We start from the raw sequence: 72,089 nt of genomic DNA, 5'->3' as shown, positions 1-72,089 counted from the left end.
GTCAACACAAACTAACAAAAGAGTTTAATGAAAACTTACAATAATTACATAGTGAACATTAGAATTATTTTCACCACTAGAAGTCAACACAAACTAACAAAAGAGTTTAATGAAAACTTACAATAATTACAGACAAAAAATTCTCTTTTTAGATGAAAAACCTATATTATATATAATTGAGCATAAATTAAAATTTTCAAGGAAGGAGAGGACATCCATGTGTCACTCTCTCCTTCATTTCAAGGACATTAAGAAACATTTGGTTTGAAATGTAAAAGTGAAGGATAGGTTTGAACTGTAAAAGTGAAGGGTAAGTATCAAAAAATGAAAACCAAAAGACTTAGTTTTGACTTCTTTGTTCTGGTAAAAAGTCATAAGACTTACTATTATATATATATTTATATTATGCAAACTTTTTAGCAAGCCACCCTTCAATTTTGAAGGGTGATTACTTTTGTTTTTGTAAAGGGTGACTCTACTTTTCAGCTTGAAAAAATAACGAGCAACGAACTATGTCACGTGTCGATAAGTTGGTCCATCTCAAACATGTGTGTGTGTGTGTGTGTGTGTGTGTGTGTGTGTGTGTGTGTGTGTGTGAGAGAGAGAGAGAGAGAGAGAGAGAGAGAGATTTATTTTCTACGGCATTGTCGTGTGGGTCGTAGGTCTTAGAGAGAGAGAGAGAGAGAGAGAGAGAGAGAGAGAGAGAGAGGGCCAATCCCATTTAGTCATGTTGAGGAGTGTGTGTCTATTTTAGTTTGAAAGAGAGAGAGGGTGCCATTGATTGGCCTTGGCGCTTGACAGAGAATGCCCTTGTCATAATAATCAATATCTAATTCTTCTAAATGATTTTCTCATATTAAACTGATCATTTAATGTGGGGAAGTGCCAAGGGAGAAAAAGCTAGAATATTGGTTAAGCTAGTAGACCGGCCACAGTAGGGATCCAAAGGGGGGGCCATCTGCAAAAGAGCCATGTGCAACAATGGGCTAAAAATACCCTAAGGTTTCAGTCCATTAAGACTTCCAAAATGTTAAGGTTCCAAAATTCAAAGGTTCTGTCCAAAGGGTTAAAGCTTAGGGGGAATTGCATGCTTTGTGTGCTCTCCAAAGTCAACACACATCCCTACACATGAGGGGGCGAGCCCTAAAGGTAGGAGATGAGAGAGAAAGCCACACACACACACACACACAGGCTCCCTTTACACAAAGGGAATGAGGGACACATGTCAGCTCCCTAGGCCAGATGCCCACAAGGTGTGCCCAGTTTCTATTGGATGACCCTTGAAGTGGACCAATGAGAATTAAGCTAGAGTAAATCTAGTTTAATTAATTTAGAAACATTTAATAAAAGAAACCAATGAGAATAAGTCTCCTAGAAGACTATTGGGCAGTCTCCTAAGGGGTCCAATGAGCATTCAGGAGCCCAATGGCTTGCTTGATTCCTATTGGCCAGGAGGCAAAGGGGTCCAATGAGAGTTTAGTTTAATTATTTAAATACGTAAAGCTCTCACAAAAGGGGAAAGGGGGACACATGTCAGAAGGCTATCACTTATGCTGCTTAATTGTCATTGGCTTGACTTGGGGAGAGCCAATGAGGACTCAGCAAGAGCAAATAGCAAGAGGGCTCGCCCAAGAGAGAGAGGGGGCTGATTTTTGCAAGGCATTATCTCACACACACACTCACACACAGTCTATGTGTGAAGCAAAGAAGACTATCTCTTCCCAAGCTTTAATGGAGAGCTCATCACCTACTCCAAGCTTGTGAGATAGAAGCCTACATCAGCACTCTCTTGGCATGTGGATGCAAATCCAACCAAGAGCCAACTCTACTCTCATACCCTGCTAGCTCTCACCATCTTCGAAGGTGTGTGAGGTCTTGGGTCTGAGAACGGGGATAATTCAAGTTGTGTTTGCTAAGTGTTTTGCTTAGTGCATGAAGCTTTCATCTTCATTGCACTAGCTAGTCTTGAAGGAACACAAAGAATTGTATTGTACAATGTCTCTCTTGATGGGAGAAACCATAATACAAAGCCTTTTGGAGGGGGGACCGGCTCCATGCAAATCCGGTCCTCAACTGTTGTCATTAGCTTAATTTCTCTCTCTTTCGAAAGTATTGTCGATGCTGTCTAACTAGGTGTTATGCTTTTTGTTGCTCTCTCCACCCAAGCACTCTTGTAATTCTCATTAGGAATCTATTATAATGAAATTCCCACTATGTTCATGCTAATTTCCGCTACACATAAGTTATTAGGCCATTAAATGTTACATTGGTATCAGAGCTCAAGGTTTCTCTTTTCTTGCTCAAGAAGGGAGGTCCTCAAGCTAGCTACAAATGGTTGGTATTATTAATTGCCTGTGAGTAAGTAGAATAGGGATTTTTCAGCCTTGCAGTGCGCCTGCCTTCGTGCAGTTAACGGGGCATCACCGTCGAGAGCTATGGACTTAATAGTGGAGTCCTACGGGGCTTGCCTATGGCTTAACCACTATTGAGCTATTAGAAGCTTGACAGGAGCCGGTGCTGTTTTGGTGTCTAAAGACCCTCTTTTCTATTCCTTACAATTAATGGTATTCGAGCCGCGGGTACAGTAGCTTGAGTGCTTTTTCTAAAGGGGTAAAGAGGAGTAGCAACTAGGGCTTGAAGTGCCAAAGTACATCTAAAAAGTTTACACCTAAAGGTTGTTAGAATGGCTGACAATAGTAAAGAGAGTGAAATTAATGTTGATAGCTTTGATCTTGCTCATGAGCAAGCTACTAATGATGCTTCAATGCTTGTTAACTATCTTGTTACTAGACTTCAACAAGCCATGGGCAATCCGTCTCTCCAAAGTGAAGTGCAATGGCAGCTCCGTGCTCACGGGATTCTACAAGCTCATCACCATGACGAGAGAACACCTAGGAAGCCTCCTTGTGAGACTACCAAAAGAGGTCTCTCTCCGATTCGGGAAGAAGAAGAGAATCCATACGAAGGGCTCAAGAATTTACTTCTTGATGATGCATCTCCTTCCCAAAGGAGAACTCAAGAGCCTCCACCAAAGGAACGAGAAAGAAGCGAGTCTCCCGCCACCTCGGCGGAGATGGCTCCACGAAGACGGCGGGCTAAATGCTCTCCATCACCACCAAAGCGGAGAAGACCATCACACTCTTCTCCACGCCATAATTCAAAGAGGGATGATAAAAAGCAAGAGAAGAAAAAGGCGAGAAAGAGGACACCCTCTTCTCCATCTTCTTCATCCTCTTCCTCTTATGAAAGCTATGGTGAAGACGACAAAGATCAAGACAAGAAAAAGGCGAGAAAGAGGTCACCCTCTTCTCCACCTTCTTCAAATTCTTCACCTTCTGAAGAAAGTGATGGTGCAACCTTTGAACCATCAAAAAGAAGAGGCCATAAAAAATCCTATGCCGCATGGAAGAGGTCATCCAAGCTGAAGAAATTCAAAGAGGGAGGGAAGAGCATATCTTTCCTTACCTATGATGGTACCTTTGGTGCTACGGACAAAGTCTTGGCCTTTATCCAAAAATTCGATGCGGCGTTTGGAGATGAGGGCTTCACGGAGTCCTCTAAGCTACGCCATGTAGCTATGCACTTTCAAAAGTCCGCCAGACAATGGTGGTCTAGCCTACGAGCCAACGGTGAAGCTCCACGAACATGGAAAACTTTAAGAGCTTCCATTATGAAGCAGTTTTTGGCCACCGATGCCAAAGACAAAGTACTCACCGAATGGCGAAGCTTTAAGCTCTCTCCCAATGAATCCATCCACAAATATGTAGACAAGTTTTGGAACCTACAACTCAAAGCCACTGTCTTCAAAAAGTTGGATTTTGGAGAGCAAAAGAAACAATTTTGTGCGGGCTTAACCGAAGAAATGGCGGAGTATGTCAACTCCCAAAGGCCACGTACCATATCGGCGGTAATACACCACACTATGGTGGCCTCTCGAATCAATTTCCAAACGGGGGCTAAAAGAAATAATAAGTCCCCGGAAAACAATGGTTCCAATGAGCCTAAGGGGAAGGAAAATGTCCAAAAGTCTCCTAAGGGCAACTCCAACAAAGCTAAAGAGAAGGGAGTTTACAAAGGTAAGAATAAACTCTCTTCTAAAAAGCTTGAGCGTTATCATAAGGATAACCGGTGTTTCAAGTGCGGCAAACAAGGGCATGCTCACCGCGCTTGTCCCCAAAAGAACAACCGCCAAGATCGTCCTAGAGCTTCCTTGGTTGAAATCCAAGAGGAGGAGACTCACCAAACTCACCACAAAGGATCTCCTCTATGCCATGCTTGGGGAACGGTAAGAGAACATGAGGCTTTTATTCTCTTTGACCCTGGTTCTACTCACAATTTTATATCTATAGAGTTGGCCACCAAGCTAGGCATACAATCCTACGAGATGGGAGATGTCCTACCCGCAGACAGTGCCTTCAAGGGGCAAGAAGCTTCAGTCCCTCCCTTAATCGGGAAATTGAGGATTCATGTCCAAGGCTATGTGGACAAAGAGGACTTCTTTATCTCTCCTCTCAAGCATGAGGATGTAATCCTAGGGGCACCATGGTTTGACCGCCTGGCTGCCGATGTTAAATTTTCTGAAAGGAGAATCTCCTTTAAGTTCAGGGAAAAAGACATGTATATAGATGCTAAGGAAATGGGAAACACTATCCCCATTGCACATACACCAGCTTTCAACAAGTCAATAAAGAGCTCTATTTCCGTGTACATGATTTTTGTTAAAGATTCTCAAAATGAACCTAATGCTTTAGCAAAAGAAAATAAAAGCAACCAAAAGGAATTAGAGTTATCCAATTTTCTCAAGGGGTTTCAAGATGTTGTTATTGACGACATCCCTTGTGAGCTACCTCCTAAACGAGGTAATGATGACCATGCAATTGAACTTCTTCCAGGAAGTTCACCGCCTAACAAACCTCCTTATAGAGTTTCTCAAGCTCAACAAGAGGAGATTATGCAGCAAGTGCATGAGTTAGTTGAGATGGGTATGGTTAGGCCAAGCTCATCTCCATTTTGCTCACCTGTGCTATTAGTGCAGAAGAAAGACGGCACATATCGTATGTGTGTCGACTATAGAGCACTAAATAGGATCACTATCAAAAATAGGTTTCCCTTTCCACGGGTAGAAGACCTATTTGATAAGCTACAAGGATCGACCTACTTCAGTAGGATGGACCTAAAAAGTGGCTATCATCAAATAAGGATAGTTGATCAAGATATTGTAAAGACCGCATTTCGCACCACATTTGGTCTTTACGAATACATTGTCATGCCTTTTGGCTTGACCAATGCACCAGCCACATTCAACCGCTTGATGTAGAAGTTGTTCAGGCCTCATCAAACCTTCACTGGAGTGTTCTTTGATGATATTATCATCTACTCTATTTCATTGGAGGAACACAAGCAACACCTCCAGGTAATATTTCAAGTTTTGAGAGAGAATAAACTTTATGTTAATCGAAAGAAAAGTGAATTTTTCTTGCAAGAGATTCAATATTTAGGTCATATTATCTCTCAAGATGGCATCCAAATGGATCCATCAAAGTTAGAGGTAATAAAAGGATAGCCTAAACCAAGGAATCTTCATGAACTAACAAGCTTTATAGGTATGTGTGCATACTATAGACGCTTCATAGAAAAGTTCTCACAAATTGCGGGACCATTACATGACCTAACAAAGAAAAGCGTTAGGTATAAATGGTCTGCTAAGGAGAACAATGCTTTCGAAAAGCTTAAAGAAAAGCTTATCTCTCAACCTGTGCTTACACTACCGGATCTCTCAAAACCATTTGAGGTCCAATGTGATGCTTGTGGTGATTGCCTTGGAGCTGTTTTGCTCCAAGAAGGGCACGCCATAGGCTATGAGAGTCGAAGGCTCGACCCTGTTGAGAAAGCTCTAGGCATATACGAAAAGGAACTCCTTGCAGTTCTACATGCCTTAGACTCATGGAAGCACTATTTATTGGGGACTCCTTTCATTCTGCGAACGGATCACCAAAGTCTTAAGTACTTCATGACGCAGACCAAGCTCTCTGACAAACAAATGAGGTGGGCAAATTTCCTTTCGCAATTTCATTTTCATATTGCTCACATTGCTGGCAAGCATAATCAAGTAGCTGATGCACTCTCAAGACGGCCGAGAGTGAATGCGGTTTCCATAGCAACTCACAATGATCTATCTTCAATGATAGATGAGTATGCTATTGATCCCGATTTTAAAGATGTGATTCAGCCCTTGCATTAGGGAAGAAAGAAGAACCATTTACTTTACAAGATGGTTATCTTCTCTATGGCAATAGACTATGCGTTACTAACTCACTACGTGAGAAAGTAATGTATGAATCTCATGCTCCACCTTATGCGGGGCATAGAGGGATTCAGTCTACCTTAAAGGGAATTGAAACATATTTCTATTGGCCTACCATGAAAGTGAATATACAAGAGTATGTTTCTAAATGTGTGGTATGCCAAAAGACAAAATTTGATAGAGGGAAGCAACTTGGATTGCTTCAACCCTTGCCAATCCCTAATTCACCATGGGGAGCATATCCATGGAATTTATCTTTGGATTGCCTAAGTCTATCCATGGGAATACGGGAATATGGACGATAGTAGACAGGTTCAGTAAACAAGCTCATTTTATACCTATCAAAAAGACTATCAAAGCCCATCATATGGCAACCCTCTTCATTTCACAAATCTTCAAGTACCATGGCTTGCCAATGTCCATAGTGTCGGATAAAGATCCTAGAATGACCAGTAATTTCTGGAAGGGTCTCTTTGAGAATTTAGGGACAAGGCTAAACTTCTCTTCGGCCTATCATCCACAAACGGATGGCCAAAGTGAAATAGCTAACCTAACCATTCTCGATCTACTAAAAGCCTACGTAACGGAAGTAGATCAAAGATCCCAATGGGAGAAGTACTTACCCTTAGTGGGAAGTACATGGGAAGATCTTCACTGCAGATGAGTATAGCCGAGATGTACAGGAATCTTTTCAAAAGATTAAGGATGCTATCTCTATCTCACAGCAAAGGCAAAAGGCTGCTGCTGACAAGCACAGAAGAGCCCAAGCCTTTAAAGAAAACGATTGGGTCTTGTTAAAGTTTCCCAAGGCTCGATTAAGGCACACGACGGACAAGAATCCTACGGGCCACCAAAAGTACTATGCTAAACTAGCAAAAAGGTACTATGGTCCCTTCCAGATTCTTAGGCCAATCAACGAGATGGCCTATCAACTCAAGTTGCCCAATCATTGGCTCATACACAATGCTTTCCATGTGAGCCTATTAAAGCCTTACAAAAGAGAGCCACCTCAAGAACCAACTATTGAAGACCCACCGGAGATCGAGGACCAAGAGGAGGTGCTGCAGCCCGAGTCCATTCTCCGACATGAAGACAAGGTATTAAGAAGCGGTAAGACTATCCGACGATATCTTATTAAGTTTAATAATTATCCTTTTGAAGATGCTAGATGGATGCAAGGCATACAATTAAAGGATAACCTAAACCTTGTCAATGCTTACAATGCTTCCCAAGAGTAAGAAAATGTACAAAATGTTAAAAATGAACAAAGTTTTTGTCTTATAAGACTCTCTTTTTCTTTATTGTGCACAAAAATGAAGTAGTATGCATGCTTAGATCAAGTTTGCGGAGACGACGTCTCCCAAACGCCAAGTAGAGCTTGTCACTCTATTATGGAAGACTGATAGGACTAATGTGCAGACATGCTTGCGGCAGCCTAAGGCTCTCAAGCGCCAAATGGACTAGTCATCCATTGTGGAATGATGTCGTAGGGTAACATAGGGATCCTCTACCCGCTAAGAAAAGGACTCATGAATATGCTTTATCTTCTCTACACCATAGTCGAGGACGACTATGATTTCAAGAGAGAGGTAATGTCATAATAATCAATATCTAATTCTCCTAAATGATTTTCTCATATTAAACTGATCATTTAATGTGGGGAAGTGTCAGGGGAGAAAAAGCTAGAATATTGGTTAAGCTAGCAGACCGGCCACAGTAGCGATCCAAAGGAGGGAAAATAGGGATCCAAAGGGGGGGCCATCTGCAAAAGAGCCATGTGCAACAATGAGCTAAAAATACCCTAAGGTTTCAGCCCATTAAGACTTCCAAAATGCTAAGGTTCCAAAATTTAAAGGTTGTGTCCAAAGGGTTAAAGCTTAGGGGGAATTGGATGCTTTGTGTGCTCTCCAAAGTCAACACACATCCCTACACATGAGGGGGCGAGCCCTAAAGGTAGGGCATGAGAGAGAAAGCCACACACACACACACAGGCTCCCTTTACACAAAGGGAATGAGGGACACATGTCAGCTCCCTAGGCCAGATGCCCACAAGGTGTGCCCAGTTTCTATTGGATGACCCTTGAAGTGGACCAATGAGAATTAAGCTAGAGTAAATCTAGTTTAATTAATTTAGAAACATTTAATAAAAGAAACCAATGAGAATTAAGTCTCCTAGAAGACTATTGGGCAGTCTCCTAAGGGGTCCAATGAGCATTCAGGAGCCCAATGGCTTGCCTGATTCCTATTGGCCAGGAGGCAAAGGGGTCCAATGAGAGTTTAGTTTAATTATTTAATTACGTAAAGCTCTCACAAAAGGGGAAAGGGGGACACATGTCAGAAGGCTATCACTTATGCTGCTTAAGTGCCATTGGCTTGACTTGGGGAGAGCCAATGAGGGCTCAGCAAGAGCAAATAGCACGAGGGCTCGCCCAAGAGAGAGAGGGGGCTGATTTTTGCAAGGCATTATCTCACACACACACTCACACACAGTCTATGTGTGAAGCAAAGAAGACTATCTCTTCCCAAGCTTTAATGGAGAGCTCATCACCTACTCCAAGCTTGTGAGATAGAAGCCTACATCAGCACTCTCTTGGCATGTGGATGCAAATCCAACCAAGATCCAAGCTTCAATACATGCTCATCTCCTCTACCAATCTAATTACTAAGCTAAGCTATGCTAATATGAGTGATTATGTGAGGAGATGTACATCTTTCTCGTAAGATACTCCTTCTTCCTCTCAATCTACTCTCATACCCTGCTAGCTCTCACCATATTCGAAGGTGTGTGAGGTCTTGGGTTTGAGAACGGGGATAATTCAAGTTGTGTTTGCTAAGTGTTTTGCTTAGTGCATGAAGCTTTCATCTTCATTGCACTAGCTAGTCTTGAAGGAACACAAAGAATTGTATTGTACAATGTCTCTCTTGATGGGAGAAACCATAATACAAAGCCTTTTGGAGGGGGGACCGGCTCCATGCAAATCCGGTCCTCAACTGTTGTCATTAGCTTAATTTCTCTCTCTTTTGAAAGTATTGTCTATGCTATCTAACTAGGTGTTATGCTTTTTGTTGCTCTCTCCACCCAAGCACTCTTGTAATTCTCATTAGGAATCTATTCTAATGAAATGCCCACTATGTTCATGCTAATTTCCGCTACACATAAGTTATTAGGCCATTAAATGTTACAGCCCTCCCCCCCAACCCCCTTCCCCAAACTCGATCATGAACACAACCCACCACTAACTTTATGTACAACTTCTCAAATGTTGCTACAACAAGCCTCATGTAGTCTCCTTTATCAACACCCCTGGCTGCCAACAGTTGATCCGCCAGAAGCCCCACACCCTTATACAACCTCAATCCTCTGCTGGCGAAGATGCCAAGAGTTTGGATCCAATATGTGTCCCACTCGCCACAAGCACTTGCTAAGCCACCTACTCTTCTACCACTGCCTGTCTGCCACCCTTGATCCCAACGGACTCCATTTTTGCATAGTTGCGGCCCTCCACACCATGAGAGAGAGAGAGAGAGTCCCACATCCGTCTCAACACTTTCTTCGTCTTTTTTGGCGTGTCAGCGGGGATGCTACAATGTTGACAGCTCCAACGTGAACATCCAAGCTTTTTAGCTTTCCCAAGTTTTTACATCTCAAACTCCTGACATAGGCAAGAAAAAAGGAGTTCTACAAGGGGACATGTGGCATTGCCTGCTGCTACAGTGCTCACGGCAATGGTCGTGCAAGGCGGGTCTTCAATTCAATGTTTGGAAAAAATGTGTGTCAGCTTAATATCATGCCGTTTTTAATTTCAAAAATACCGGTTGAGGGCAAGGGGAAAAGGAGAAATTATGCCCCAAAATAGAGAAAAATAGTGTTAAAACCTGCAAAATAAACCTAATTTTCAAAATTTCCTCTTGGAAAATTAAAGGAAAGCAATTTTGTATGTTTGAAAATTTATTTTTCCAAAACACTGATGTGATTGCATTGGAGGATAATCATTGTCAATCGAGGGTATTGGCCTTGGTCTTGGAGTTAGAAATCCTTTACTCATTTGAATCCTCCTTGGTGTTGCATACCTAATGTGAGCGCTTTGCCTCCCCCTAGAAATGATGACTCCGGTGTCTTATTGTAGGGATGCCTCCATGCATGTGCCTCCATTGTAGGATTGTCTCCATGTCATTTTGCTTTCATTTAGAGCTTGGTCACTTTGGAATGGCTAAATAGCCTTCTAGCTTTGTTTGCAAGTCAAGAAAATCAGTGGCTTCAAAGATAAATGCTTGATTTGACTGAGTGATGAGATAGATCTTGAGTAGGTTCATGCTAGCCGAGAGGGCCTCAAAAGTCAACCATTTGAAAGGCTATGCCCCTTTCGAGGCTCTTAACTACCACAATTAGATAGGTAGAGAGAGAAGATTCGGGTCTTGCCCGGGCAGAAAGCAGGCTCGTTGGTACACGCGACCAGGCTCTTAGCCTCTCACATGCTTCATTTTAATACTACAAACTAGACATGCAGCCTGTGTGTGTGTGTGTGTGTGTGTGTGTGTGTGTGTGTGAGAGAGAGAGAGAGAGAGAGAGAGAGAAAGAGAGAGAGAGAGAGGGATTTTTCTTCATAGTGACGTGGTTTGAGACCCGTTAATCTTGAGACCGACTAATCTTGACTCTCAGCTATTAAGTTTAGGCAAACCTTATCCAATCCAAACATTGTTGGCAACAAGTCGTCATGTTGCATAGCAAGGTAGAAGAGAGAGAGAGAGAGAGAGAGAGAGAGAGAGAGAGAGAGAGAGGAGGAGGAGGAAGAAGAAGATCACAAGAGACCTAAAAATTTTAGCCGATGAACGTTGATTCTTGAACTCAAGGGATTGCATGCTCACATACTTATACAAGGAGAGGGGGACATAACTTTTAATATCATAGAAACAATCACAGTGACCTCAAAGGTTAACGGGGGAGGGGGAGAGAGAGAGAGAGAGAGAGAGAGAGAGAGAGAGAGAGATTATCCTCAAAGGTCAGATTTTACCTATGGGACCAAGTACAACATGTAAATTGCTTGAAGACTATGGATATAAGGGTGGCCACTAACAAGTTGAATCCATGAGGTGGCTAGGAGAGAAAGGTATGTAGGCCATGGTATGGGCTAAAATGTGGGTAAAGCAAGTTTGATGTGATCAAAAGCTGAGCACTCATGTAGGGTATGATGATCGCACTCTCAAATAGTTAAGGGATATAATTTGCGTACAAAAAGAGACTCTCTTCTCCATGTAGTGCCTCAATGCTCTGTCTCACATTTAAGGGAGTGGGAGCTAAGCCAATTGGCTGCTATGGTATAAAAGATGGGTAAGGGCAACCATGTGAATGGTTGAATACAGTCTTCTCTTTCAAAGAAGAACGTGCATGTGTGCTCCATGTGTGTGTGTGTGTGTGTGTGTGTGTGTGTGTGTGTGTGTGTGTGTGTGTTTTGTAGCATGCCCTTTCTTTTAGCATGATGCCCAAAACTCTTGCAAAGAGAAACGATTGAGTGAACTTTTTTTCTTTCATTGCCCTCACATTTTAAGGGGCCAATGGTGCCCAAATGTACACAAACAAAAAATATACACCTTACATGCTAGCTAGATTGAGTGCAATCCAACCTGTAAATTTTGAAATTTATCCACATATAGAGACAAATTTGCTATAGCCATGCAATCACCCCCAGGTTACACACCCATCATGAATATTTCCTTTGAGAAGCAAACGACACACTGCTCACCAAATCAGTTGTGCATACCAATGGCAAAGTTTATTCTACTACTATGTGGTGTAATGTTGGCATGTTGGTTCATGGATGGTACATGCATCCTAAGTGAGAACAAATAGCAATTGATGATTTAGTTGAATGTGATGCCCCAAATGCAAGACCAAAACTACACGAGAGAAGCATGGGAGAGTTGCTATTATGACTAATGCCTTGATTAGTAAGGATGGTGAGAGGGGATGCTAATGCATCTAAAGAATTTGTCGTTCAATGCAAACACTATAATCATAGAAGGATACCAGCTCTCTATTAGTCTATTTAGAGGTCCACTACCACTCAGCAGGGTCCCATATCAATTGTGTGAGGGGACGTCTCTAGCCTAATCGCAAATTTGTTGCCTCCTTAGAGAGAAACATAGGATGTTAAAACAAGACATCATGCGAAGGGAGCCCATTACTTAATTTATTCCCAAGAGACCTCAAATTGACTTGATGATTCTTGAACACACACACACACATAGATAGAGACAAAGAGGGTGGGGGGGAGGGGACAAACTCGCCATGACTAGGAGGAGAATGTTGGAGCTTGGCATGATCAACTAGAAGGATATTTTTCCTTGGTCATTCCACAAGAATGTGGAGAGTAACTGCACTTCACTAGTTGTTCGATCTTACACTCGAAAAGGTAGACATATTGTTGATCCAAAAGATAGATTTGTGCTTGGTCGATGTGAATGTGGAGGGCACTTAGACCTTGTGTGTTGTCATACATTGTCATCTAGAAAGTAGTTATAGTGGTGGTTGATGCACAAGTGTATTAAAGAGCTATAAAATCTCACATGAGAATCATAAGCATTTGCCCACATTTGCCCTTCCCATGAAGAGAAAGAGAACAATGGTTGTTTCAATTGACGCACATGTAGCCGCAACAACGCGCGGATCACATTCTAGTCTAACACAAGAGGGAAAAAAAAGTACAAATATGCCGGATGTTTTGAAGCTACCCTCAAAGGAGGCAAGTACTACCGATATACTCTAGTGGTGAAATTTGGTTCTATAACAACATAAGTCCTTATTGAAAGTATTAAAACCATAAAGTAGTGGCATGCTAATAGAACCGATGACATATTATGAGGTACTGAAGCTGCATACACGTAAAGATTGTGCTTCCATAGTTTGACGTTGACAATTCTCAATCCTTTAAAACTTGCCCACATAAATCTAAATTAGAAACTTAAATATCATGTTGTTATGGTTGATAGTTTTTCTTTCTTGTCATGTGTAATTTGACACATTCAAAAGAATACAATCTCACCTTGATTACCTTGATTTTAGTCCAACCAAAACACAATCTCCTTATATTATTATTGGTTATTGGATATTTGGTGCCATGAAAACCAAGAAAGAATGGTTTTTTGATATCAAATTCATGAGCACAAATAATGTGTATTGAGAATAGGTATAGCATATGTTCTCAATCTTTTTTGAGCTACTTCATTAAGGAGAATCTCGTGAGATCTTGTGATAGGTTTGCAGAGAAAAGAGGGAGAGGTGTCGCATGGAGGAGAGCCAGATGCCAGGCTCGTCACTATATGGCACGTCTCTAGGCTCAGAGGGGATCTAAGGTCCAAATTTGGGGGAGCGAGGCGGCTTTAATCTTAGCCGTCAGATTATGTAGTGAATTGGGGGTGAACTAGGGGTGGGTGAACTGGGAGTGAACTAAGGGTGAACTAGGGGCAAGTAAACTAGGATGTGATCATGTGTCATGCCAACACGGACAGTGACACACGTTAGCGTGGTTGTAGGGCATTCGTGTGACAATCGAGAGGTCCCGGATTCGACCCAAACCTCACGAGGCGAGTGAACTAGAGGTGAACTAGGCGTAAACTTGATGCGCCAATTTTGCCCCGAGTTCACCCCTAGTTCACAAAGTCGAAGGACGGACGACCGAGATTGCATTGCGATTCCCGATTCTCTTTCCCACCATAGATCCTCCCTGGCTGGAACCGTGCCATATAGTGACAAGGAGATGCCAGGGGTGGGTGAAGTCAAAGAGAGAGAGAGAGAGAGAGAGAGAGAGAGAGAGAGAGAGAGAGAGAGATGCCCTATCTCATGGCTAACTGTCTGTGCAGGGACGATGAACATGATGCATAGACGAACGATAGCATATGGGTGCTAGATAACAGTGATACTGGCATTGCGGGCGAGTCCATTGGTCTGGGATGGTCAGCGCAGAACAAATGTGGAGGAGGGGGAGAGAGAGAGAGAGAATTTGAGGATGCGCAGAATGTGTCTGTGTGTGGCTTTTACGAGAGCGGAGCGTGCTGGAGGTAGTCGTGGTAAGGAGATGATGGGGATAGTTGATGGAATTTGGCACAAATGATCTCATTAAAGGGGATCAAGGTGCGATGCCTTTGTGATGAAAAGGGAAGCAAAAAGACGCAAGAGCATGTGCTCGGAGCAAGAATTTTTTTGTTGGAACCAAGTTGGTGTAGAGAGTCACTACGTGTGCGGATTTGTGATACGGCATGGTGAGCAGGAAGCAAGGGTTGCCCGAGGTTCTCTCTCTCTCTCTCTCTCTCTCTCTCTCTCTCTCACACACACACACACACACACACACACAAGAGTGAAATGGTGGTTTGGTCTCACTCTAATGCTCTCTCCGGTTTGTTTCTCTCTTTGTGGAGCAAAAGAGGGGTACTCTGAATTGTGGTAAGGTCATAAGGCTGGGGATTGGGATGCGCAGCAGAAGGGGGTTGAGCTACCTACTCTCCATCTCCCTCCCTCCCTCTCTCTCTCTCTCTCTCTCTCTCTCTCTCTCTCTCTCTCTCTCTCTCTCTCTCTCTCTCTCTCTCTCATGCAGAAGATGAGGGGCCTGAATTGCATCTTTGTGTTGAGATGCAAGCAAGTAATAAAGAGGGTGTGCTGAGAATTGGAATGTGGAGTCATTGCGCACGCGCGTGTGTGTGTGTTGTGTGTGTGTGTGTGTGTGTGTGTGTGTGTGTGTGTGTGTGTGTGTGTGTGTGTGTGTGTGTGTGTGTGTGTGTGTGTGTGTGTGTGTGTGAAGGAGAGGGTGCATCTCAATGTTGCAGTAGCTATGGGCAAAAGCAGCAGAGCAGGTAGGGATCAAGGAAGGGAGGAAGGTGTGACAAAGAGTGCTCATTGACTAGCACCAGGGGAACTGTGCGCATGGAGATCCAAGGGAGGCAGACGAGGATAGTATTTGTGCGTGGCCACGACTCTCTCTATTGGCAGAGCACATGCAACCTTGGGGGTGTGCAAGGCAAGTAGGGTAGTGCATGAATACAAGCAGGGTATTGACCACAGCTGGAAGGGGGTGATCTTAGGAGATTTTCATTGATAATAAAAATACAAAAATAGACCTAGGTCTACCCAATCTTGAAAAAATAAAAATTCTTTGGAAACATCTTACGTGAGTAAGTGAAGGTGAGTTTATGAAATGAAAAGACACATGAAAGTGGAAAGTAAAAAGATCTTTTGTGTCCATATAACTAGATGGTCTACTTCCCCATTGGTCCACTTGTGTTTCTCTTCTCCTTCATTTTTTCTTTAGAGTTTTATTCTCTGTAAAGTGTCCTCTCTCTCTCTCTCTCTCTCTCTCTCTCTCTCTCTCTCTCTCTCTCTCTCTCAATGTTGTATCCATCCTTCTCATGTTCAATCGATATTGTTGTAAATCTATGAGCTTCGTCAGTGTGCCCGTTATGGCATGCTATAGATTAGTGCAATGTTTTTGTTGTTGTTGAGGGAATCTTTGAATTAAGAATACCTTTTAATTTTTTTGAAGCCATTAAGAATACCTTTTAATTTTTGTAAGCAGTATTAGCATGCCTTTTTCATGTCTTCTTACATAGTTTTGGTTGAGCATCCTGTAAAGCATATAGTTTAAAGTGAAGCTCAAGCCAAAAAAGTCTTACAAGTTGGTTATCTGATCACCAACCTAGTGAAATTGGGCAAGGATGAACCCTCGAAAACAGTTTTTTGTCATTTCGTTATAAAAGTTAATGTGTACTTCTTTAGGGAATTGAATTTGTTTGGCATTTGTGTAAGCTCTCTTATAAATCCAGAATTGCACTCAACATGACATCACATTTTTTCATTTCTTTATTCCCTTGATTAATTAGGAAATGGAAAATTAAAGGTCTCAAGAAGACTCCAAAGGATATTTAATGTGCATCTACTTTTAGGTGACAAAGTATGTTTTCCTGGATTTTGCCCTAGACTTTATCAAACTAGCTTTGTGTGGTCTCCAAGTGTTTTTATCATATTTTTAGGCTCCCAAAATTCATTGTTTGTACTACTTTAGATTTATGGAATTTGTGATCACGTTGTCAAAAAGTTGGCGGTCTTGCTAGGAAGGCACCGGGCCTCTTGTTGTGAGATTTTGTGAGGAAGCTCAAGGGTTATGAGAAGGAGCTAAGATGTAGATGACATAGCTTTTAGAGCTAAAGAAGAAATTTAGCCAAAGAAGCCGCTCACTTTCCCTTATAAACACACACATGATGGAGAGAACTCATGAAAGATAGTCAGAACAAAACAAAAATAAAAACATCGAGATTACGATCATATCGTATCATGGGTAGGATAAAAGGGTTAATGGATGAGTTAATGATATTTAATCTTTGTTGTCCAAATAAGCTACGGATTGCTTACTGTAATGTATATGTTTTGTCTAGCGATTGGGATTAGTTGTGAGTACAAATCCTCTTGATTCATAATAAAATAACCACATTCACATCAAAAGAGAAGTCATAGTCAATAATAGGTAGTATGATGGGATCTAGTGAGTGTGCGCTCCTTGCCGCACTGTCGAAGCAAGGGACTTGCCAATACACCATGTGCGAGCCACAAATGGCTCCAAGCACACAACAAGACTAATCTAGCAAGCTCAAGAGAGCAAAGGGTGTGTCACTCACCGCTCTATGCTCGCCTTCGTGGTGGATTCCTCGCCACGATGAAGAAGAAACTGCAGTCGTGCCGCGCTCAATCGCTTCGCCGCTGTCATGCCTTCGTAATGCTCGATCGCACACACACTCTCCCTCTCTCTCTCTCTCACACATACACACACACGAGGAGGTGAAGAAGAAGAAGATGGAGATGGAGATGGACAAGAGCACTCTTCTATTGCACAAATGAGAGAATGAGTGAATTTTAGGTTTAGTTGGCTTTTATATGAGCTCACCCCATTCACACTTGGGCGCCCATGCTTAGCCATCTAATCCCTTGAATGTCCCGGTTAGAGTACGCCTCTCATCGGCGATCACTCTTACCCTTTTCCTATTGGTCCGACAAGCCCGGTACCTGACTCTACCAAATACATAATACACATCCGTCGTAGGTGATGGGGTGTCCGTGAGCCTTGAGGGTTAACAGTGAGAGAAGTACTTCATTGAGCCTTTCAGGACCAAATAGAAACACTATGCGTTGCTGAAAGTGAATCTTCCGGCTAATCCAAATGTTGACCCTAATAGATTGCACTGAATGGAATTGAAAGAAATTACCTCTATTTGGATTATGGTTATTCATCAATGATATACTTAGTATGTTCAAAGATAAAGGTGTGAAAGAAGTGAAAGGAGAAGAAGAAGAGAGTTTCTCTACCAAGCCCTATTGTTGCCCTTAGGCAATAAGGATACTGCGGGGAGAGAAGTACCTGTAGCAAGGATATTCTAGAGTTTGTGGAAGAGAATGAAAACCTTAAGAGAGAGAGATGCTTGTGGAAGATGAAGATATGGTTACTAACCTTGTGCACATAATTGTTTCCCGCAAGAAGGTTGTACCCATTACATTGACAAGGTTGCTGCTTGAATACCTTCCAATGAAACAATTAGGACACAACAAGAGAGATCAAAGGAGTAGTAAAGATAGAATTAGGGATAGATCTATGTGTGGTGGTGGTATTAAAGATAGATAATGAGGGATAGAGATAGAGTTAGAGACAAGTATTGGACTAGATATGCAAATGAAAGGAAAACTAGCAACATATATCTTACATGAGAGCAATCGCCACCACCTTAATGGAGAGAGAAGATGAGGCAAGACTTCAGCCTTTCTTCAAGAGAAAGTGTGGCACTAAGATGAGTGTGTCACAATGGAATTGAGCTATTCTCACTCACTCATAACTTGCCTCAATGAAGAGAAGGTTGCCCTTTTTATAGGTAAGGGAGCCATGTTTTACATAATCACTTGATTAGGCTAAAGAGTTAGCCCAAATCAAATGTTCTTTGGATATTTCTTATAATGGACAATATTAGGACTCAAAATATCATGAAATTCAGCATTTTTGGTCATTGAGGCTCCATGCGGGTGCATGATGTATGTGGGCCCCACCTAGGCATCTTCTGTGTGGCTCCAACAGGGAGTCCCAACTTGTGTGTCTTGTCCTTCAAGGCATCTTTGAGGTGTCACATTCACATGCTTATGTCTTTTACCCTCCAAATATCTTATTTTATGGAAAAATACCAAGATTACCTCTTTTCACTTGATTCACCTATTTACCATCTCTTCTTGCAGTGTAGTTGTGAGAGGATTTTTCACTCTTTTCCCTGTAACTCGGATTGACATGCTTCAAAAGGCAAAATTGGCCTACTAAAAGAGCTTGACTTGGTTTTGGCCTTTTCTCCACGCCATTAGGTCGGGATTTTCAAATTGGGATGGTCCAAGAAGCTTTGGATCTTCCTTTTCATAAAGTCTTCTAGTAGGCCCTTCCCTCTTGTATGTATCCAAGAAGGTATGCATTATTGAAGGGTTATATTATTAAATAAATGTGAAAAGAAGAAAATAATTTATATATGGTAGGGTATAGCTGAGATATTAGAAGAAATATACAAATGCTTTTCCCCAGACAAAAAGAGGCACAATCATTGATACTTCTCTTGCAGTACTTTCTAATAGTAATGTACATTTATATTACTTCAAAGGTAATACTAAGGTATGGTAGAAATATTTTATTTATGCATATGAGTTATTATATGAAGTATACTTATGCGTCAAAAGTCACAAGATAAATCGTTTAATGCCTGTCCCACTATATACGTGCCACAACATGACAACGTTATGGTTATGTAAAGTTTTGAATGCCACTTGAAGCTGGCAAGTGATGATTTTTGCCTGCTTGCCATACTCCTAATATTGCAAAAGTAAAAGAACTAGGAAAGAATAAATTCTAGAAAAAAACTTGACTGCATTAGGAAGAGAATGGGGTCCAGGAGGGCCTCTTTATTTGGCAATTTAAGGGAGTCAAACCTCTAGTATTAAGAAAGAAATCAACAAACAGCTCAGTTTAAACATGCAAAACGGCTAGTTTATTTGAATTCAAATTTTTTTCCAAATGAAATTTAAAATCTAACATGCAAAACCATATCATGTAGCATATCTATGAAAAGAGTTCGGCATGTGAATTACATATCTATAATCTTCGTTCAAATCAAAGATCATATGTAGGAGTTATGAAAGGCCAAAATCATAAAGTTGTTCATTACCTTTTTTGGGGGGAAAGTGCATCCTTTAACCACTCTTACACACCCACCATTTTTTCATAGATTGCATGCATCTATTCGTCAAAATTTTAATCACCTCCATAATCTCATAGCACGTAAAGAGGACCTCTTAAAACCCATCCTCTTCCTAACGGAATGTAATATTATTATAAAAATTCAAAATCACGTGAATGACAGTTCAATGAACATGGATTTATCAACCCAGAACATGGATTTATCAACCCAAAACCACTAAGAAATCCTCAAAAAACTTCCAAATGAGAGAACCAATGTGAACCCTTTCTCTAAGATAAGAATAGGTCGCTCTACCAACTTAGATTAACTCCTCAAAAATGATGCCAATGTTAGCACGTCACCACGATGGACGAAGCAACATAGTTTCCTAGGAACTAACACATGAATTTTAATGCACAAGGAGGTAACTAGATTGGTGAACGGAGATTACATTGGTGCATCAAGCACGACAAAATGGCCTATATACACAATTTATCAATCCAGCGAACACAAACACAAATCAAGACCAACAAGCAGTAATCCATCCATGTAGCCCACCAACTACATCTGGCATTTCAATGAGAGAAAGAGTTTGGAATGCAACAAAAAAAATGGGGAAGGTTAAACTATGCTTAGACCACCTATTGGACCTTTAAAAAATGTCAATTTGAGTACGCATAAAACTGTGACCCTTAGTTTTCATGGTCCTCAAAATTAGCATGAAAGGCTTCTAATAGCTTAGCATTACCTTTTAACCCTTCTCCAATCAAAGTTAGTGGAAAATACTTCAACTTAATCACTACAACGGCATATTTAGACTGTGAAAAGCTAGTCGAAAACTAACACAAATGACACAACGTAACCAGAGTAACCATTTCCTCAAATCACACACCACGGGCATATAATCCCACACCACGGGCATATGCATCGCTCTTATGCACAAGGCGGATTGGTTTTTGCCCCTCAACAAACATTGGGGTAAGCAATGGTTGAAGGCTTGGTGGTTGGCGACTACAAAGAACATTTGGAACCCACAGCTACCCTTGTCTATAAATATTTTTCTATGGAAGGTGTTATGGGGGTGCTACCAATAGGTGACAAGATCCTAGCTCATGGTATCAAATCAGATAGATGCTCGGGCTGCAAAACGGATAGTGAGGACTTACCCAACCTTTTCAAGGAGTTCTCAGTGATTAGGGGCCTGACAGGTAAGATATGTAGATGGATCCAAAGGACTTGGAAGATAGGGTTTTCCAAGAATGAATTATTCCTAGGAGTAAAAGGGGTGAAAATCCAAGCACTTCTCACATTTGCTCAAGCTGTTAGATTCTTCGCCACATGAACTACTGAGTGTTTAAGAAGGATCTCTTGGTAGCCAACTTCTTAGAGATTATTCAAGAAAGCAGGGAAACTATTGTTGGCATTGGAAAAAACAAGAATTGAGACAAGTGGATTAGGGTAGCTCTCAACATCAAGACTGAGATGATATGATGTATGCAAGGTTGGGGCTCCTTGTGGATCTTGTTCAATGGTCTCCTATGGAAATTTTTTGTCCATGGCTTGATTTGAGCATTGTGCTGATGTAATGGCTTGTTCTTACTAATATAACCTCTCACATGATGTGAGATTTGAAAAAAATAAAAGCTCATCGTTATAGCATGTTGCTTAACTTAGTTCGTCCCAGCTTCTTGGTTTTGCGAGGTGTAACTTGCTTGGTACTGGCTAACTTCTCTGTCTTTACTTGGTGGAGCCAAATGTCGTTTTTTGAATCTTTGAGCCCACAAGTGGCCACTTGGCATGATCGAAGCCCATAACTCTAATCGCGTGGCTAGGAGCCTCACAAGAAAGTGCTGTTTTTTATTATTATTACTTGTGCTTGCATCGTTTTCAAGGTCTACATACCTCTACCCATATGTGTCGAGAACTTTGCAAGCATGGCAATAGTTATGTCTCATTGGTGCCCTCAAGCTTGGGCTTCAATTTAGCTTTGCAAAAATTTTGGAAGCTGCAAACAATTTTGATGAAGCTCAGGTGCTTGGAGTCGGAGGGTTTGGCAATGTTTGCAAAGGCATGATGGATGAGGGAACTAAAGTTGTAGTAAAGAGGGGGAATTGAAGATCATAGTAAGGGATAACTAAATTTTAAACAAAAATCGACATGTTGTTGAAGCTCCACCATAGGCATCTTGTCTCCTGATGCAATGACCTACATGTGCAGCTTGAAGGCATCTGGCATCATGCAAGATGGTATGGGCAAAAGATTTCACAATCATATTTTCAGTTAGGGGTTGTTGACAAAAAACGTCGCTCAGCAGATGCGAAGATAGGGCCTCAAGCACCCAATGCAATGACTTATACGTGTATCTTGAAGGCGTCTAGTACCATGCAAGATGTTGGTATGGGCAAAAGAGTTCACGTGATATTATTAGTCATGGGATGTTGATAAAAAAACATCTTACTTGTGGCTATTTGGTTGACATTTATGCCAAATGTGGTGTACTTCATAAAGCACAAAAAGTGATGGATGAGCTTCCATGTCATCTCTTGGAATGCTATGATCATGGGATATGCCCAACAATGGCAGGGCCAAGACACTCTGGGCTATTTTCAGCAGATGCAAAGAGAGGGAAACTCTCCAAATGCAATCACCTACGCTCATATCTTGAAGGCATGTGGCATTGAGCCCCGATATAATGACCTATACGTACAACTTGAAGGCATCTAGCATCATGCAAGATGTTGGTATGGGCAAAAGAGTTCACGGTGATATTGTCAGTCAGGGGCTGTCGATAAAAAACGTCGTTCTTGGCACTCCCTTGGTTGACATGTATGCCAAATGTGGTGTATTTCATGAAGCACAAAAATTGGTTGACAAGCTTCCATGTTGTCTCTTGGAATACTCTCTGATCACGAGCTATGCCCAACATGGGCAGGGCCAAGAAGCTCTAGGCTGTTTTCAGCAGATGCAAGGAGAGGGCAGCTCTCCAAATGCAATCACCTATGCTTGTATCTTGAAGGCATGTTGTATTATACAAGATGTTGATATGGGCAAAAGAATTCACGGTAATATTGTTAGTGAGGGACCATTGGAAAAAGACTCACGTACTTGGCACTGCCTTGGCATGTACACCAAATGTGGTGCACTTGAGAAAGCACAAAAAGTGCTTGAGGGGCTTATTGTTCTGAGCAGTGTCTCTTGGAATGCATTGATTACAAGATACACACAACAAGAGAATGCACAACAGGAGTGGGGCTAGAAATCTCTAGGATGTGAATCACCTATGCAAGCATCTTGAAGGCATGTGGCTCTACCCAAGATACTAATACGGGCATTGCCTTGGTTGACATGTATGCCAAATGTGGTGTACTTCATTAAGCACTTCAAGTACGTACATGCTACAAACATAACCTAATCTAAATCCATAGTTTTATGCATGCATTAAAGCATATAGATATCTACTTGGAGAGAGTGACAAGATTGCCCATATAACATTTAATGGTCTAGTAACTTGTGTGTAGCGAAAATTAGCATGAACATAGTGAGCCTTTCATAAGAATAGATTCCTAATGAGAATCACAAGAGTTCTTGGGTGGAGAGAGCAACAAAAAGTATAACACCTAGTTAGATAGCATGAGCAATACTTCAAAAGAGAGAGAAATTAAGCAATTGACAACAGTTGAGGACCGGATTTGCATGGAGCCAGTCCCCCCTCCAAAAGGCTCTGTATTATGGTTTCTCCCATCAAGAGAGACATTTTACAATACAATTCGTTGTGTTCCTTCAATACTAGCTAGTGCAATGGAGATGGAAACTTCAACCACTAAGCAAAACACTTATCAAACACAACATCAATTCCCTCACGGTCTCAGACCCAAGACCTCACACACCTTCGAAGATGGTGAGAGCTAGCGGGGTATGAGAGTACATTGAGAGGAAGAAGGAGTAGTCTTACGAGAAAGATGTACATCTCCTTACATAATCACTCATATTAGCATAGCTTAGCTTAGTAATTAGCATGGTAGAGGAGATGAGCATGCTTTGAAGCTTGGCTCTTGGTTGGATTTGCATCACAAAGCCAAGAGTTGTTGGTTTAGGCCTCCCTTCTCACAAGCTTGGAGTAGGTGATAAGCTTTCCATTATTTAGCTTGAGAAGGAGAGAGAGAGAGAGAGAGAGAGAGAGAGAGAGAGAGAGAGAGTATTCTTGATTCACATATGAGTTTGTGTGAGTGTGTGTGGATAATTCCTTAAGAAAATCAGCCCCCTCTCTCTCTTGGTCGACCCCCATCTCTATTTGCTCATGCTGCAACCTTATTGGCCCTTTCCAGGCTTAGCCAATGAGTATTAAGAAGCATAAGTGATAGCCTTCTGACATGTGTCCCCCTTTCCCTTTTGTGAGAGCTTTAGGTAATTAATAAATGCAACTAAACTCTCACTGGACCCCTTTTCCTCCTGGCCAATAGGAATCAGGCAAGCCATTGGGTTGTTGAATGCTCATTGGACCCCTTGGGATACTATTCAATAGTCTTCTAGAGAGCTTAATTGTTATTGGTTCTTTTATTAAGTGTTTTTTAAATTAATTAAACTAGATTTACTCTAGCCTAATTTCATTGGTCCACCTCCATGGCCATCCAATAGGATATGAGTACACCTTGTGGGCATCTGGGCTAGGGAGCTAACATGTGTCCCTCATTCCCTTTGTGTAAAGGGAGCTTGTGTGCTTGTGTGTGTGTGTGTGTGTGTGTGTGTGTGTGTGTGTGTGTGTGTGTGTGTGTGTGTGTGTGTGTGTGTGTGTGTGTGTGTGTGTGTCATCCCCTACTTGCAAGGCTCTCCCCATCCTATGTAGGGATTATAAAGACTTTTTGGGACACACACAATGTATCCAATTTTCCTAGTGTTTGGCCTTTGGACACAACCTTCGAATTTTTGAAGCTTAGCATTTTGGAAGTCTTAATGGGCTGAACCTTAGGGTCTTTTTAGCCCATTGTTGCACCTTGCTCTTTTGTAGATGGCCCCCCCTTTGGATCCCTATTTGCCCTCCTTTGGATCCCTACTGTGGCCGGTTTGCCAGCTTAACCAATGTTCTAGCCTTTTCTCCCCTAGCACTTCCCCATATTAAATGATCAGTTCAACATGAGAAAATCATTTAGGAGAATTAGATATTAATTATTATGACATTAATTACCTCTCTCTTGAAATCATAGTCGTCCTCGACCATGGGGTAGAGAATATAAAGCATATTCATTAGTCCTTTTCCTAGCGGGTAGAGGATCCCTATGTTACCCAACAACATCGTTCTAGAATGGATGACTTGTCCATTTGGCGCTTGAGAGCCTAAACTACCGCAAGCTGTCTGCACATTAGTCCTGTCAATCTTCCATAGTAGAGTGACAAGCTCTACTTGGTGTTCGGGAGATGTCGTCTCCGCAAACTTGATCTAAGCATGCATACTACTTCATTTTTGTGCACAATAAAGAAAAAGAGAGTCTTACAAGACAAAAACGTGTTCATGTTTAACATTTATACATTTGCTTACTCTAGGGAAGCATTGTAAGCATTGACAAGGTTTAGGTTATCCTTTAATTGTATGCCTTGCATTCATCTAGCATCTTCAAAAGGATAATTCTTAAACTTAATAAGATATCGTCGGATAGTCTTACCGCCTCTTAGTACCTTGCCTCCATGTTGGAGAATGGACTCGGGCTGCAGCACCTCTTCTTGGTCCTCAATCTCCGGTGGGTCTTGAATAGTCGGTTCTTGAGGTGGCTCTCCTTTGTAAGGCTTTAATAGGCTTACACGAAAAGCATTGTGTATGAGCCAATGGCTGGGCAACTTGAGTTGATAGGCCATCTCATTGATTGGCCTAAGAATCTGGAAGGGACCATAGTACCTTTTTGCTAACTTAGCATAGTACTTTTGGTGTCCCGTAGGATTCTTGCCTGTCGTGTACCGTAATCGAGCCTTGGGAAATTTGAGTAAGACCCAATCATTTTCTTTTTTGTCTTGGGCTCTTCTGTGCTTGTCAGCAAACAGCCTTTTGCCTTTGTTGTGAGATAGAGATAACATCCTTAATCTTTTGGAAAGATTTTTGTAGGTCTTGGCTATACTCATCTGCAACAAAGATCTTCCCCGTGTACCTTAAGTAGCAGGGGACTTTTTTATCTTCCCTCAATTACCTCAAAAGGTGCTTTTCCCGTGGAAGTATGTACAGTGTTATTGTAGGCATACTCCACTAAGGGTAAGTACTTCTCCCATTGGGATCTTTTATCTACTTCCGTTACATAGGATTTTAGTGGATCGAGAATTGTTAGGTTAGCTATTTCACTTTGGCCATCCATTTGTGGGTGATAGACCGAAGAGAAGTTTAGCCTTGTTCCTAAATTCTCAAAGAGACCCTTCCAGAAATTACTGGTCATTCTAGGATCTCTATTTGACACTATGGACATTGGCAAGCCATGGTACTTGAAGATTTGTGAAATGAAGAGGGTTGCCATTTGATGGACTTTGATAGTCTTTTTGACAGGTATTAAATGAGCTTGTTTACTGAACCTGTCTACTATCGTCCATATTTTTGTATTCCCATAGATAGACTTAGGCAATCCAAAGACAAAATCCATGGATATGCTCTCCCATGGTGAATTAGGGATTGGCAAAGGTTGAAGCAATCCAGGTTGCTTCCCTCTATCAAACTTCGTCTTTTGGCATACCACTCATTTAGAAATATACTCTTGTATGTTTGCTTTCATGATAGGCCAATAGAAATATGTTTCAATCCCCTTTAGGGTAGACTGAATCCCTCTACGCCCCGCATAAGGAGGAGCATGAGATTCATACATTACTTTCTCACATAATGAGTTAGTAACGCATAATATATTGCCATAGAGAAGATAACCATCTTGTAAAGTAAATGGTTCATCTTTCTTCCCTAGTGCAAGGCCTGAAATCACATCTCTAAAATTGGGATCAATAGCATACTCATCTATCATAGAAGATAGATCATTGTGAGTTGCTATGGAAACCGCTTTCACTCTCGGCCATCTTGAGAGTGCATCAGCTACTTGATTATGCTTGCCAGCAATGTGAGAAATATGAAAATGAATTTGCGAAAGGAAATTTAACCATCTCATTTGTTTGTTGGAAAGCTTGGTATGCGTCGACATGAAGTAAATACTTTGGTGATCCGTTCGCAGAATGAAAGGAGTCCCCAATAAATAGTGTTTCCATGAGTCTAAGGAATGTAAAACTGCGAGGAGTTCCTTTTCATGTATGCCTAGAGCTTGCTCAACAGGGTCGAGCCTTCGACTTTCATAAGCTATGGTGTGCCCTTCTTGGAGCAAAACAGCTCCAAGGCAATCACCACAAGCATCACATTGGACCTCAAATGGCTTTGAGAGGTCGGGTAGTGTAAGCACAGGTTGAGAGATAAGCTTTTGTTTAAGCTTTTCGAAAGCATTGTTTTCCTTGGCACACCATGTGTACCTGGCGTTTTTCTTTGTTAGGTCACGTAATGGTCCTGCTATTAGTGAGAACTTTTCTATGAAGCGTCTATAGTATGCACACATATGTATAAAGTTTCTTAGTTCATGAAGATTCCTTGGGTTAGGCCATCCTTTTATTACCTCTAATTTTGATGGATCCATTTGGATGCCATCTTGAGAGATAATGTGACCTAAATACTGAATCTATTGTAAGAAAAATTCAATTTTCTTTCGATTAACATAAAGTTTATTCTCTCTTAGAACTTGAAATATTATCGGGAGGTGTTGCTTGTGTTCATCTAATGAATCAGAGTAGATGATGATATCATCAAAGAACACTCTAAAGGTTCGGTGAGACCTAAATAGCTTCTCCATCAAGTGGTTGAATGTGGCTGGTGCATTGGTCAAGCCAAAAGGCATGACAATATATTCGTAAAGACCAAACGTATTGCGAAATGCGGTCTTTACAATGTCTTAATCACCTATCCTTATTTGATGATAGCCACTTTTTAGGTCAATCCTACTGAAATAGGTGGACCCTTGTAGCTTATCAATAGGTCTTCTACCCGTGGAACGGGAAACCTATTCTTGATAGTGATCCTATTTAGTGCTCTATAGTCGACACAGATACGATATGTGCCGCCTTTCTTTTGCACTAATAGCACTGGAGAACAAAATAGAGATGAGATAGGCCTAACCATGCCCTTCTCAACTAACTCATGCACTTGCCACATAATCTCCTCTTGTTGAGCGTGAGAAACTCTATAAGGAGGTTTATTAGGCGGTGAACTTCCTAGAAGAAGTTCAATTGCATGGTCATCATTGCCTCATTTAGGAGGTAGCTCACAAGGGATATCGTCAATAAAGACATCTTGAAACCCCTTGAGAAAATTGGATAACTCTAATTCCTTGTGAGTGTGTTTATTTTCTTTTGTTAAAACATTAGGTTCATTTTGAGAATCTTTAACAAAAACCATGTACACGGAAATAGAGCTCTTTATTGACTTATTGAAAGCTTGCATATGTACAATGGGTATGGTGTTACCCATTTGTTTGGGATCTATGTACATATCTTTTTCCTTGAACCTAAAGATTCTTCTTTCATAGAATTTAACTTTGGCAGCAATGCGATCAAACCATGGTGCCCCTAGGATTACATTCTCATGCTTGAGAGGAGAGATAAAGAAGTCCTCTTCGTCCACATAGCTTTGGACATGGAGCCTCAATTTCCCGATTAAGGGAGTGACTGAAGCTTCTTGCCCCTTGAAAGCACCATTTGCTGTAGGACATCTCCCATCTTGTAAGCTTGTATGCATAGCTTGGTGGCCAACTCTATGGATATTAAATTGTGAGTAGAACCAGGGTTAAAGATAATAAAAGCATCATGTTCTCTTACCTTTCCCCAAGCATGGCATAGAGGAGATCCTTTGTGGTGAGTTTCCTCCTCTTGAATTTCGACCAAGGTAGCTCTGGGAGGTTCATGGCGGGTGTTCTTTTGGGGACAAGCGCGGTACGCATGCCCTTGCTCGCCGCACTTGAAACAGTGGTTATCCTTGCGATAACACTCAAGCTCTTCAGGAGAGAGTTTGTTTTTGCCTTTGTAAACTCCCTTCTCCTTAGCTTTGTTGGAATTTCCCTTAGGAGACTTTTGGACATTGTCCTTCCCCTTAGGCTCATTGGAACCCTTGCTTTCCATGGGTTTAGAATTTCTTTTAGCCCCTGTTTGAAAATTGATTCGAGAAGCCACCATAGTATGGTGTATAACCGCCGATATGGTGCGTGGCCTTTGGGAGTTGACAAACTCCGCCATTTCTTTAGTTAAGCCCGCACAAAATTGTTGCTTTTGTTCTCCAAAATCCAACTTTTTGAAGACAGTGGCTTTGAGTTGTAAGTCCCAAAACTTGTCTACATATTTGTGAATGGATTCGTAGGGAGAGAGCTTCAAGCTTCGCCATTCGGTGAGTACTTTGTCTTTCGCATCGGTGGCCAAAAACTGCTTCATAATGGAAGCTTTTAAAGATTTTTATGTTCGTGGAGCTTCACCGTTGGCCCGTAGGCTAGACCACCATTGTCTACGGACTTTTGAAAGTGCATAGCTACATGGCGTAGCTTAGAGGACTCCGTGAAGCCCTCATCTCCAAACGCCGCATCGAACTGTTTTGGATAAAGGCCAAGACTTTGTCAGTAGCACCAAAGGTGCCATCGTAGGTAAGGAAAGAGATGCTCTTACCTCCCTCTTTGAACTTCTTGAGCTTGGATGACGTCTTCCATGCGGCATAGGATTTCCTATGGTCTCTTCTTTTTTATGGTTCAAAAGTTGCACCATCACTTTCTTCAAGAGATGAAGAATCTGAGGAAGATGGAGAAGAGGGTGACCTCTTTCTCGTCTTTTTCTTGCCTTGGTCTTCTTTGTCTTCACCATCACTTTCATAAGAGGAAGAGGATGAAGAAGATGGAGAAGAGGGTGTCCTCTTTCTCTCTTTTTTCTTCTCTTGTTTTTTGTCATCCCTCTTTGAATTATGGTGTGGAGAAGCATGCGATGGTCTTCTCCGTTTTGGAGGTGATGGAGAGCGTTTAGCCCGCCGTCTTCGTGGAGCCATCTCCACCGAGGTGGAAGGAGACTCAATTCTTTCTCGTTCCTTCGGTGGAGGCTCCTGAATTCTCCTTTGGGAAGGAGATGCGTCATCAAGAAGCAAATTTTTGAGCCCTTCGTATGGATCCTCTTCTTCTTCCCTAATCAGAGAGAGGCCTCTTTTGGAAGTCTCACAAGGAGGCTTCCTAGGTAGTCTCTCGTCATGGTGGGGAGCTTGGAAAATCCCATGAGCACGAAGCTGCCGTTGCACTTTACTTTGGATGGATGGATTGCCCATGGCTTGTTGAAGCCTAGAAACAAGATAGTTAACAAGCATAGGGGCATCATTTGTAGCCTGCTCATTAGCAAAATCAAAGTTATCAACATTAAATTCACTCTCTTTACTATTGTCAGCCATTCTAACAATTTTTGGGTGTACTTTGGCACTTCAAGCCCTAGTTGCTACTCCTCTTTACCCCTTTAGAAAAAGAACTCAAGCTACTGTACCCGTGGCTCGAATGCCTTTAATTGCAAGGAATAGAAGAGAGGGCCGTTCAACACCAAAACAGCATCGGCTCCTGTCAAGCTTCTAATAGCTCAATAGTGGTTAAGCCGTAGGCAAGACCTGTAGGACTCCACTATTAAGACCTAGCTTTCGACGGTGATGCCCTGTTAATTGCACAAAGGCAGACGCACTGCAAGGCTGAAAAATCCCTATTCTACTTACCCACATGCAATTAATAATACCAACCATTTATAGCTAGATTGAGGACCTCCCTTCTTGAGCAAGAAAAGCGAAACCTTGTGCTCTGATACCAATGTAACATTTAATGGTCTAGTAACTTGTGTGTAGCGGAAATTAGCATGAACATAGTGAGCCTTTCATAAGAATAGATTCCTAATGAGAATAACAAGAGTGCTTGGGTGGAGAGAGCAACAAAAAGTATAACACCTAGTTAGATAGCATGAACAATACTTCAAAAGAGAGAGAAATTAAGCAATTGACAACAGTTGAGGACTGGATTTGCATGGAGCCGGTCCCCCCTCCAAAAGGCTCTGTATTATGGTTTCTCCCATCAAGAGAGACATTTTACAATACAATTCATTGCGTTCCTTCAATAGCTAGTGCAATGAAGATGGAAACTTCAACCACTAAGCAAAACACTTATCAAACACAACATCAATTCCCTCACGGTCTCAGACCCAAGACCTCACACACCTTCGAAGATGTTGAGAGCTAGCGGGGTATGAGAGTAGATTGAGAGGAAGAAGGAGTAGTCTTACGAGAAAGATGTACATCTCCTTACATAATCACTCATATTAGCATATCTTAGCTTAGTAATTAGTATGGTAGAGGAGATGAGCATGCTTTGAAGCTTGGCTCTTGGTTGGATTTGCATCACAAAGCCAAGAGTTGTTGGTGTAGGCCTCCCTTCTCACAAGCTTGGAGTAGGTGATAAGCTTTCCATTATTTACCTTGAGAAGGAGAGAGAGAGAGTATTCTTGATTCACATATGAGTTTGTGTGAGTGCGTGTGGATAATTCCTTAAGAAAATCAGCCCCCTCTCTCTCTTGGTCGACCCCCGTCGCTATTTGCTCATGCTGCAACCTTATTGGCCCTTTCCAGGCTTAGTCAATGAGTATTAAGAAGCATAAGTGATAGCCTTCTGACATGTGTCCCCCTTTCCCCTTTTGTGAGAGCTTTAGGTAATTAATAAATGCAAGTAAACTCTCATTGGACCCCTTTGCCTCCTAGCCAATAGGAATCAGGCAAGCCATTGGGCTGTTGAATGCTCATTGGACCCCTTGGGAGACTGTCCAATAGTCTTCTAGATAGCTTAATTCTTATTGATTCTTTTATTAAGTGTTTTTAAATTCATTAAACTAGATTTACTCTAGCCTAATTCTCATTGGTCCACCTCCATGGCCATCCAATAGGATTTGAGTACACCTTGTGGGCATCTGGGCTAGGGAGCTGACATGTGTCCCTCATTCCCTTCATGTAAAAGGAGCTTGTGTGTGTGTCTCTGTGTTCCTCTCTCATCCCCTACTTGCAAGGCTCGCCCCCTCCTATGTAGGGATAATGAAGACTTTTTGGGACACACACAAAGTATCCAATTTCCCTAGTGTTTGGCCTTTGGACACAACCTTTGAATTTTGGAACCTTAGCATTTTGAAAGTCTTAATGGGCTGAACCTTAGGGTCTTTTTAGCCCATTGTTGACCTTGCTCTTTTGTAGATGGCCCCCCCTTTGGATCCCTACTGTGGCCAGTCTGCCAACTTAACCAATATTCTAGCTTTTTCTCCCCTGGCACTTCCCCATATTAAATGATTATTTTAACACGAGAAAATCATTTAGGAGAATTAGATATTAGTTATTATGATAGCCCATGTAGACATTGAGCAATAGGGCTTTGGCAATGTACACTAAGGTTGCAACTTGACAATGTAATATTACTTTTATGCAATATTTACTAAATTTGTTTTGGACGAGTAGATTAAGAGGATGCCCATTTGCAAATATTCAATGCTAAATCATGAGCTAAATCATGAGTATCCTTATGGACGGCCATTTTTTAAACTTTGCCATTTGGTCGACATCCTTGGTGTTTTTGGATTTTTAAAAGAAGCCTTAGAGGAGAGTTGGGTTAGGCATACTTTCAATGTTTTTAGTGATGATTGAGACTTACCTTACATGTTACTTCAATTTAAAAGTAGTAAATGGATCTTTTTATTTCACCTTTCATTTCACATCCTGACATGTCTTGACTTTACTTGCATTCTTTTTTTGGCAAAACTCACAATTGTGAGTGATTGTATTATAAAGAGAACAAAAAATTACAGATCAATCTCAAACCCAGGCTGAGCCTTGAGAGGCGGATATTACATCAGACTTTACAACATAAAGGCTTTGATCGAATGGCTTGTGCTGCCCAAATCCAATCATTTGAGTCATGACTTTTACTTATTGTATATATCAATTCTTTGCTTTTTTGAATAATTACTAAGAAACTGGCCACAGAAACTTCATTATTGAAGACACACCAGTTCCTGACCTTCTAGATATTGTAGAAGAAGCAAAATCTAACAATTTGGGTACAAATAAGAAGGGCAAGACTTCGAAAGCGTTTTCCTCCAAGAGAAAGATCCTTCTTGAAGAAACCAAGCTTCCACGTTCTTTGAATCCATTTGCACACCTTCCTTGCCAAACCTCTTATGGTTGGACATTCCATAAAAAGGTGTGACAGGTCTTCACTAGCCCCCCGGCAGCCAGAGCATCTATCGGATCCTATACCTCGTGCCTGAATCTTGACACCCGTCGGGCAGGGCTCCCCAAAGCACCTTCCATAAAAACACCTTCATGAAGTGGGACCACTGTGGCTTCCAAATGTTTAAGGTGACCTCAGTCCACCGAGCTTCTGTCCACTCTATCTTCTAGTGTTTGTTTAAGGGGATAAACCAGTCATCCTTGTGCATGAGCTCTTGATATATGATCTTGGTTTGGGGTTTGAAAAAAGACCTATCTTTGGGCCATTTCTAGGCTTTCCACTCAAACGTAGAGTCTTGAATTGGCATTAGACCGTTGTTCAGGCCTTCAAGAACTCTACAGACAAGTATCTTCTCCATGCCATTTAGCTGAAGTTGATCGGCTAAATCTTCAGAAGGTTTCGAGTGCTTGTTGGTTTCATCCCAGAAGTGGATTGGTCATTGGAGGCCTTTATTGTTTAGCTCTCTTGCTATTTCCCTCCATTAAAGGTTTAGGTTAACAACTAAATCTTCAGAAGGTTTCCAGTGCTTGTTGGTTTCATCCCAGAAATGGATTGGTCATTGGAGGCCTTTATTGTTTAGCTCTCTTGCTATTTCCCTCCAGTAAAGGTTTAGGTTAACAACATTCGCGTTTGACAGCCAAATGGACCAGTGCATAGTGGAGTTCTGAAAGTACCTGGTTAGTTCCCCCCATTCCAAGACCCTAGTGGCACAGTTGCATTTTTGAACCAGCTCTCCCGTTAACCCCCCCAATTTCAAAGTAGCCCATCCAGGTGCTAAGAGTTTATCGTGCATCTTGATCTCTTTCCACTATCCTCCTTTAGAGACAAGCTTTGATTTGTCAATCATATCCTTGGTCATGATAGCCCACGCTTGATCTTGCTTTGCTAAAACAACCACATACTTGGCACAGAAGGCTTGGACATGCACGACCGGGTTGTGGATTCTGAGGCCGCCTTGGGAAGTCCAACGAGCAATGAATTCCCATTTTGCCCACTGCCATGGCGACGAGACTTTGGTGTTGTTCTTCCATAAGAATCTCTTAACAGGTTTCAAGAACTCCTTCCAGTTGCATCTTGCTATTTTGAGGAGAGGACTGGTGAAGGCAATGTAAGGGAGCATGAATGAGTTGATCACTTTTATTCGGCTTGGGAAGGGCAACAACACAAACTCCCACCTTTTCATTTTTTTAAAAACCTTCTCCAAGACCCACTGAAATCGTTGTTTGTGAGAAACATCTACTCCCAAAGGGGCACCCAAATGTCGAAACATCTTTCCTTTAGTGACGACCTCTCCTGACCATTCTGATGGGTCAAATGTGTCATCTTCCGTAAGAGGGATCAGTCTTGACTTCTCAATATTGCACTTCGAACCTGAAGCCACGGCAAAAGTGTGCACGATCTCTAATGCCTTCTTGAGAACCTGGGGGCAGGCTTTTAGGAAAAGGAGGGAGTCATCTGCAAACATTTTGGTTAGGAGTTGGTCATTGCCTGGAAAAACCAACCCTTGAATATCACCTTGTGCAGCTGCTGCTTCGAGCATTGTTAAGAGGGGGTGTGAGCCAACGGCAAAAAGGAGCGGGGCCAAGGGACAACCTTGTTTGATCAATATTTTGGCTTCAAAGGTGCCTACTATTCTTCCAATGAATAGGAGTTCAGAGTGACCACCTGCACCCAGAGTGTGTATAAAACGACAGAGGCGCGGACCAAAACCTAGAGTTTTCATGACGTCTTCAATGAAAGACCATACAATTCTATCATATGCCTTGTCTAAATCAAGCTGAAGAAGGATGCATTCCTGTCTTAGAATATGAAAGTGAAGCTTCACGTTGCATAATTCTAGTAAATTCTATAGACACACACACACACACACACACGTATATATATTTTGATGAGTTCTTTTTATTTCACATTTCACATGACTTGATATTTCTTGCATTCTATTAATAAATTCATCCAAAAAATCTTTTATTAAGCGGCCGTCGGCCGAGTTTTCTCCTCACAAAGAAGTGAACCAAAAATACCGGTATAAGTTAAAAATTTGCAAGATTTTTGAACTATTTTCTTACATATTTCAATGTTTTTATTTCCTTTAACATGGTTTGCAACCGGCTAGTCTCGATTTTCAATCTGCTCAAGGCTAAGCTGAGGCAACTCTTTCCCCAATAGAGATTCCAGTTAAACTCAACCTAATGACTTTATCACTTTCCTTTCTTTTAAAGAAAGCCAGCGTGACCCTTCACTTGTTTTTGAAACTTTCAAAGCCCTTGGATTGGTGGTGGATGGAAGTCAAATCCTAATGCTATAAATATGTCATCACTCTGTAGCTTTACCAAGGTAAGAGCTAGTTCACCTGGGCATGGGTTGCGCACTTGTTGCCAACCAGCATAACCGACTGCATTTTCATTCACGTGAGGAAGAGCTAGCCGTTGCCAACATTGTGCGCAAACTGAAAAAGGTGCAATTATTTTGGCTTTTACTGGTTTAACAGGGCAAATATAACCACTTACGCGTGAAGTCCTTTGTCTTTTACCGCGGTTGCCTGCTCGCTCCACCTCTTGAGCAGGAGCAAGAGTGGAAACTAGTTGCGAACCAGTGGCGAAGAAATTCCATAAACTTCATCACGTGAACTAAAATTGTGCACACTTGTTGGCAACTTGTGCGCAACCACCAGCCCATGTGAACTGGCCCTAAGGCAGAGTTTTGGGGCGTCTCCCGTGGGAATCCCTTTTATTTTCGCTGAGATTTGGTTGCTATTTATTGTTGCCTCACCCACCTTAGACGTCCTATATAAACTCCCATCGATTGCGCACAGGCGATTGCGGTGCCATATTGCTCATTCCGAAGCTCCCCTCAGCAGAAGCTGGCTATGGAGATCTTCATTGGCATCTGCATTGCTGTCGCAGTCGGCTTGCTGGCCACAGTATGTTTCTTGCTAGCTAAGAAGGCTGTCTTCATCAAGTCTCTGCAAGACAAGCATGTTTTCATCACAGGAGCTTCAAGTGGTATAGGGCTCGCCATCGCCAAGAAGTGTTTGCTGGAAGGGGCTTTTGTTACTTTCGTCTCCCGCAGCTTGAAGAACCTCGAAGGAGCCGCAGACAAATTGCTTGAAGAGACTCAATGCGGGCGCGACAAGATTCAGTACCAGGTTGTTTTCAATTTGTGAGGATTGCACGAACGCGCACACACACATACACAGAAGACGCTTTTGTTCAATGTTGCTTTAGAGTAAACTTTGCAAGGTACAAGGGAATGCTTTTCACCGAACGTGTCGCTTCTTTCGTAACTTTCATTTTCGCCTCGTGAAAGAACTGAGAATGGAAGTTCTACGATGTTTTCAAGCTGAAATTTGTATGGTTTTGCTGTGCATAGGCTGTTATTGTTGATTGTAGGATGGACTATTAAGAGTAGTATCTGAGCGGCAAAGCAAGCTATAAAGTATGTACTTCCGTTACAGCAGAGCTGAGTACAGGTTTTCTATTCTTGGTCGCAACTCAATTGAGCTATTATCTATTGACGTTCAATGGCTTGCTCATTGCTGAAGCACTTTCACCTTACAAGAAAGTGCAGTGGATTGAAAAGCATAGACACGGTATTTACCATCAAGCTTTGAATTCTGTTGCGCATGTAGCATCTGCTATGTGTTATATATTGATCTATGATCTGAAGGAGATTGGCATCATGAGCGCCAGTAAATAGGTTTTCAGTCATTATTAGCCTCAAGAGGAGATTCAGCTATTTTGGACATGACGTTTACAAGAGGTTCTCTGCATTTTTGAACGTTCAATGACTTCCTGAAGCTCTTTCACCTTACAAGAATTTGTGCAGCAGATCGAATGTCTTTACCAAAGATAATTTAGAGATTGCAAAGCATGGCTTATACCTTTAAGCTTTAAAGTCTTTCACGCATGTAGCATCTGCTGTGTAGTCTATCTGATGAATGCATAGGATCGATACTTGTTTTGAACGCGCAAATGCTAAAGCGCTCTCACCTCACAAGAATTTTAGAGAGGAATTTGCCAAATATTACAGCATTTGCTGTGTGTTCTACATGACGAATTGTATTCGAAGTTGGCATCATGACGCAAGCAGATTGACTGCTGATGATCGAAGGCTGTCATGACCGCTGTTGATTTTTTTTCGTTCGATGAGCCCTTTTTTCGATGAGCCTGTTCAGGTTCGGATCAGTCTTCAAGCTTTCGTGATTTCAGCCTTCACATACGTCGCCATTCAGATACGTCGCAATTCACATACGTCGCCAAGTTGTTACTAGGTTCCTTGTGCTCGCGAGAGAGAGAGAGAGAGAGAGAGAGAGAGAGAGAGAGAGAGAGTTCTGCACTGCGCGGGATTTTCATTTATGGCTAGATAAACGTCCTTCTAATGTGTCCTTTCTTGGTGTCAGGTTGCCGATGTTGGTGACTACGCTGCGATAACTGCGTCTGTGAGGCAGGCCTTACTCTGGAAGCCCATTGATGTGCTGGTGTGCAATGCAGGCCTTACACGAGGAGGCTACCTTGAAAAATCGTCACTCGAGGACATTGATACTGTCATTCGAACAAATCTGAATGGCTCCATATACCCTCTTCATGAAGCTCTTCCCTCTTTGAAAGAACACAGTGCTACACATCCTGTATCGATAGTCTTCATATCATCTTTGGCTTCTTTTGTAAGCTCTCTCTCTCTCTCTCTCCCTCTCTCTCACACACACACACACACACACACACCTTGGGGTTCTGTCAGTCCTTGGTACTAAATTTTGATGCGTTTCAGATGTTCATGTATGGACATGCTGCCTACACAGCATCTAAATACGCAGTAAGAGGTCTGGCGGAGTCCCTGCGTTGCGAACTGCTGCCATACAGCAACATGAGGGTGACGCTGATGTGTCCAGGATTTGTAAACACGCCCTTCCTTGACGAACGTAAGCATTTTTTTCTTGTAACAATATTCATGGAGTATCAAAATCAGGGAGGGCACAGTCGGCCATTTTAATCGATTTGTTTTCGCTCTCTGCTTGTTCCTTAACACCCTGTCATTTTATGTGGCAGTTGACAACCAAGGAGAGATCACAGAGGTGCTGCACAAGGTGAACTTGTTGAACAAGAAAAGCTCGGAGTCACCGGAGCATGCAGCCTCGTGTACGGTGGAATCTCTGAAGCGTGGGAGCTATCTGGTAGTGACACAGCCCATAGGCCATCATATGCTAGCATTGGGTAGAGGCGTGATACCAGCCGATTCAGTGGGAAGGAATCTGTTCGAGCTCATCATGCTGGTCCCGTTCCGCATTCTGTCTTTAATTTTTGGGTTCAACATCAGGAGTTCTGTGCTAACTACAGTTCGCAAGTATCGCAAGGCCTGAAGATTGAAGATTGAATGTATGGGGATGCGACTGGCTGTAATAACTGGCATGCAGCGAATTAGCCCTTCTCAAAGGGTTTTCTCTTGTTTTCTATAGAACTACAAGCAGTAGGGCTTACTGCCTCAGCTTATGAAGTATGATGCAATTTCCCTTGTTTCTGATCCAACAGCATGGCGCTTACTGAGTGGTTCAAATGCAACTCTCGCCACCCAACATATGATTTTCTCATTGTTTACTGTGAACCTGTATTCACTGGCTATATTAGCCCTCCGCAGCCCAACTTCAGGAAATTCAGTTCTCTTGCTGTGAATCATGTTAAAAGTTATGATGCATCAAAACACCTAGGTTTGAACCTATTGTCGTGATATTATCCGTGACTAAAGGTGCAAATCTATCTGTTATTCTTGGTAAATGAACTTTTAGAGGACTCTTCACTTCATGACAAACTTTAAGCCTTTATATTTCTTAAATGCCCTCAGTTTTCTTCTGTAAATTCTAGTACAACTTGATATCGTAGACTTTTGAATGTAATTGACTTTAAATAGAATGCCACCAATTTTTGAGATTTTTCGTTTAATCCCTTGTTAATTGATCAATGATTCGTTCTTTAATCACAATTGCTTATTGTTCAATGATTCACCCATAGTGTCTTAAGTAGGTGACCCAAGTGACAAGAAGTCCACACAAAGCATACAGAAGAATCCTCGCTATTGTCAAGAGTTAAGCATACAAATCTATGATGTCAATTGTGGTCTCATATCCCCTTCCGGGTTGAGTAAGTTGTCTTCATGGTCTAACCATTCCTTGAAACAACAGTTTTAGCTTTGTTTTTCTTTAACCATAAAGGGCGAGAGAAATTTTATATCAGATAAGAACAAAAATTACATTGCACCGATGTATCTGATGATGGTAACTCTGAGCTAATAGAGACTTTTACAAAATCTTTTCATAAAATTACATTGGCTATTGTAGAGGACATGGCTACATACGACTCCAAGTGCTTTCACCCACACTTCGACTCATTGGGAACAACATGACTTCTTTTGGGTGGCAATCCTTGAAGGTTCAGTTTTGCCTTTGTTGAGACAAGCCTTAGGGAGGAATTCTTGAAGGTGTTGGATACCGTGTCTTTCAAGTGGGGCTTTCAAGCATGGAAGACCGCCTTTGGAAATGGATTGCATGGTCTACACCTAAATATTGACTTCCTTAGGTTCCTACTACTTTTTTGAAACATGTCATCACGTCTTTTGAACTTGTCCTAAACATGCACATGAACCTTCACATGAACCTTCCTTAGGTCCTTCATTGTATTTTTCATTGCAAATGAAACTAAAAATCTCAGCAACATCTATAGCTTTTCTTGAAGACGATTGACAACATTTCATACAATGTAGTGCTAGAACACGATCATCCTTCATAGTTTCACACAAGCATTGAAATAATTTTGAATGTGTTCTTTGCTTTACACCACACTGCAAGAAACGTCTTTGGTGGATGTTGATACACATTTCCTTTTAAGGCTTCTCCATATATAATCTATACATGCTCGGAAGCAAGCAAGACTCAAGAGAGTGGTCTAGGGCTACCCATGCTATGTTGTCAACCTGCGAGAAGTAACTATAGTTCATCGATTATGATTGCCTCGATGACGGGTCATAGATATCCATTTTGTAATCTTCAACTCCTTAAGGCTCCGCTTGAGCTTGAGGTTGGTTTGTAAATTCTTTGTTGTGCTTAATACATTCCACTCACAAATTGCGAGTTTTGAAAAAAAAAAGGGCTTCTCCGTATAGTAAAGTTAATTTTCTAATCATGTTTCGCAACTTTTTGCTTTTTTTTTTTTTCTTGAGATTGACATGGAGCATTTGACCTTTTTGTACTTATGAAGGAAAAATTATAACCTAAGACACACTTCTTCTTAGAGGCGTGTAGGTTTTAGCATGCTTGCGTGATCTTTCAAGATCACACGATTTATCCTAACCTTTTTGGCTTTCTAAAAGAAACCCTTAGTGTTGTGTTGGGTTAGCGAAACTTTCATTGTTTTCAGTGCAGGATGAAGACTTACCTTTCATTTCACATCCTGACATGCTTTTACTTGCATTCTATTGTTTTAGAATGCTAAAGTGAAGCTTCACCTTGCATAATTCTAATAAATTATGTATACACACATATATATGTTTTTTTTGCATTCTATTGTTTTAGAATGCAAAAAAAAAAAGAAACCTTTAGTGTTGCACAACAAGTTTCAGACATTTTCTTACCTATAAAAAGTGGGTATTAATTCCGACTCACACCCTATTGTGTGAATACCATTTTTCATAAGGAATAATATATAAATTTCTATGGAGAATTAAAGTTTTCATTCCTATACATTATTGTTATGCTTGTATTTTGCACTGAATTTTTCTTGAGTGAATAAAGTTTAAAATCTCCATGTAAATTTGATGATTTCACACTTGAATATTTTTTACGCCCTTACACTTTGCAGTGAATTTTTTTCCTCATGATCCAATTCTAGCAATAGCTATAATTTCTTCAATATTGAAAACATTTCTATACATAATATAAGTATAAATTTTTCACATTCTAACATATTATCAACATCTTTTCCTATATAATTATTCCTACCTCTATGGGAGCATACAAATTTCTATTTTCTATGCTATATTATTTTCTACCCAAAATTTCTCCATGCAAAAGGAGCTGTCCTTTGAGATCATGAATTTCTTTCACCTTGAAACTTTTCACATAGATAATTTTTATGACCTCAGGATGTTAAAATTTTCCATTCAAAATTTTACCACGCAAACTAGTAAAAGAAATTCTAGTAACACGCGCTTACAAGGTTAAGATTTTTTCACTAGTTGAGAAAAAGGGTCTTTTTTCCACTCATTTTCACACTTCATTGGATAATTTTAGAGCACAAACAAAAATTTCACAATGGTAAAAATAGAATTTACATGGAAAAAATAAACTTTTATATGAATGTTGACTTTTTCACTCGAAACAGTCACGGCGTCATGCAACAAACTTACAGCTATCATTTTTCTCACGTGTGCAGTGGATATGAATCTTGATTTTTCCACTCACTTTTGCAAGTGCGAGAAGATATGAACCTTGTATTAAATCTTAAACATAACCAAATTAACATCACTAATTATTACAAAATATCAATTTCATGCAAGAACTAAAAATCACAATAGCCAACATAATTGGTTTAGAGGAATCTCGTTCTTACATAATATTTGTGACAAAAATTAGAAAACGAGTGTCCACCCAAAATTATACATAGCAATAAGCTTCAAAACATTGTTGAAAGAGATCCACAGGTGCTCTTAATGAACCAGTATTTAATTTCCTGCTTTGAAGCAAGTGGGAATGCCATCTACAAGATTCGAATAGTGAACCGGAGACCATCCTTGTAAAACTTCCAAACATATGCTCCAATCTTGCCAGGTGCTTACTCCATCCTCCATGTTCCAATATTCACTCTCTGGATCTTGACGTAGAAACCCTATTTTTAAAGCATGTTGTTGCACATTAACATCAATTACCACTACATTTCTAATAGATGAACTAGATTCAATATCATTGTGGCTTGAAACCAATACTATGTCTCCCTTTTCCATCCAAGGTCGAGCACATATATCCCGCAAATCCAGGCTTTAATAACCGTGTACGAAAGTGAATGTCACTCATCTTGTAAATCACCTTATCGTCTATGGCATCCAAAGGCAAGAAGAAGCATTTGTGTAGAATTGTGTATGTTGGCAATAGACACCACCTCTTATTCAGAAACTCTGTGTGCTTGATTAATTTCATTCCTGTCACTTTATCATGTGTGCTTGATTAACTCTCCAACAAAGAAGAGTTCAATGTTCTTTTTGTGCTCATGTGATAAGAATTCCTTAATGCTACATACGCCCCTCAATATACATTCAAGACTTGCATTGGCAGTAGGAGAGAGATTGACAATTACATTATCATTCACTTCGTACCGTTCCGCATGCATGTAGACCTTTGAGTAAGAAATGCCTTCAGGATAAAGATCGCTTTGATTTCAATAGTTTTTCAAGCTCAAAATCTCCCAACTATGTAAAGCTCTTCTTTTCCTTTTGAGAGGACTAAGAGAAATTCCTTTTCTATAAATCATTTGAAGGCAAGCACAAGGACTGAGTCTATGTACACTCTCATACAATTCCTTTGCTTGTTTTTCTGAGGTGGCAAGCACTAAGCATGATGCATGCCAATTGGCACAAGATGTAAGATCTACATCAGCTCTAGCTAGTCCTTGTGGCAACAAAAAATTTGTATGTATGCTTGAGAGTATCCTTTCAGAAGGAGAAATACCATCCATCTCCACAACTAACTGTTTCAATGTTCTTGATAGTAGCACTCGATTGTGATAATTTGTGTAGGTCAGTTCATTGAGCCTATTATTTGTTGGTATTTCCACAATTCCTAAAACATTTCTCTCAAATTGATAGCACCAACTTCCATCATGACTACCATGGCGTATAATATCGTCAAGAATCTCTCCACAACTTGAACATAAATACAAAAAATCAATAAAGTACACCTTGATCATCACAAACTTTTGAAGGATAATTAGTGTTTTATAAGGTATTAACTATATATGCTTACCCGCGACATGTTCAAGTGGTGAGACGTTTTCACCCTCTTCCTCCTCTAAAATAATTCTCCATGCTGAAAATAAATTTTGAGTAGCTTTGATGCTTTCCATTGACCAACCATGGTTGCGAGTATAGTTATAGAAGATATGAGCTATGTCTATCAAAATCATTCCAACATCTTGCAAAGTCTTTTCAATACCTGTCACTGTGTTCAAAATGTGTGGTAAGCACCATTGTATGAACTTTTGGTGCTCCTCTGCTATAAAAGTACCATGATGCTTAACTGCATTTAATGTCCATCTTCCACTTCTACGAAGTGTCCGTGGTATTGCATTAGAAACATCTTTCACGGCACGATCTATGCTCTTTGTCATTTCATTTGATGCTCTTTCAAAGAGATTTCTATTGAATTTTTTGAAAAGATTCAATGCCAAAATATGCATCACATCATAAATAAGGTCCAAACTTATATCAAAGCCATACAAATAGTATAATCTCCAAAGCGGTGATTCTCCTACTAAGCCTGCCTCTGCTAAAGCTTTGTTGCATTGATCCTTTGTTTTTTGTCGTTTTGAAACTCTTATTGCATCAAGCATCTCGGTAGAACATCTCTTGGCTGGTGGATATCGTGCAAGATATCTGCTATCTGTATATACATATTTTGGAATCCGCACACCCTCTATTACTTTCTTCATAGGAGGTTTATCTCTTCTGCATCTAGCTTTTCCTCCATCTTTCAAACGTCCCACTTTACATTGTGCAGGGTGATCTCTTGTCCATGACATAAGAATTGCCCTAAGAGTACATAAATCTCGTGTACTTTCTTGTGTATCTTCAAAAGTTGTTGGATAGTTGAAGTTGACACAAAATCCATCTACAAAAGCTGATTCAAGCTCACTTACTAATGGTTCTAGAAAACATGGAAATATATCACCATATTTCTTATCGAGTTTCAATAAACTCAATGGCAGAAATATCACTGGCAATGGACCAATTATTGAACTTCTTCCTCCATGAAGCACTACTATTTCAATGACTCCACTCTCCTTTGGCTTTGTTGTTGCTGTTTGAAAACCATCCCAGTGGCACATCAATGCAAAGTTTCGAGGATCTCCCTATAAAGATACCAACAAACAATTAATGTTCAAGTTCACAAAAAAAATTTAACACACTACTGAAAAGAGTCTTGTACCTTAACAATCGTCCGTGCAATTTGAACTCATGTTCTGCATAAAGAGCACAAAAAATTGTACTCATTATCTTCTTCTTTCCATCCATATGCAAGCTCGCTACTTCGTAAAGCTGCTGGATAGGTTCTATAGTACACTCCACAACGGTTATTTGGACATCGAAAAGGAACTTCCCACTCCTTTTGTGGATCCCAAAAGTCCTGATACATTTTGAATTTATCTCCATTCCAAAACTCCTTCAAAATTTTATTGGAAAATATATTTGAACCCCATCTCTGTTTTGATCGCCACATAGTAAGAAAATCATAACAAATAGTTTGACTTTGACAAAGAATTTGAACTTGCTCAATAATTGGCAAATACTCAAAATGCACCATGCTTTTTCTAGCCTTCCCACAATCATGACACCGCTCACAGCACACTTCACAATTTCTCTTAAGTTTAGGCCTTGATGAAGTGCAAGGACAGTTGCATATCAAAACGTCTCCTTCATATAGATCTTCTTCATGTGGAGGGTACAACATGGGTTTGTGTTTTTGAGTCTCACAACCAATGCATATTCGCCACTGTTGAGGGTTTATCAATCCCTTTTCTTTATATCTTTGAAATATGTTGGCCATAGTTAGAGGTGTGCTTTGAGCTATTCCAGGAAATTTCTCATCTAAAAGTATCTCTGAGAGCGGCCCGATTTTTTCAATTTGCTTTGATTGTTTTTCGCTTGGTATCTCACGTCTGGAAAAGATCATTTTCATGATGTATTCTTGCATTACTAGAGGTGCTCTATACTTATCAAGCTTTGATTGAAAACTAAAAACCCAATTTTCTAGCTCATTAAGTAAATCTCCACCGCCTCTTTGAGAGCTTGAAGCTTCGTCCTCACCATTCTTTCTCCTATTAGACTCAGATGACTGCTCCATTGCATTTGTTGGCTGTAAATTGCAATATATTTTGAGAAAATACACCAAACCATTAAACTAAATTTTTAAAACATAAAATTTATAAATATGCAAAAACCATACAATTGAAGGAGTTATAACTTGACAACGTACGATTAGAATGATATCCAAATACTTTAATGTTTAACAAATGTGATAAAATTTAAACATAAATTAGAACATCAACATAAAAATATCATAACAAATGAAGGTCTCAAGATCAACTTGTGCATAGTTTAAGAATACAATCAACTGTTAAGCTCTTGGTCAAATTGGTCTCTAACAAGACCGATGCTACACTCATGGCATTCATCATCTATCTCTATACTGATACAATGGCGATCCATCTCCTCGCACACTCGTGACATATTGCCTACACCGGCAAAGCAATCAATCACCACTTCTTCTTTCTCAATACACATTGAGAGCAAAAAACTGCACCATAGAAAAAGAGTGTCACCAAGTATAAGTAACAACAAGAAATTCTCATCATAAATCTCCAATGAGTGACAAATACCTGCAAAAGTTTTGGTGTCATTCAGTAGCCCCTCAAAGAGGTTTACCATGTGAATTTGGTATTAAATTGTGTTTATTCCCTTGAGGTAGCTCTATAAATTTGTCTCAATGTCGATCAAACGATCCTTGCAAGACAGTTTTTGTTGCAGATGCTCTGTCCAAAAACCGCGTCCTTTCACGACGAGAAAAGAAAGTGACTACAAGGGTTGAAACCTGCAAAAAAGACATATAATAAGGAAAAACAATAAGGTTTCAACCTAGTACATAACTTAAACAGTGATTTAGAAGCCCTTTTACTTACATATTCAATGTCATAAAAAATAAGCTGTTTGTTTTGTTGTGCAGTCTCCAAAAACAAAGTGTGAACTATCTCTAATTGGGATTGTCTTAAGACATTGGAAACAATAATTGGTTGATGTTGTATGCTACTTGTTGTGACAAAGAACCCTTCGACTGCCAAAAATTTCTCTGCAATAGCAACAGATGCGTGAGGATTCTCTGGTTTCCACTCATTCCACTTTGGGAAAATTGTTTCATCCTCAAATGGAGCAAGACTTGATGGAAGATTAGCCCATATCAATGCGCACGGTGCCTCGTTAGGAGAATAAAGAGGGCTACTTACTTTTTGCAAAAAACTAGATAATGTCCTATAAATAGGACCATTAAGGTCTCCAGTTATCTCTGCTTCTATATCACATATATTCTCATGTAAGCACAGATGTAATGGTGCAAAAGACTCGATCAAATAATCTAGATCCTCTTCAGATTCTTCAACATCCTTTGAATCTTTACTCTTCGCACTAACTCCTCTTTTCTGACGTTTCTTTCTTTTTGATATCTCCCTCATATCACTGTCCTTGATTGAGGATCTAAGTCGCTTTTTGCTTTTTGATTTTCTCATATTCTTTTTGTTCTTTGCGAGATAAGGACTTGTTGTTGGCACTGTACCTTTTGCCTTTCCACCCTTTGGCATTAGCTTTGTACGAGGACTACCAAGGTTTTCTGCAATGGCCACACTTTGATCTTTGTGGTGAGAGCCCTCCTTGACTCTTTTTTTGGTTGTGATCTCTGCATACGCTCAAAACTCTCATATAGAGCTACATACGCAAGATATATGCATAGATGACAACAATTTGTAGAACTAATATTGATTTAGGAATGACATTTCTCTCACCATTATACAAATTCTTCTCGTCTTCCGGATATTCTCCTTCTGAATACTCCAAAAACCATGGAATATCTTGTAATGATTCTGGTAGTGCTTTCCCTGCATCTAGCCATGACCGTGGATAGAGAGACTTGTAACGAGGAATATCAACTCGTTTCCAGTCTTTGACCTCGGATGGAATCTCGGTAATCTCCTCATCTCTCAATAAAAGTGCAAACCACCTGACCAAATTCAACACATTATCTAAGGAAACGATCGATTGAAAACTGCAACTTGTGATATAAGTCTCAATACATTGTACTTACCTATAGGCAAATCTGCGTGCGGTAGCCTCCAAATATGGCATCTTCGTCTTTGGCATTCCAGGTGTCAGTTTTGGTAGCTCCTTAAAAACATGTGGAAGGTGCATTTCTTGGCAATCATCAAAAAATGTCATCATAGCCTCGCTAAATGCATTGAAATATACTTCTTTAATCCCTTCTATGAGCTCTATCGCTCGCTCCACAACACACTCCCAATAGGAATAATATGAAACGTAAGAGCGCCATTCTTTGTCTCCTCCATCAAAGCCCCACAATCTTTCAGTGTCTTTGCTTAATATACGATCAAGGGCGAACACTTTTCTACACACAAAAAAATTTCAAACTAAAATTTGAAGAGTAGCATAAGCTTCAACATATTAAAAATCACATAAAGCTTACCTCTCTGTTGAGATCGGTGTTTGAGTTAGGGTAACAAGCTTGTCAAGAGTTACATTATGGTCACTCTCCCAATCTAGAGCATAGAGCTTGTTAACCCACTTATCTCCCAATGCAGGGTTGGCTATTGTTGCTAGCTTGAAGCCCTTTTTTGTATTCAGATGTTGCTTCACTTCTTGAATGCAACGCTTATACTCCGTATTGTAATTCTCACTATCTGATATTTTTGTTGTCAACTCCTCTTTAAATTCACTCTACAAAACAATCAAATAAGTAATCATAACCATCAACAACTTTGGTCGATATGTATGCCAAAACAAAAGCGCAAGAGACGCCATGGAACAAGTCGATTGCGGGATATGCCCAACATGGGTGTGGCAAAGAACGTTGCGTTTTTTTCCCAAGATTCGAAATGAAGGGCTTCTAGCCGGAAATAGTATGCGAGATGCAATGCTCTCACAAAAGAATGTAAAGCTCTTCATGTACTTGTGCTGGAGGTTTTTGTCTCTGGAAGCGCGTTGATTGCAACATACGTCGGCTTGGGAGGAAGGTGACGGTTTTGCTAGATCAGCCCGATAGGGCTTGCCGAAGCTTGTGAGATCTGAAGTACACTCAAAAGGCAGCCCTACTTGCAGTTTAGAGTTTTATTCCATGCATGCTTGTTATGGGAATTAGAGCTCTCAAAAACACACTCTAGATCAGCCTTATAATGGAAGCAAATCAGCCCCAAAATGAGTGTGTTCTTTGTCCTAGAACAGCAGCAAATCAGCAGCAAAAATCACAACATTTCTTGCCCCAAAACAGGAGGGTTTTGAGCCCGTATTGTAGGAACGTCGTATGCCCAACATCGCAAGCGTATTCTGTGAACACTATTCTGCAAAAGACAAAGCATCAACAGCTTTCGTCGATATGTATGCCAAACGCGATACTTGACGAAAGCACAAGAGACGCCATGGAACAAGTCGATTGCGGGATATGCCAAACATGAGTGTGGCAAAGAGCGTATGCGTTTTTTTCCCAAGATGCCAAATGAAGGGCTTCTAGTCGGAAATAGTCTGCGAGATGCAATGCTCTCACAAAAGCACGTAAAGCTCTTCATGTACCTGTGCTGGAGGTTGTTGTCCCTGGAAGCGCGTTGATTGCATCATACGTCGTCCGGGGAGGAAAGTGACGGCTTTGCTAGATCAGCCCGATAGGGCTTGCCGAAGCTTGTGAGCTCTTAAGTACACACAGAAATAATCCCTATTGGCAGGTTAGCGCTTTCTCCCATGCTTGCTTGTTTTGAGAATTGGAGCTCTGACAAATACACTCCAGATCAGACCCAAAATAGGAGTGTTCTTGGTCGCAAAACAGGAGTGGATCAGCACCAAAAATCGCAACATTTCTTGCCCAACACAGGAGGGCTTTGAGCCCGCATGGCAGGAACGCCTTATGCCCAACATCGCAAGCGTATTCTGTGAACGCTATTCTACAAGAGACAAACCATCAACAACTTTGGTCGATATGTATGCCAAAACAAAAGCGCAAGAGGCGCCATGGAACAAGTCGATTGCGGGATATGCCCAACATGGGTGTGGCAAAGAACGCTGCGTTTTTTTCCCAAGATTCGAAATGAAGGGCTTCTAGCCGGAAATAGTATGCGAGATGCAATGCTCTCACAAAAGCATGTAAAGCTCTTCATGTACTTGTGCTGGAGGTTTTTGTCTCTAGAAGCGCGTTGATTGCAACATACGTCGGCTTGGGAGGAAGGTGACGGTTTTGCTAGATCAGCCCGATAGGGCTTGCCAAAGCTTGTGAGCTCTGAAGTACACACAGAAGGCAGCCCTACTTGCAGGTTAGAGCTTTCTTTCATGCATGCTTGTTATGGGAATTAGAGCTCTCAGAAACACACTCCAGATCAGCCTTATAATGGAAGAAAATCAGCCCCAAAATGAGTGTTCTTTGTCCTAGAACAGCAACCAATCAGCAGCAAAAATCGCAACATTTATTGCCCCAAAACAGGAGGGTTTTGAGCCCGTATTGTAGGAACGTCGTATGCCCAACATCGCAAGCGTATTCTGTGAACACTATTCTGCAAAAGACAAAGCATCAACAGCTTTCGTCGATATGTATGCCAAATGCGATACTTGACGAAAGCACAAGAGACGCCATGGAACAAGTCGATTGCGGGATATGCCCAACATGAGTGTGGCAAAGAGCGTATGCGTTTTTTGCCAAATGAAGGGCTTCTAGTCGGAAATAGTCTGCGAGATGCAATGCTCTCACAAAAGCACGTAAAGCTCTTCATGTACCTGTGCTGGAGGGTGTTGTTCCTAGAAGCGCGTTGATTGCATCATACGTCGTCCGGGGAGGAAAGTGACGGCTTTGCTAGATCAGCCTGATAGGGCTTGCCAAAGCTTGTGAGCTCTTAAGTACACACAGAAGGCAGCCCTACTTGCAGGTTAGTGCTTTCTTCCATGCATGCTTGTTTTGAGAATTGGAGCTCTTAGAAACACACTCCAGATCAGCCTTATAATGGAAGAAAATCAGCCCCAAAATAAGAGTGTTCTTGGTCTTAAAACAGCTGCAAATCAACACCAAAAATCCCAACATTTCTTGTGTTACATGACACATCCAACCCTATGTGTCTGTGGACAAGCTACAGCATGATCAGGGTTCAGTCAGTCCGGTCAGTTCAGATTTAGAAGTGATCTGGCACTTTCATGAGTCTATTCGTAGACCGTGCATGCCCAATCACTTAGCATAGATGCATATCCTCTGGTTGCACACAACATGATCATCGGTATTCCCTTCAGAATCCATCAGATTCAGTCAGGGAAATTTTCCAGTGCATTTAGCCTATTTTTCCTATTTTTGGTATTTTTCACTTATAATTTTTAAGTGGCTTCCCAACAAAACTAGATAGGGCAATTTTGCTAAGTTAATATATAAGAAAACCCAAGTTAGCACTTTCTGGCAGAAGAGGCAGCAGGAGCTTCCCGCTCAATAGGCACCTTCTCAGCAGGAACCATCAAGAACCCCTCAAGCACCTTCCCGCACCAACACCTAGCCCTAGCGTTTTGGTTTTTCCTCTCATCTCTGGCGTTTTTGCATATCCTCAGCACCTCCCACAGTTCCCTGGCATTTTTCAGCTTGCATCATTGCCACAGTCCCAGATTTGCCTAGCATTTTTGTAAACGCCACCCCATTCTGCCAGCGTTTCCATTTCAGCCATAAATGGAGCAAATGCAGCAGTGTTTTCAGCTTTAAGATCAGCAGCAGATTCAGCCTTAGCCTCATGCAGAAGACCCCCATTTTCAGCCTCGAAAATGCAGCCAAAACAGTCATTTTCAGCCACCAAAACAGCCCCGAAATTTAGTAGATAGAAGACCAGATTTCAGCCCTAAAGTCATCGTCGTCGCCGTCGTCGTCATCGGCATAGTCCCAAGTTGCATCAGTCCATTGCATCGTCATTGTACCACTTTATGCAATCATAAGTAGATCACTCTCGCCGACGAGAGTGGGGCCTTCGGAGGAGGGTTTTACAACGTCTCTGGTGTCGTATCTCTCTTCTCTCTCTATCTTTGAGTCTCATACACTTGCACGCACAGTGTCCCTTCACTTTGTTTGTGATCATAGCACTTTCCACTAAGAATGGAAGGCTCTCCCTTCCATAAGAACTAAAAGGAACCTTGAGCACAGTTCGGAGCACTCATCTTGAGCAAAGCGCAAACAATCATTCCGCTGAACCTAACATCTTGCCCCAAAACAGGAGGGTTTTGAGCTCGCATGGCAGGAACGCCGTATGCCCAACATGGGTGTGGCAAAGAACGCTGCATTTTTTTCCCAAGATGCGAAATGAAGGGCTTCTAGCCGGAAATAGTATGCGAGATGCAATGCTCTCACAAAAGCACGTAAAGCTCTTCATGTACCTGTGCTGGAGGTTGTTGTCCTTGGAAGCGTGTTGATTGCATCATACGTCATCCGGGGAGGAAAGTGACGGCTTTACTAGATTGACCCGATAGGGCTTGCCGAAGCTTGTGAGCTCTTAAGTACACACAAAAGGCATCCCTGCTGGCAGGTTAGCGCTTTCTCCGATGCTTGCTTGTTTTGGGAATTGGATCTCTGACAAATACACTCCAGATTAGCCCCAAAATGGGAGTGTTCTTGGTCCCAAAACAGGAGCGGATCAGCACCAAAAATCGCAACATTTCTTACCCCAACACATGAGGGTTTTGAGTCCGCATGGCAGGAACGCCTTATGCCCAACATCGCGAGCCTATTCTGTGAACGCTATTCTGCAAGAGACAAACCATCAACAGCTTTGGTCGACTATGTATGCCAAAACGAAAGCGCAAGAGATGCCATGGAACAAGTCGATTGCGGGATACACTCCAGATCAGTCCCAAAACAGGAGTGTCCTTGGTCCTAAAATAGCAGCGGATGAATACCAAAAATTGCAACATTTCTTGCCCCTTTTCAGCCCCCATGGCAGGAACATGGTGAGCGTATGCTTGTTGTTTACAAGGTCATCCCATGGAACGAGTTGATTGTGGGATATGCCCAACATGGGTGTGGCAAAGAACGCTGCGTTTTTTTTCCCAAGATACGAAGTGGAGGGTTTCTAGCCAGAAGTAGTATGCAAGATGCAATGCTCTCACAAAAGCAGGTAAAGCTCTCCATGTACCTGTGCTGGAGGTTGTTGTCTCTAGAAGCGCGTTGATTGCAACATACATCGGTTTAGGCGGAAGGTGATGGCTTTGCTAGCTCACATGATAGGGGTTGCTGAAACTTCTAAGCTCTTAAGTACAAATAGAAAAGGCAGCCCTACTGACAAGTTAGCGATTTCTTTCATGCATGCTGGTTATGGGAATTAGAGCTTTCACAAACACACTCTAGATCAGCCTTATAATGGAAGCAAATCAGCCCCAAAATGGGAGTGTTCTTGGTCCTAAAATAGCAGCGGATCAGCACCAAAAATCGCAAACATTTCTTGTCCCAAAACAGGAGGGTTTTGAGCCCGCATGGTAGGAACGCCGTATGCCCAACATCGCGAGCGTATTCTATGAACGCTATTCTGCAAGAGACAAAGCATCAACAGCTTTGGTCAATATGTATGCCAAACGCGATACCTTACGAAAGCACAAGAGATGCTTGATGGGCTTGTTGTTTAGAAGGTCATCCCATGGAACAAGTCGATTGCGGGATATACCCAACATGGGTGTGGAAAAGAACGCTACGTTTTTTTCCCAACATGCGAAGTGAAGGGCTTCTAGCCAGAAATAGTATCTCTAAGATCTATTTTCACATGTATGCGAGATGCAATGATCTCACAAAAGCACGTAAAGTTCTTCATGGTCATGTGCTCGAGGTTTTTGTCTCTTGATGCACGTTAATTGCAACATACGTAGGCCAGGGAGGAATCTGAGGGCTTTGCCAGATCAGCCCGATAGGGCTTGCCAAAGCTTGTGAGATCTTAGGTACCACAGACGGCGGCCTCGCGCCGCCGGCAGGTTACCGCTTTCTTCCATGCATGCTTGTTTTGGGAATTGGAGCTCTTATAAATACACTCAAGATCAGTCCCAAAATGGGAAAGTTCTTGGTCCCAAAACAACAGCGGATCAAAAACCAAAATCGCATCATTTCTTGCCCCAAAACAGGAGGTTTTTCAGCCCACATGGCAAGAATGCCTTAAACCCAACATGGTTGTGGCAACGAACGTGTGCCCTTTTTGTGAAGGCTCTTCTGCAAGAGACAGAGCTCCTCAAGCACCTGTTTTCATATGTATGCCAAATGCAATGATCTCACAAAAGCACATAAAGTTTCTTGATGGTCCTCTTTTTGCAAATGTTGTCCCTATGCCTTGATTACATCCATGCAAAATCTTCATAAGTTTCCTTTTATTTAGAAGGGAATTTCCTTGGACCTAGCTTTCTTCATCTCTAGTATGTGGATCCATCCCAATATTTGAGAAAACTAGAAGGCCTTTCTAGTAGTGATTCTTTTGAGTACACCCAATATAATAATGGAAATTTCTATTGGCATACCATTGATGTCGAGTATAATTTTTTGAAGCCAATGATATTAGCAAATATGGGTCTAATAAGAGCTACATGCTTCTTTTTTATTCTAACATTGCACCTAATTTAATGTCGAAACACAACCAAGATGAGAACTGGGCATTACCGGGAGAATACGTCGTCGCAAGATAGTCCACGTGTGTAGTAAACCTTGCAGTAGCTGTATGATAGAACTAGAGCAGACCTGGTTCCTTCCTTCAATCACTAACGCCTTAGTAAGGCACCTCGTCACATGTGCTAACTACTGTATGATGGAACTAGAGTCGGCAGGGTTCCTTCCTTCAATCATTAATGCCTTCACAAGGAAGCTCATCACAATGTGCTGGCTACTGTAGATGATGATATTTTCACTCATCAACTCCTCGCAGTGTAGCTGTGTGCTGGGTAGGCGAATCCATCTTCGATAAACTGCTCGCTAATGTAGCGCTTCAATAATCTTTTAAATGAAGGAACAGTCACGGCGCTGTGACTGTTCCTTCCTTTTAAAAAGTCTTTAAAATTTTGCGTAAAAGGTTCTCAAGCTGGGCGCCCAATTTTTATTGGAAGTTTGAAAATATATTGACAAACGTGGGCATTCATTTCTCATGCAACGCTGGTCTGGCGCCTCTTTTGCTTCAAGAATAGCTTCAAGTGAGCTTGAAGGCGCAGAAGTAAGAGGTAACTCACTCTCTCCCTCTCTCTCTCTCTCTCTCTCTCTCTCTCACACACACACACACACACACACACACCTCATCTGGAACGTCAGCTTGGAGGTGCATGAAAACTAAGAGGTAACAATCTCTCTCTCTCTCTCTCTCTCTCACACACACACACACACACACACACACTCACACACACACACACACTCACACACGCACTCCAAGCACTCTCTCCATAGAAAACTTGTAAAGTATCTTGGAGGAGGATTTCTTGGCTTTGCATTGTCACGAGCTGGGACACACTAGAGTGATGTTATTAGTTTTATAGTTCATGCACCATATAGTTGTAATGTGAGGGGTATTGAAGTCCTTGTTTTCTCTCTATCGAATGGCAATGTGCGTAATAGAACCATCACCAGCTAGAAGAGAATATTTCTTTGATTTGTATCAATGCTGTGTGTTTAAAAAGGTGAAATTATTCATATTTTCAAGCTCCATGTTGTTCTAAGTGTTGTTTGCTTATGCTTATTGAAATGTAATAACATGAGTACTGCTTATAGTTTGGTATTAGTTTTTTATTGATCACATTGGTCTTTCTTTGTGTTGCTCCACCACCACAAACATCATACGCAGAGGATTTTGAATTTAGAATCACCACTAGGTATAATGATTGGGATCAATGGTGTATTAATTTTATTTGATTCATTGTTGTATGGTTCTCATCAGTGACTTTTAATTCATGTGTTTTTTGTGTAGGTCATCCTCATCTAAGTCAACATGAAAGATGAACCATTAGCGAGAGTTTGTAAATGGGATGCTCATCAAGTGTCATGCTTTATTAAAGGCTTTTTGGGTCAAGATCGATATACTCGCAGCATATGCAAGAATAATGTCAATGGTAGAAGTCTTTTGTATATGTCTGTTGCTTCATGGGAAGCTCTAGGAGTTCACATAAGTGGACACAGGTTTGCGTTGCATAGCTGGGCTCAAAGTAAAGTTGTAGAGGGAGATCAAGCTCCTTTGCTTAGAGAGAATCAAGCTCCAAATCATCCAAAGATCCTCACCATATGTCAATCATCTGCAATGTCACATAACGAGGAGGAGGAGGAGGAAAATCTTTGTTCAAGTGACACCAACCTTGACTCTATTCCTGGATTCAAGACTCCGACAATTTTTCCAATAACCGGAAAGGAGAAAACCTTTCTTCGAGAAAATTTCTCTATGGAACATCGTGCCTATAATCGCAATTTGGAGCGAATTCGCAGGTGGGCTGAACAAGGACTTGGTTTATTTCCACTTAAAAAGTTCATGTATGCAGATTTAGCCAAGGACAAGAAAATGAGAGAGGCGGTTGATAAGTTCATCCATCAAAGAAGAAAGACACTATCTCCTTTGCATAATAAGGAAAAGCAAGAAGATGGTGACTACATGACAGAGCGACAAATTTTTCTCAAGCTAAATCAACATAGACGATAAATGAGGCTCAAAGCAGGTCCACTCTTTCCAAACACTGATAAAGCCAACTGTACGTCAAAGAAAAACCTCCACCACGAGATGTTGAGGGAAATTATTGAAGGTGACAAATTGGATCCAATAATGGTCGATTTTGATATGGAAGATGAAAACCAAGAAAATGAGAGCAAAGCCTTGCTTACACCAAGCATGCGTGATGTTTGCTATGTTCCAGCAAGTATACTTCAAGAGAAGGTGACTATCATGGGATCATTCAAGATCATATCGGAGGAAAATATCCAATGTAGATGTGGATTGTTTCTTCAAGGTATGCCACAACAGTTTTGCTTTATTCCATTTCTTGATGCAAACACAAAGCAAGTTGGCATAGGAGTAGTCCTTTCAAAGCTAAGTGGTGGAAATAAGTATGAACTATGGAGGGTTCAAATTGAATCAATCAATCATGATGCCATTGGACTTTATATTCCTGGAAGCCACGTACAAGTATCATCATTGCATGTTGTGAGTATTGATTGAGTCTAAAGCTGTGTCATTCAATATGGTTTTTTGATTGATTCGTAATTCACCTTGGTGTATTTTGAATTTAGGGTCAAGTGATAGAAGTTCCAGTTGTGTATCTAAGTATAAATGAGCACAAATCAACTTCTGAAGAACCGGTATGAATTTTTCCTTATACTTTTGTTGTTTTATTTAGCTTTTATGACAATTTAATTTTTTAGGTACAACCTTGCAAGGATACAAGTATTTCCTCATCTTTGAAAGAAATATCAAGTACCAAGTCAACTATGGAAGGAAAGAAAGATATTTGTGAAGTTCAATTGGAGGTTGGTCAACTACATAGCATTTATATATGTTCTTAGAAGAATTTCTTATGTATTTATTTTGTTCTCTCAAGAAAAATAACACTCCGAATCGGACCTTCACTTACTTGGAACCAACAAATCTATCTCCTGAATATGATTTAGGGCATTCAAGAATGGTATTTATAAGGTTTTTTATCAGTTTCTTCTTGAACTTATCTCCATGAATACTTGAGTACTATTTCTATGTGGTTTTTTAGGTGAAAAATATTGCAAATGGATCACCCTTACACATGAAATCAACCTCCTCTTTCACAAAAGATGATACATGGTACTCAGAGATGCTTGATCAGATTTGTATATCCAACATAGAGGCACTAAGATGTTTTTTATTTGTGGTACGGTTTGTTTTTAATTAGAAAAATTTATTTGAAGGTGAATGACCAAGGCGTTGGGGTTACAAACAAGCAAGTGGGAGAGGTACTTTAAGGTTCTTGGAAATTCAAATTATACATCACTTTATAATATACATTACTTACACAAATTAAGTATACTATGCAGATGGATGCTATGGCAAGTAGCTCACCTTTGAGTGCAGGGTTTTGTACTAGTTTGGAAAATACCAGCGATAAAAAAAAAAGTGTAAAACTTCTTAAACCTTCTGTGAGCAATCAAAAACTTCTTAAACCTTGTATGAGCAATCAAAAGAATGCGCTTCTTTTAGTTTGAAAGTTTACTTATTTTTTGTAGTGTACATGGAAAATGTTTGACTTGACCAAGGCCTCTGAAGACCATTCTATATCTATCATACAAGATTTTGTGAGAATACTTTTGATACATTTTGTGATGATTATGGTGATTAGAAATGTTCTAGCTATTTAATGGAAGGTTATGTGTAGGTCACAAAGCATCCCTTAGAGAATGATGAGGAGAGTGACATAGAGCCATTTGAAATGGTACTTTTACTACCCTTTAAGTATTTAGATAGCCATATATTTGTCTCAACTTGAGTATGTCTTTCAGGATGATGATAACCCCATCAACAATACACAATCTAAGAAGCAAAAAGTTGCTTGCTTGAGTAACTTATTGGTGAGAGTCACCAATAGATTGATATTAATACTTGAATGCTATAATTGTGTAGTGGTTCATTTATATTTTTCCTTTGGTCCTTTTGCTAGGGAAAAAACAAACCAAAGAAGGACGTTCCCTCAAAAAAGAAAGTATGTTTATACCACTTACTCTCTAATAAATATATGTATTAAGCTTACATCTTTACATGTTTTGACAGGTTCTTAAAGATGTTTCCAACAAACAACCATGTAGTGCAACTGCAGCAAAGACAAATGGAACTTCAAAGAGGGAGAGGAAGGTCCCTGCACGATACAAAGAGAATTGTTTGACTCAAGTACATTACTATCACTAGTGTATATTTATCTCCTTAAGCTAATCATTAGACTTATGTGACTTATTAATTTTGCAGATTCCAGTTGCTCGAAAGATGAACGTGACTCTTTCTCATCAAGAAATTAAAACATTAACACGTGTATGTATATTCACATATACCATGGGCCTTTTGTTAATTTCAAATTGAGTATATTTTAGGTTTTTTCTCGCTAAAGCTTTACTTGATATGTGGCTTCTTGCTAGTTTTACTAGGTCAACAACATAAAGAAATCAACATATACCATCTTAGGCCTTTTATTAATGTCAAATCGTGTATAATTTAGGTTTTTCTTGGCTAAATCTTTATTTGATATGTGGTTGCTTGCTGGTTCTAATAGGTCAAAAACATAAAGCAATCAACAAAGGAAGCCAATGCTTTGAAGCTTATGGGAGAGGACAATGTAGATCTGATGTACAAACGACTTGACGACTTTTTGAAAGAAATTCAAGAGAAAACTCCTAAGGGATCATTTGACTCCAAGAAATCGCATGAAGGACTCGAGACATTGGATGTTTTGGTGAATTGGGCATTCCAACACAAGAAAGTGAAGTTGGCTAAGGACAAAGGAGAGGACATTGGTCAAGATGACGTCGAAGTACTTTAGATTGAACTTCACTCTAGCAAACTCATATTGGGATGATACTTCCAATCTAGAGATGATACTGTCTTTTTTGACTTTTTGTTATTTGAATATGTATCCAATGAGTATGTGACTTGTAGAAGATAATACACTTTTTGTGAGATCTATCTCAAGAAGATTTTGCGATTGTTTATAGTTGTACTACTTCATATTTAATGAAGATGAATATAACTAGTTCACAAAAATATGCACAAAAACATGCACAAAAACATGTCATACGTACATGCGATAGAAGTATTGTGCAATAACATTTGTCTCTTTATCATTTAAACCTCTTTTTGGCTCCATGTGAAAGTCTAAGTAGTGTGTATATGAGGTTAATCAGTTGAGCAAACTCGATGATGTGCATACTTCAATCACGATATCCAAATAATGGATCATATTCAATATAGTATATCAAGGTACATAGCAACATATTTCCTTTACAAACAGATAGAATGTATTCAATGGACTTTTTTCATCGTGGAAAATATATGTTCGTAGGAGGAATCTATAGCGAATAATTTTCATAGAAAATTTCTCTTTCTCACCGTGATCAAAAGTATAAATGAAAAAAAACACCAACCCTCTCTATGTGTTCACGGTTGGAGGCACAACAGTAAGTTGGGCTTCAAAGCTGCAGAAAGTGGTTTCACTTTCTACCACGGAAGCAGAGTATGTAGCAATGATGGAGGCAAGCAAAGAAATTATGTGGCTTCACAGATTCTTAGAAGAGCTTGGATTCAAACAAGACAATTGTGTCTTGTACAGTGATAGCCAAAGCGCTATCCATCTTGCGAAGAACTTAGCCTTTCATTCAAGGACAAAGCACATTGAGGTGAGATATCACTTCATACGCACTCTTTTGGAAGAGGGACAGCTAAAGCTAGGAAAGGTGCATACAAGTGAAAATATTGCAGACATGTTTACAAAGGTGGTCAACAAGGACAAGTTGAGCTTTTTCGCATCTTCAATTGGCATTCAAGGATAAGAAGCCAGAATGGAAAGCAGTCATAGGTTTGGTTTGGAGATCAGTCTCCAAGTGGGAGATTGTTAAGTATGGATCCTGATTTACCCTTGTATTTTCTATGGTAAAAGCGCACATTTGTAAGGCCCCCATTATGAGGAGAAGCCATCGTGCGTGAAGGAAAATCACTCACCAGAAACCAAAATTTTCACGGACAAGAATCAGAGGAAACTAGCGAGGCCTCGGGGACGGAGGCCCCCGAGACTTTTTTTTCCCCTCGTCGGAATATTCCTTTTTGCCGGAATATTATGGTCGGCCGGCGGCCGGAAAGTGGTCGGAAAACAACCGGTCGGTTGGCCGGTGGCCGGTGGTCGGAAGTCAATGGCTGGTGGCCGAATTCAAAAGCGGACTTGTCTTCTCAAGGGCGGCCACACATGGGCGGATTGGAGGGTCCGATTTGGACTTATTCCCACAAGGGCGGCTACACATGGCTGCCTCTCATAAGAGAGGGCAGCCCTTTTGGCCTATAAAAGGAGGCCATTTCTACACACATTTCATAGTGTGAAGTTGATGCAACAAGGTGAGTGTGAGGTGGTGAGAGTGAAGCAAGGTGGGAGCTCCATTAAGGGTATAATCCCTTTGTAAACTACTTCTTGTTTTGAAGTACTAAAGCCATTGAGTGGCTGCTTTCCCGTGGACGTAGCCCACATTGGGTGAACCACGTATATCGTGTGTACTCTCTCTCTCTCTCTACTCTATAATCTCGTGTATGTAAATCTGTCTCTCTCCATTAAGTAATCTACTCAATTATCTATTTAGCTACGTCTTATTTCCTAACGGACATCTCGATAGACTTTGCCCTTTGGGCATGCCAAAAAATCATTAAAAAAACGAATCTATAGACGATGTCAAAGGAGAAAGGTGGTTGCAAACCAGGAGATAGTAAAAGATTGATAGGGATGCACATCAACTTTATTTTTAACTCATAGAGTTGCATGCATGAGAGTCAGCGAAGGAAAGTGTTGTGTCCACACATTTTGAAAAAGGAAATGAGTGCGAATCTTGGTAGATGCAAAAAAAAGCGAGACTATGGCCGTGGAGGTCTCAATTGCAGAGAGAGAGAGAGAGAGAGAGAGAGAGAGAGAGAGAGAGAGAGAGAGAAAGGGGGGATGTCTTTTAATATAAACTATGGATCTGCCTTGCAACCTGTTCATCTGGTTAGCATTTTATCATGTGTATCAGATGCGTGAAGGGTTTTGTGACAGTAACAAATTTTTCTACATTTCTCCAAAAAAGATGAGAGTTTACAAGCTGATAGTATTTGGAAGCAGCAGCACAACAGATTCATACTTGGGATACTTATCAATCCAAATGTCTCATCTTCTATCTGTCACTGTTTCAACAAGGGCTGCTTTAACCTGCTGTAGTATAGAGAGAACGTAATACGCTGTAATGGGTCACACAAAAAATCTATAATTTTTTTGTTGGGGACTTTGTTCTAAACAGAGCATAAAAAAATGAATACTCGCTTATAAACTTCGCCAAGTGGTTTGCATCTAGAAAAGTTTTCTTAATCGAAGGAACTTTTCCAAAATCCTTTAAGAGAAGATTCAAAGTGTGGGCAACACATGGAATCCATGTAGTCTCAAGATACTTTGTTTCAATTGTTTTTCCAGCTGCTTTGTAGTTTTAGATGCATTATCTATGACAATGGCTGTCATATTTTTAGGTCCCCTGCTCTTCTGATCGAATACTCATATACACCTGTTCTGACAATTTGTCCAACCATCTAGAGCGATTGAGCATCCATACTGTGGCACATAATCAAGAGTTGTGCACTTTAGAATATTCTCTGGTGTAGCTTTTACTTCCTTTAAATATTTTGTATGCATCTTATTATAATCAGGTACCACAAAACCCTTCTTCATTGTGCTCATTAAAGCATCTTTGAAGATAGGATTTTGAATGACATTAAAAGGAATTCCACATGCAACAAATGCTTTCATCCACTTAAGATGGAGTTCAAGCATCCATTGTTTATCAAATACCCGATGCAAAGTAGAACCACTTGGTGCAGGTTCTCCTCCAGTCCATGCTTAACTTCGGCTTATGTTAGAAGAGCTTGTGGTAGGATTAGAGCTACAAGCCCCAACAAAGGATGAATGACACCCTTCTTGATTATAAGCAGGGGTTGAGGGAGGGTTTTGATCATTCATGAGTGTCATTTCCATGTTCCTAGCCATAGATGGAGCCATCATTTTGGACCACCCTTTTTTCTATCCTCAAGATGTTCTCTCTTTTCCTTGAGTGCTCACTCATGAATTTTTTTTTCAATACCTCTTGGGGGGGTTTTGCAAGCTGTCAAGTTTCCAGGAATTTTGTACACATGTTCTTTTATCCTTTGAGCATTTTCGCTAAAATTATGGCCGCAGTTCTTATACCTCAACTTTGATGTAGTCTTTCCACTAACCAATTCATCTACATAGTTCCCTTTCACCATCTTCTTAATATCTACAAACTCAAACAATACTACTTACTAAATACACATCTAAAATCAAAATCTCATACCATTTACATTACTTTACTTGCCATCGTCTTCAAAAAAAATAAATTTTCAACCTCTTTAAATTATAAATACCAAAAATAAAATGTTTCTCAAGTGTGAGCTTTCACTCTATAGTTGAATCATGATAAATAAATCGCTTAATCTATCTCAATAACTTCCAAGTGTGAGTAAATTCTACACAAAGCAAGATATCTTTCAAAATCCTACCTAAATTACCTCCAAATGTGAGTGTAACTCTACACATGGCAAGCAATCAAAATTCACTACTTATCTAAATCTCTTCTAGGTGTGAGAATACCTCTACACAAAGCAAGAGATTATTATTTAATCTACCTAATTTTTTTGCAGTGTGAGTAGTACTTTACACATGATAGACAATCATTAAATAAATGTAACCTGAGTTAGTTCCAGGTGTGAACATAGTTCAACACACAACAAGTAACTCCTAATTTTAACTATCTAACTTAAGTTACTTCTAAGTGTGAGCATAGGTCAACACAATAACTGCTAACTTTAACTATTTTAAATCACTTCCAAGTGTGAGTTTCCTCTACACAAGGCAAGTAATCACTAACCTTTTTACTTAATTTACCTCCCAGTGATTCATACAGAGCAGATAAATTTTTAAGCTCAAAACTCCATAGCTTTAAAAAAAATACATTAACTAATTTAACTTTTCATCCTACGCTCTAACTTTTCACTAAAAAGAATATATATAACTAAATTTAAAATGGTTTTATTTGATATATTCTTTTATGTTGTAAAGCTCACCTATAGATGAGATAAGGGGGAAGAGAGATCAATAGAATGAGGAAAACAGTCCGCTTTCACGGTTTATAAATGACCATATTTTAATCAAAATACATATTTCAATATTTCGATCGAAATACATAATTCAATCAAAATTCTAAGAAACTATACAATACGGTGTTTTTGTGGTGTAGACCGTATAATATGTCCGAATAAAGATAGGTGTTATATAATACGCTCGTGTAAAGCGTATTATATGTAGACTGTATAACGTACAATGCAACTTAGCTCAAGGGGTCCAATGATAATTTAGCTAATTAAATTAATTTTTTATGCATTTATCAAGTCCTCTCTCTCAAAGGGGAAAAGGGGACACTTGTCCTAAGGCTAGCATGGTTGCTTGATATGCACTATGCATATGATTCGCTAAGCTTGTAGGAGCCCAATCAACAATGAGGGGTCGACCAAGGAATCTAGGGGCTTGCTTGCAAGGTATACTCTCTCTCTCTCTCTCTCTCTCTCTCTCTCTCTCATTGTGTGAAGTGCCAAGTGCAAGAACTCCATCTCCTTCTCCAAGCTTGTTGAGAAGTTGAGAGCCTACACCAACACTCTTGGCTATGGAATGCAAATCTAACCAAGAGCCATCCTTCAATGCTTAAGCTTGTCATCTTCTTCATCATCATTATTATGCTATCATGCTATGCTATGCAAGAAGAGTGATGATAAGCAAGGAACTATCTCTTTCTCGTATGTTACTTCTTCTTCCTCTTCCCTACCCTCATTCTGCACTAGCTCTCTCCACCTTCAAAGGTGTTTGAGGCCTTGGGACTGAGGTCGGGGATGGTTAATGCTTTTACATAGTTTATGTTATGCTCATGATGCATGAAGATTTCCATCTTCATTGCATCACCTACACTACAAGAGGCTCTTCATATTAGCGACGCTGCAAAAAAAAATTCCCGGCGTCGCTATGAGCGTCGCAAATTTCTTTGTAAATTTGCGACGCTCATAGCGACGCTCATAGCGACGCCGGCTGGGGTAAAAAAATAACCGAGCGCGCCCAAAAACTCAGATCTCAGATCTGAGTTTTTCGGCGCCCTCAAGCAAGGAGCAGGTAACGCTCTCCCTCACTCTCTCTCTCTCTCTCTTTCTTCTCCACACACACACACACACACACACACGAGGAGAGGAAGGAGAGCCAGGTATGCTCCTTCCCTCTCCTCATTCTCATGTTCCCTTCCCCTCTTTCTCTCTCCCTCTCTCTCTCTCTCACACACACACATACACACACACATAGTGTTTTTGAGAGAGAGAGAGAGAGAGAGAGAGAGAGAGAGAGAGAGAGAGAGAGAGAGAGAGAGAGTACAAACAAAAACAAAAACGCACACACACATACATAAACAAAGAATGCACACACACATTGAGAGAGAAAAAGAGAGAGAGAGCATGCATAAACAAAAAACGCACGCATTGAGAGAGGAAAAGAGAGAGAGAACATGCATAAACAAAAAACGCACACATTGAGAGAGGAAAAGAGAGAGAAAACATGCATACGATCCAAAAAAACGCACACACATTGAGAGAGAAAGAGAGAGAAACTAATTTAACGTCGTAGGAAACTAATTAAAATTAAAAGACCTAAAGATCTAGCCGACGAGGAGTTGAACTCAAGACCTATTATTCAAGAGGGAAATGGCATAATCAATCTATCATACTTGGCATGGGTGATAAGAAGGTTATACCATTTATCTCTTTTTATTGGCACACACATCCACACACGCGCACACACACAAGAAGAAGAGAGTTATAACGTCGTAGGAAACTATCTTAAAAGACGTTAAAGATTAGGTTATATGTAGACTTACATTAAATTAGATTTAGGTTTATTTTTAACTAGATTTACCTTTATTTAAGCTAGATTTAGATTTACATTATATTAGATTAGATTTAGGTCTCCATAGACTGCGATGCCTGCATAAAGCGGGTGAAGAAAGCCCTCAATGGAATATAGGGTATTGCTGCCTTCACTCATGGTGGGCTCCGTCGATCCAAAAGTACTGGTGAAATGTCTTCAGAAGATAGGGAAGAAGGTGGATCTTCAGGGCGGCAAGAGTCACTACATCCCCGACACAATGACCATCTAGACAACCTCTAGTCATTAGACTTACGTTAAATTAGATTTAGCTTTATTTTTAGTTAGATTTACGTTTATTTAGATTTACGCTTATTTACGTTAGATCGAGTCCACGCAAGAATTACTTACGGTTTAGGGTTTAGAGTTAGACGAACAGTGAAAAGATCTACTGTGAAAAGATGTTAAGATGAAGTGAAGTGCTACAGCTAGAGAAGAGGCAAAGGGGTTTTGTCCACTACATGCAGTATCATGTAGACGTGGGTGTGTAGATTTCTTGTACCCACAAATATAGGTATTGACCAATAAAGACGAGATTATAACCCGGTGGTTCTGATCTCCGTGCACCTCTAGACCGAGGTGTGCGGGGATTGGACATGACTAGAGAATGTGAGGTAAAGAGAGAGAGAGAGAGAGAGAGAGAGAGAGAGAGAGAGAGAGAGAGAGAGAGAGAGAGAGAGAGAGAGAGAGAGAGAGAGATAAGACGAAGAATGCCAATAGAATATTAAATTTGTTGTCCAGGTTATAAGTTTTTTATCCTCATTATGAGTAGCGACGAGGATGTGGGACCGTCCAACCGAAACACCTATCTCTCAACGAGGGTCTTATGTCCTTGTAATCAATGCAAGCATGCTGTGCGACGGACAAGACGTGTTTCTTTGCAGCACGTTCGCGAATTTGGCGAGTTCGATCCATCTATTATAGATCAAGTTGTTGCCCATTATAACTCGTCGGACTCTGACGCTGGCCAACAAGCAGCAATCTTGCAACCCAATAGACGTGTTCGCAGGCGCTTTGGTCAAGCAGCATATGTGAGGCCACAAGATGTAGCCTCTGACAGCTCGGGGGATGATCATGCAGAGCACATTCCCAACGAGGCAATGTTTGAGCCCGAGATTGATGAAATGATCGAGACGATCATGGATTCAGAAAGGCTTATCTATGATGATATGAAAAGTGAAGCCGATACGCCATTGTATAATGGAGCACGTATGTCTAGATTGAAAGCACTCCTGGTTCTTCTCAACATGCAGGCAAAGTTTGGATGGAGTGACACTAGCGTCACAGCGCTTTTCAGGTGATCTATTACAATTAGTTTACTTTAATAGAACTCTAAATGTATAATGATCTGATAGATTTTTACACGACTGTATCATATTTTTATGTTGTGTAGATTGCTGAAAGAGCACATACTACCAGTTGACAATGTGATGCCAGATTCCCGAGATGAAGCAAGAAAGATTTTGCGAAACTTGGGGATGGATTACAATTCTATCTACGCTTGTCCTAATGACTGCATTCTTTTTAGAGGGGAATACATAGACATGGAGAAGTGTCCGAAATGTGATTCCGAAAGATATCGAGTAGATCTCCACGGGACAAAAATTCCACAAAAGGTTTTGCGACATTTCCCTCTGCTTCCTCGCATCAAGCATTTCTTTGAATGTAAGTCCATGGCCGCCCTAGCATCATGGCATGAGGAGAATAAATCTTCGGATGGTGTGCTACGAATTCCTGCAGATTGCGTAGCGTGGAAACATATAGATGGAACATGGTCGGATTTTGCCAGGGAAGCTCGAAATTTGCGCTTAGGCCTGGCTATGGATGGCGTAAATCCATTTGGTCAAAGATCAACATCTTACAGTGTATGGCCCGTTGTCATCGTCAACTACAACATTCCCCCGTGGTTGACTACGAAGAAGGGGCACCTATGGCTAAGCTTGATTGTGCCAGGGCGATATAAAGTGGGGAATATGGATGTGTATCTTCGTCCACTATTGGAAGAGCTACAACAATTGTGGATTGGCATAGAGGTGGTGGATATGAGCCGACACACAGGACGACAGAATGCTTTGATCAGAGGCATTCTAATGTGGACCATGCATGACTATCCCGGGCTAACAGAATGCTCAGGTGATCTATTGACACTCCTCACTGAGACACTGTAAATCTTGTTTTTTCCCATAGTTGATCTATTATCATGTGTATACATGCAGGGCTTCAAACAAGCGGATACAGAGCATGTGTCACATGTGGACCTAGACTGTATGCACGTAGGGCACCCTCACTGAAGAAGCAAATCTACGAAGGTCATCAAGCGTATCTTCCAGAGAATCATGTGTTACGCGACGGCTTTTTGGGAAGAGAGCCACCAAGGATGTCTGCACAAGCATGGTTAGAGCAGAAGGAGATGTGCGATGACGGATTGCCTCCAGGGATGAAGAGACTATCTCTATGGTACGAGTTACCATACTGGCCCCGACTCATGATCAATCACTTGCTCGATCCAATGCACATATTCAAGAATGTGGGTAATCTACTATGGGACCATTTGACCGGCAAGAAAGATACTTTGGGAGCCAGAGTTGACCTTAGAAATGTGGATCGTATGGAGCAATATTGGCCGCAAACAGCGTCTGATGGATCGATAAAACTCCCTAAAGCACCATGGATTTTCACAGGAGCCCAAGAACGCAAAGTAAAAGAGACCATTCGATCTTTGCGGACCCCCACTGGCGTAATGCACTCGCTCCGAACGTGTTTTACTAAAGAAGGAAAGCTTACCGGTTTGAAGTCACACGATTGGCATAAAATGTGTCAGGTACGTTCATAGTGGACTTTAATATCATTGCATAAAATGTGGACTTTAATATCATTGCTGCACATACTTTACAGTTTATTTTACCGGTTGCCATTGAGGGATGTTTGTCTCTCGACATCCGTAACACAATCTACAAACTTGCAAAGCTGGTGCAATGGATCTCACAAAAGGAGATCAACGTAGACTCCATACCATTCGCCAAACTAAATGCTGCGGAGCTTGTGTGCATGTTTGAGAAACATTTTCCTACTACAATGCTAACCATTTAGGTGCATCTTCTTGTTCACATAGTTGATGAGGTGGAAATAGCTGGCACAGTTCATTCCAGATGGATGTTCTTCTTAGAGCGTTTCATGAAAACGCTTAAGGGATATGTGCGTCAAAAGGCACGTCCGGAGGGTAGCATGGCAGAAGGTTGGTTGGTATCAGAGTCCCTAGTGTACATTGGAGAGTGGCTAGACGGATTTGATAAATCCCGGGACACGCTATGGCAAACCATAGATGATGAGCGCATATCTGGGATTGTCATGTGCAATCTCGGTGTTGAGAAGAAGATGATGGAAGATCTAGAGGCTAAAATCAACCAATTTTGCATGCTTCACAATCCAGTGATGCAAAAGTGGATTTCACAATATGAGGATGCAAAGCAAGAGCGACAAAGGGCACGAATCGAGTGGAGACGGGGAAGACGACCACCGATGCACTATCCAGCGGTTCTGGAGAGCCTACCAACCTTCATGAGCTTAAGATGGTTGCACAACCAATTGAAAAGCGCACAACAATGCGGTGACGAAGTGAGTGAAGAAGAGTGGGAGTACTCTCGGGGTTGCGCGACCAAGGTAAGTTTGCAATGTACGACTAGCAAGTGACTTTATTTATAAACGTTTGAACAGCCACTCATAATCTTTGTTCGTTGTAGTATAAGTCATACACAGCAGCATGGTGTAAAGGTCGACATTTTAGGGTGGAACGAATCGACAAAAAGCGTTTTACTCAAGATTGTGGAATCATGGCAAAATTTGAACAGTCTAGTCGACGACGTTCCTCTGATGCAGATCCTGTGGTGGCGGAACTCACTTACTTCGGCACGCTGCAAGAGATTTTGAGGATCGATTACAGAGGATTTTTTGTCGACTTGTTCGACGTGCAATGGTTCAAGATAATCATGGAGGGTCGCAACGCTACTGTGCGTAGAGGAGAGTCTGGTTTTCTTGAGGTGGATTCTACTAAGAAATGGACTGACCTAAGAGACACTTTCGTACTACCCGAGCATTGTGAACAAGTAAGTATGTAAATAGTTAACATCCCCCTTTTACAAGTTATGTGCTTGAAAGCTCTCATGTAAGTTATGTGGCTCTGGCAGGTAATATTTCATCCTACAAAGTCTACATCAAACTGGTGGTACGTCATAGAGGTAGCCCCTCGTAGTGCAAGGACGTATGAAGGCTACCATGTGCCAATCACAACGACATCAATGGAGGAGATCAGAGAAGATGCTCAATCAGAAGCCGCTGCGGTGGTGCCAGACGAGCATCAAGATGCTACTACTCTATATGGGGTGCATGCAGAGGAGCTACAAAATGAAACAGAGGATATGTGTTTAAACGGAGAGCTCTATATAGATATAGGAAGTTATGCCGAGTTATGCGAGGATGAGAGAGAGATCTCTTAAAGCCACAAATATTGTATTTGAACAATTTTGCTCCGTGTTGTAAAAGCTCTGGCTCTCTAAGTACCTTCCATGGTGTATAACGCTCTTTTCTACTCGCGCTCACATCTTTTGATTGAAAATTCTGAGTTTTCGACTTGCCTCTTCTATCACTCGATTCATTGCGTCATTGTATTTATATGCGTCATTACGTCATTGTATTTAATGGTCTTTGCGTCATTGTCTACTCTATTCATTCAATATTAAGTTTAAAGATTCGTGTGTTTAATGCATGTATGGATGATGAGGAGTTTCTTTCTTCTTTGTCACCGCAGCAGAGACAGTGGTACGTGGAGCGTCATCGCTCTGGCGCATCATCGCGCGTTCCTACTCCATCCGCATCTCCCTCTCTTTCGGAGCATTCGGCGTGCTCCGAAGCTTCGGCGTCGACGAAACGAGCTTCACACTCGTCTAGACACCGGCGCTCTAGTGGTGGCGGTGGCGGTTGTTGTGGGGATTCCGCCACCGATGCCTCCACACCGCCTCGTGTTCGACGAGGCTCTTTACCCTCCCCTTCTTTGCCCGCCCCCACACCAGCCACAGCATCGCCATCTACGCCAGGTTTTGCATGGCTGACTGTTCCTAGAAGCTACACACCTCTACCTACTCCGCTAGGAGCCACCCCACTCGACACTCCTCGCTTCGGGGCCCAGACGCCAGTGGAGACACCTGACGTCCGTACCCCCATCGACACGCCGCTAGAGACCCCTGCCGGGACACCCAGGTTCACGCGTCACCGGCCAGAGGGCTTGCCTTACTCCGTCGACATCAGCGGCGGCATCATCATGGATGATGACGGCAAGAAGGTGATCTCGCGCATGCGTGGTCTTTGCTCTCAGCTGTTTAGACACTACATACTAAACAAATGGAGTGAAGTACCAAGTGATTTAAAAAACAGAGTCATCAGCATACTTCATGATGAGTTTCCCGTTCCAACACGGGATCAGCGCTTCAATGAAGACCTGATGAAGATTCGAATGCGCGAATACTGCAAACACAAGCGTTCCGAAGTGCAAAAAGCAATCAAGAATGGGTGGAACAGGCCAGATTGGCTGGCCAAAGAAGATTGGAAGAATGCGAAGAAAGCAGCGCGCGAGAATCCCGACAAGTGGAAGCAACAAAAGGATGCAACCAGAGCGCGAGTAGAGGCAGGGAGCTCGCACCACTTGAGGAGCGGTGGATGGGCATCATTTGAGGCCGATTTTGTAAGTGTTTTCACATTGCTCTTTATGCATGTTCGATAGTTTAGGGTTTATGAGTTTTTTAGTTCTAACATAATGAAATCTTTGTATGTTTTGACAGTGGTCGATGACAGGACGTGATCCCACACCGTACGAGCGCGAGTACGCAGGCAGGAAGGGCTTAAACGCCCTGATGGACATTCTCAGTTCTCGCGGCGGCATGGTTAGTATTAGGGTTTACTCTTTTTTATTTTTTGTATTTTTTTATAAATGTCGTTATATGTTTATACTTACTGAAAGCTGTCTTATTGTCTTTTTTTGAAGAATCCGACAGATACGCCGCTTGGACGCGATGAGACGTCTGACTAGACGACGTCAGTTTAGCCGTAGCTAGATAGCATTAGTTTAGGGTTTCTCATAGCTTATGTATCATGAGACGGATTTTATACGTCTTTTTGAACCATGTATATTATTACATTTGTCACCGCAGTTCCTTTTGCCAATCAATTCTTTATGCCTATGATGTTGTACAATTGTCATTATTACATTTGCCAATCAATTCATTTTGCTTATGATGTGTACAATTGTCAATTTTGCAAACAATGTGTCTTGTGGGTGACTATTTTGGGTCTATTATCTACCTTTGCACTTTTTTTAAAAAGTGAATCAAGTACAATATGGTTGATGGGTGGCAGGGCATTCAATGCCCTGCCACCAAAAAAAAATTCTCTCGGGCGTCGCTATAAGCATCGCTATTTATGGCTCTGTAGCGTCGCTATAAGCGTCGCTATAGTCTTCTGTGTAAACGTTGCTATAGGCGTCGCTATATGCGTCACTATGAGCGTCGCTATATAGGGACGCATATAGCGACGTCTATAGCGACGCTCTCGTAGCGACGGTTTTAGCGACGCCGGGGGTTATAAAAACCCAGTGTATTTCCGTCGCTAACAGTGTCACAAGAGCACACAACCTCTTGTAGTGCTAGGTCACAAGGAATACAAAGATTGTATTGTACCAAGTCTCTCTATATGGGAGAATCTATATTACAAAAGCCTATTGGAGGGAGGACCGACTCCACATAAATCTAGTACTCAACTGTTGTCATATTCTCTAATTTTCTCTCTTGCAAAAGTATTGTTTATACCAAGTTAATTAAGTATAATGGTTGTGTTTCTATCACTAATTAAGTTCACCCTCTATGTTCTCAAAGTAGTCTCATGAAAATGCTCACTATAATTCTCTTAATTCCTCTATACTCAATGCTCATGGGCAATTTCCATTACTTTGGTATCAGAGCTATTGGTTTCTCTTTTCTTGCTTAAGAAGAGAGGTCCTTAAGTTTTCCATGAAAGGTTGGACATGTCCATTGCAATAGGGTAAGTGGAACAAGGATCTATTATCTTGGTTGAAAAGGAATTAGTTTGAGGTACACCGTTGGGAACTATAGTCTTAATAATGAAGTCTCTTGGGGCTTGCCTTTGGCTTTGCCTTTGGCTTAACCATTATTGAGCTACTAGCAAGCTCAACATGAACCATAATAAAGCGAAAAATGTTGGACCCTCTCCACTAGTATTTGCAATCAACAGTGTCTAAACCATGGGTGTGGCTGCTTGAGAGCTAAATTTCAAAGGTAAAGAAGAGTAGCAACTAAGGTTTTGAGGGTACCAAAGCACAAAGTAATTTAAACATAAATTTAATTAGCATGGCTGACAATAACCAAGAGAGTAGAATGAATACTTTGATTTTTCACATGAAGGTTCTAATGATGATTTTGTTAATTCTTGTTACTAGGTTG

General features: G+C 41.0%; 1 protein-coding gene and 1 pseudogene across 1 annotated transcript; both read left to right on the top strand.

Annotated features, from left to right (window-relative positions):
- The first annotated feature begins 35,653 nt into the window (after positions 1–35,653).
- Positions 35,654–38,568, top strand: LOC147428463 (3-dehydrosphinganine reductase TSC10B-like). Its single transcript, XM_086497419.1, has 4 exons — positions 35,654–36,001; positions 37,256–37,519; positions 37,624–37,774; positions 37,902–38,568. Exons 1-4 carry the CDS (start codon positions 35,723–35,725, stop codon positions 38,210–38,212), a joined length of 1,005 nt encoding a protein of 334 aa, XP_086353545.1. The 5' UTR covers positions 35,654–35,722; the 3' UTR covers positions 38,213–38,568.
- A 16,259-nt stretch (positions 38,569–54,827) lies between these two features.
- LOC147428462 (uncharacterized) lies at positions 54,828–57,917 on the top strand (annotated as a pseudogene).
- Positions 57,918–72,089: the final 14,172 nt, after the last annotated feature.

This window comes from Adiantum capillus-veneris, chromosome 23 (genome assembly GCF_014529385.1).
Source record: "Adiantum capillus-veneris isolate H3 chromosome 23, ASM1452938v2, whole genome shotgun sequence".
NCBI classification, from domain to species: Eukaryota; Viridiplantae; Streptophyta; class Polypodiopsida; order Polypodiales; family Pteridaceae; genus Adiantum; species Adiantum capillus-veneris.
The sequence above is the reverse complement of the archived record's forward strand: the minus strand, read 5'-3'. Positions and strand labels throughout refer to the sequence as shown.

Excerpts from the sequence above, each read along its gene's own strand:
- LOC147428463 (XM_086497419.1), top strand. The coding sequence starts at position 35,723 with ATGGAGATCTTCATTGGCATCTGCATTGCTGTCGCAGTCGGCTTGCTG. Across the intron at positions 37,520-37,623 it reads TATCATCTTTGGCTTCTTTT|ATGTTCATGTATGGACATGC; the intron begins GTAAGCTCTCTC and ends GATGCGTTTCAG. Across the intron at positions 37,775-37,901 it reads CACGCCCTTCCTTGACGAAC|TTGACAACCAAGGAGAGATC; the intron begins GTAAGCATTTTT and ends TTTATGTGGCAG.